At 55.4% G+C, this 70566-nt stretch overlaps 1 long non-coding RNA gene across 3 annotated transcripts; it reads right to left on the bottom strand.

Moving 5' to 3' along the window:
* Window positions 1-11224: 11224 nt before the first annotated feature.
* On the bottom strand, window positions 11225-43862 carry LOC142425480 (uncharacterized). Of its 3 annotated transcripts, XR_012779671.1 has the most exons (7): window positions 43762-43862; window positions 40813-40883; window positions 39913-40598; window positions 33915-38287; window positions 33635-33767; window positions 24768-24846; window positions 24141-24451 (listed from the first exon to the last, which is right to left on the bottom strand). It is a non-coding gene; the product is annotated as an uncharacterized LOC142425480 (long non-coding RNA). The 3 variants fall into 3 exon arrangements; XR_012779670.1 differs by lacking the exon at window positions 24141-24451 and adding an exon at window positions 11225-11552 and having other exon boundaries at window positions 33915-40598; XR_012779669.1 differs by having other exon boundaries at window positions 33915-40598.
* Window positions 43863-70566: the final 26704 nt, after the last annotated feature.

Below are 70566 nucleotides of genomic sequence, written 5' to 3'. Positions count from 1 at the left end.
GAGGGGAAGAGGCATGGATGCCAAGCTTCTACTTGAGCCAAGGCCCACCCTCTTGTCACCCACCCACCATGTGCCCCTGGGCTGGCTTCCAGGGCCTGTTTGGTTAGTGGGTTAATTGGATGGTTCTAGTGCAGAGGTGTGACCCAGTGGCAGCCTGCCAGGTGTGGGGTCTAACACACCGGGACATCGGGCTTGGGCAGGGCTGGTCCAAGGGGCAGAAAGAGGTGCCTGTGGGAAGGTCTGACTAATGGCCAGGAAAGTTGAAGAAAAAGTGGGTGGGGGCGGGGGGAGATGTCTGTCGAGAGTAAGAGGCCGCCTGAGAGGGGCCTTGGCCTCCTGGTCATCAACAGTCCTGGGTAGAGACCAAGGCCCCTCAAGGAGACCCTTCTCCCAGGGTCTCGGTCCAGGGCACCCTTCTCTGCCGCATCTGCCTGTGCAGGTAGCAGGGGCTTCTCTGAGAACCACATCCCAGGCTGCCCCCATCACACCACCTCTGGCCCATGTGTCAGAGGTTGGCCGAGCGCTCAGCGAGGGGGGCAGCCTTGCCCAGCCCAGGCCCTCCCCGCCAGGAAACTGGGAACACTATGGAAGGAGAGGAAGGGCCAGGCAGGGAGAGGCGGCAGGGGCCGGAGGAGGGTCCGGGGGCTGCGTGTGGTTGAAGGGGAAGAAGAAAGGCATCATGGAGGAGCTGGGTAACTGGCCACCAACACCTGGATGAAGCCATTCCCACCCCCCACCTACTGACTATGGGCCGTGACCCTCCTCCCAGAAGCATGGGGGCAGCCGATGGCACGCTTGTTGCTAGTGGTTAGAGCATGACAGCAAAGGACTGCCAGCCCAGGTGGCACACCCACTGCATCTCTGCAGGGCCCGGCCCCAGCCGAGTCTCCTTGCTCCCCCCCTACACACACACAATGTCCTGGGAAATAGGCCAATCGTGGGGAGCAGGGGACAAGGAGAAGCACCTTGAAGGGACCTCCAAGGTTCGATCCTGTCCCCTCCAACTGCCCCAACTTCTAGTGAGGCCCCACCATGCTCCCACAAGTCCTACGGATCCAGAGACACCCCCCCAAAAAACAGACTTTCTGCTCAGGGTAACTCACAACAGCAGGCACCATGGGGCCTCTGTCAGGAAGGGCTGAGCCCATGGGGATGGACCTTTTGCTCCGCAAACCCCACCTACGCTTTCCAACAAGTAGCTTCATCAGTCCCCGGGCCCCCAGGACAGCCCAAAGGGGCCCCAAGCAGCTACAGGACTGATGGCGGGGTGGCCTCTTCGAGAAGAACTGAGTGCCTCAGAGGGTCATGTGATCTTTTCACAGTTAGTCTTGCACCCTCACAGACAGGCCCATGAGGGCGAAGAGGGGAGACTCAGGGTCACCTCCTCCCAAGAAGCCCTTGGGCCCGCCCCTGGCCATGCCACTTCCCAAACAGACACAAATCAAAGTGCGGGCGCCAATTGTATTTCAAGTCTGCAAACTTTGAAGCCCCTCGTGAAGCTGGCCAGCCTTTCCCCATGGCCCAGCTGAGCTGATTGCCAAGGGCAGACCCATCACTGAAGGGGGCATGCAAGACAAGCCTGAGGCTGTTGTCTCGGGGCACCCAGGGTCTTCGTGGGCACCCTGGGCTCAGACACCCACCATAGATACTAACACTGTGCAGGGTCTGACACAGGCCCAGCCACCAGCACCATGCTGTTACAGAAGGAAAGCGCCTTTCACAGCCCCCAAAGAGCAAGGACATGGCGCACGACTGCAAACTATGCTCTAGAGTCTACAGAAATGGACCACTTTGACCACCACCTCCATCAGCTCCCCTGACCCCGAAAACCCCACCCACTCCAGACACTGGGCCTGGTCCTCACCTTTCCCGCAGCAAGGTGTCCTCCATGGGTTCACTCTCAGCCTGGAAACCTCTCAAGGGCTAGGCAAGGAGAAGAGATAAGACAAGTTACTCCCTGAGCCAACCTGTCACCAGCTTTGGTGCCCCCTACCTGGGGAGGAATCGCAAGAGTTAGCAAAGGTGACATCTGGCCTTGAGCCCAACCTAAATCTCCCTTTAGCTCCTTGCAGCCCAGGATACTGGCCAGGACCCCTGACCCCCAGTGAAGATGATGAGTCAAACAAGAGATGACTTCCGGAAGCCATGAGGCCCTTGACTCTGGTTTTCCCACAGACCCTGCCCTTATCTACTCAAAGGTTAGTTTGACACTTTCTCCCCATGGCCCTTAAAAGAACCTTCAGGAATCAGCCCACCAGGTTCCTTGGGCCTGCCCCAGAGCCCCAGCACCTGCAGTTAGTGGCTTCAAATTATTATTCCTAAAGGAAACTATCTAGAGCCAAACACGTCACTCAATGTTTTCCATAGAAGGCACCTGCAAACTTGCAATGTCTCTCCTTTGCTTGAGGGCGGGAGTCTGGCCTGTACAGGGTCTACAATGCCTGCTGGGGGCTTAGTGGTTGTGGGGGGGACCATAGAAGCAATCTGGGAGACCCACCCATGATGGAGAACGAGGACATAGTTGACCTCCCTGTACAGGCGCCCACGCCCACCCTACCCGGGTCTTGGGGTCCCTTTCCTCCTCCGGCTCCTTCTCCTCCTCTCTCCTCTACCTTCCCATCTACCTCCTCCTCCTCTTCATCCTTCTCCTTCTCCTCCCCGCCCCCCAGTTGTCAGATGTCAAGCCCCACCCTGCCCTCCAGTCCCACAGGCCCAGCCCAGCTCGACTGCATCCTCGGTGCGTGTGTCTCCAGGGGGCGCCTTCCCCTACTCGATGCCCGGCAGAGGGCCTGGCACACAGTAGGCCTTCACTGAGCGTGCGACAATGAATGAAAGCCTAGAGTGTACAAGGCCCTGGAGGCCAGAGGGAGACCAGAGGCGTGATGGAGGGGGGCAGGCGATGCCGCTGGGAGGCCGGGTCCAGAGTGGCAGGATGAGGTGCAGGGCCGGGATGATGATGAAGAGCAGACGGAGGTGGTGGGGCCCTGAGAGGATGACACCCATAGTGGCGGGCCAGCCCCTGGACACAATGGTCACAGGTGTGAGTAACCGAGTGGACACGACAATGGAACCCACAGCAACTGCGAGACTAGCACTTGGACGTGGTTGTCACAGGGAACAGTGACTCAGACTTAGGTGATGGGGACAGGTGGGCATGAGAGGGACTCCCACCACAAGAGTGGGGGAGCAGGAGGTAGAATCCAAGGCCTGGGGGCTGAGTCTTGACCCCCTGGAGACTGAGCATCCAGGTAAGACATAAAGCAGGTGCCCTTTGCATCTCCATCCTGCCCAGCCCCCTGCCCAGGGCCCCAAGCCATTCCCATGGACCCGCATGCATTAAGAGGACCTCAACAGTGTGAGCAGGAGAACCTGGCAGAAGAGCAGCAGATGCCTTTGAGCAAACCCAGGGCAAGCAAACAGTTTTACCTGCGTGCCTTAGGCTGGGGTTTCACATTCACACGTCTCTCGGTGCCCCACCCCCACCCCCGGCCCATTTAAAAATGAGCAACAGAATGTTTTCATGCCAAACGTAACCTCTACACATCATGTGCTAGAGATGTGACTGAGCTGGAGAGATGGATGGAGGGACGGATGGAAGGCTAGATAGACACTAGACAGTGATAGATGGATGATAGATACATAGATAGAAGAGGTGGATGGATGAATGGATGGATGGATCGCAAAATAAACCCAAAAGACTGCCATCAAGTGAATTCTGACTCAAAGCGACTCTACAGGACAGCATAAAACTGCTGCTTCTGGTTTCCAAGACTTGAAATTTTTATGGGAGTAAAACTTCCACCCATGGAGTGGCTGGTGGGTTCAAACTACTGACCTTGTGGTTTAACCAGCTCTATGTGTAGCCCACTAAGCCACCAGGGCTTAGACAGATGTTAGATAGATAGATAGATAGATAGATAGATAGATAGATAGATAGATAGATAGATAGATAGATAGATGGATGGATGAAGATACGTAGGCAGGTAGGTAGATGAAGATACATAGGTAGGTAGGTAGGTAGGTAGGTAGGTAGGTAGGTAGGTAGGTAGGTAGGTAGACAGGCAAAAATAGAGTTAGAGAGGACTAGAGATCAAAATGCTGGTGGGCTAGAGAGCAATGCACCAGATAGAGAGACAGGGGATGGGTGCACAGACAGCAGAGGGAGAGGTAGATAAAGGGCGCAAGTAGAGAGAAACAGATGCAACCGGCGAGCACAGGGATCTCGGTCACAAGGGCAGAAGTGCAAAATCATTCACCCACGATGGAGGGCATGTGCCTCTCCCGCTCACTGACAAGCCAATGCACCAAGAAGTCTGGTAGCATTTTTGTCCCATTTTGACCCCAAGATGTGTGCTGCTGCAATGCATCTGGGAGGCAAGCTTCGCACCTGTGAAGTCTGACTCTGAGGCCCAGGTGTACCACCTGGATGGATAGCCAGGGGGAGGGGACATTGTGGGGACTCACCTGGGGTCGAGGGGTCTCCTGGAGCACAGGTGTCTGTCATCAGGGTCCAAGACACTGCGATAGGTGTAGAGCGGTCATCTGGGTCTGGAGGCCCCGGTCAGTCTTGAGGTCCCCATCAGTGAACCAGGTGCAGGGGACATTGACCAGGGAGGTGGGGAGGACATGAGCTGCCCCACTGTTTCTCTGCCCAGGAAGCGCCTGACTGTCTACTATGAAGGGTCTCAGGGAGCACAGGGGTTAGGACTGTGGTAGGGGAGCTGTCCAAGGGGCTAAAGACTGGGGGCTCCTCTCTGGGGCCCAAGATCCTGGCAGAAGCCATGGGAGGGGGACTGGAAAGAACTGGAAGGGGTGATGAAGGTGAGCTGGAGACTTCTCTGCTGGTCACACAGCCTGGCTGATGGGCGAGGTAGGGGTGGGGGGGGGTGACCACACTCTGGGCATCTCTCTCTCTGGACAATCACTCTCCACCAAGTCTCTCACATGTGCACACGCATGCATGCACCCACACACAGGATGCAACATGCACACACCTCAAGCAGGTTCACACGCCCCTGCACGGGAAGCCCCCCACACACCGTCAAACACATGAGGACCAAGCTCAGAGATCTGTGGGTGCCTATCTGGGGTTGACTGCTGAGTGAGGAGTGGGGTACACCCCTCTGCCAGCAACCCAGGTGACAAGAAGCAGTGTTGATTGCCATGATGAAGACCAGGAGCGGCACCTTACAACTGTTGGGGGCCCAGGGCTGGGGCTAGGGAGAGCTAGAGGTCAACTAAATTCAAGTCCCAGTCTGGATCATGCCCCCAGAAGACCCAGTGGGACACGCTGGGGTCGGGGAGTGGCTGGGAACTGAGCTTAATCCACAATCTACCCCATGCTGCCCACCCAAGATCTAGTCTACAGGGATCAGACTGGAGGGTTGGGGTGGGGGGCCTGAGGAAAGAGTGATGTCATCTTCAAGGGCACCCCACCCTCTGAGGATGTCCCCAGGGTCCCTTCCTCTTGTCCCTGGGGGAGTGAGTGGATACCAGCCCTCTGCGGACCCAGGAGCACCTTGTAACAGCCAGGATCTGGAACAAGGGTGTTAACTAGAGCCTAGCCCACAGTCATCATGCTTCCATGCACACACACGCACGCATGCACGTACACACGCACACCCTTACCACCAGCCAACTCCACACAGACTCATAAAGTGCTTTGTAAAGTGCAGGTATGGAGGCAAGTTTCCACACACCCAGCCAGCTCCCGTCCCACCCCCACCCCAGGCCCAGGCTCCCCCAACCAATCAAGTGGAGCAGTCCTGCTTGTCCCACCCAACCCCGGGGTCACCCCAAGGCATCGGGTCCCAGCGTCCAGAGCACCCAGGTGGAAGCACTAGGCCAGGAACACCAGGAAGCTCTACTGAGCTGAACTAAGCGGAAGGAGACAACTCAATCGGGCAGGGCCCCTGCAGATGGGGGAGGGTAGACCCAGAGGGGCAACAAGGGGGCTGTGGGTGGTCTGGGAACCCCACAGGTATAAACTTAGCCAAATAAATGAGGGGAGGCCTGGTGTCACCTTGTCCAACTCTGGGTCACCTGCCCTGCCCTCCACGGGGTCCTGCCTCCATGAGGGAGCAAGCTCTGGCTGTCATCCTGCCCAGCTTTCCCAGCAGCCCATGCTTCCTGGTTGATTTCCACCTGGGACAAATAAAATGCTCTCCCCGCCATGCTGGGGGATGGGGGGGAGAGGAGGGAATGGCGGAGGGCAGGGAGGCCCAGGTTTCTTCAGAGAAGTTAAGGGGAAGACATGATTGGGAGTGTGGGCCACCCGCCTGGCCCAGTTTAAGGGGAGCTTGCTGGACGCTCTCAGACCGCCTTCCCTCACCACGAGGTGTCTGGCTAGGGAACGGGCACCACCAGAGAGGATAAGAGAGGAAATTATAGTTATTGCACAAAATTGCAGCCCCGGCCTTCTCCATTCCCTATCTGTGCTCAGAAGCGAGCTGAAAAGCTGGGAAATTGGGACCTCCGGCCCCTCTAGAGTGGAAAGAGAGCTGTCTGTGATTTTCTCTCTCCCAGAATTGCCCACCTTGCTGGCTCCGTGCCATGTGGCCAAGTGGCTGCCCACCTGCAGGTTCATCACCCAGGGCACAGGGCCAGGTCCTGTGGGGCTGGAAAGCTGAGTGAGCGCTGCTGGAGGCTGGCTCTGCAGGACAGAATGTCCCTCTGGGTAAGAGGGACAGTGATGGAGAAACTGAGGCCCTGAAGGAAAAAGCAGACAGGACTGGGTCTATGTCTCAGCATCCCACTGGGACCCAGCACATCTTTGTAGCACCTAGTCTGAGTCTCCTAGTCAGTCTACCCAAAGAGGCAGCAGCCCCGGGGCCCAGTTTTCCCATCCTTGCTCAACAGGCCCATGGCTTCAGGTTCCCCTTGGAGCTTCTGGGTCCTCACTCAGAATCTGGGAAACATCTAGGGTGGCTGGATGCAGGAACTAGCGAGTGGCTTCCAGAGAGCTGTCTGGTCTTCACCGACACCCAGTGGCCAGCCTGGCTGGACCTCAGTGTCCTGATGTGTGAGTTAGAGGGAGCTGACTGGGAGACCACTGATCCTGAAGCCCTCCGTGCTGCGCCCCAACAACCTGCCTACAACCAGCAGCAAGCCGGAATCCGATGTGCCTCTTCTCCTCTGAGTGCTAGCACTATGCCTAGGACACACTTCTGGAACCATCTGTGGTGGCCTGGCTGACTACTGTGCACTCACCTCTGATCTCCTGAAATGGTGGGGGTTGGTGGGGGGAGTGAGCTGCCTGATGATCTAACAGTCCCACCCGCTCTTGCCTTTCGGGGCTGCAGGTCCACGCTGTAGTCCAGCTCCCTGAGGCTGATGGTCTGTCCATTTGACTCCTCTTCGTCACAGGGCTGACAAGCCTGGCGCACCCGTTTTGCATGTGGCTTCGGTGTGGGGTCTTCGAGGGAGACAGCAGTGAGCGCGTCGAATCATCGTCGCTTCCTGGGAAACTCCTAAAATAGCTTGGCCCAATGAGGGCGGTGGGGAGGAGGCCGGTGCGCCGAAGCAGTGGCGTTCCCGCATGCCATCCCGAGTCTTGAAGCTCCGCTTACTCATCGGAAAGTGTGTGCGCAGCAGCAAAGTCTAATGAGTTTCCAGGGAGTGACACCAACATGGCATTGGCTTCTTTAGGGCGTGAGTTTTTCCGGAATCCTTGCTAGCTGCTTCCTTCCCTCCAGACTTTACCTACAGAGCAGTGAGTCTCTGGGAGATAGTCTTCCTGGCCATGTCCACACGGTGTAACTAGTGATACGAGACTCTCAGAATCGCCCCTGATGTAGAGGCTTCAGGATCAACAAGTCCAAAACCATCTTCTTTGCCTCCAGGAGTCTAGCCACCCTTCACGTCAAGCATCCAGGCAAGGCCCCTAACCATGGCCTTCTGGTGGCCTCTGAGCAAGTCAATGTCCTTGGCCAATGTGATTCCATTGCCATCTTTCCAGCTCAGTGGACAGTCCAGTGTCAATCAAGCAGGAACAAGGGGACACAGGGCAGGGCTTTCACCCCAAACGCGGTTGGCATGGGAGAAGCCAGTCTCCATGATGCTGTGAACCTGGGACCTCTCTTGCTGCTCGCTGTATCCTTTTGCTTTCCAGTGGTCTGGCTCCATCTTGGTCCCAAGTTCAACGGACTTCCATTACTGGAAGGAGGCAACTGGCTCTGACTAGTCTCGAGGAAGCGGCTCCATGCCGGGCTGGCGAGTGGGTGTTTAGCACCTTGTGCTTGGCGAGGAGCTAAGCCGACAAAACAAGCTTGGGTTACATTCTAGGGTGCAGCCAACTTGGCAGTCCTGGGGGTCAAGACTGGTCATCGGCCAGTCATAAGTCCAGCACAACCAAAAGGAATTAAGTCGGTGAGTCACTGGGCTTTGTGCTGTTCTGGCGGGTCATTCCCTCCAGCCATGGTCTTTCGGGTCTTCTCCAACCCAGTGTCCCCTCACCTCAGCTCTCCTGATGTGACTGGGCCCCATCCTTACTTGTGGGGGGTGTCAAATGCTGCCTCTGGTTCTGCTAGGGAGGCAGGCTGCAGGCTGCATGGAGGCGAGCAAACCCTCCTCTTCCTCTGCAGTCTCAAGTCAGCCTCTGCCATGCACAGCTCCACGCCAGCGAGTCCACGGTCCCGAGGCCTCCTCACAGGTTCTGGAGGGCTGAGTTTCATCAGAGGCTAGTGGCGAAGGGCCGAGCCATGGGACATCAAAGTGGCCTGTAGTTTCTGGACCCAATTGGCTGCTGGAGTTGAAGCCCTGACTTCTTCTAGATGCCTGAAATTTGCGGATGGCTAAGGTTGAGAGGTCGGGACTCTGGACCATCAGAGAGGCCCTTGTCGTTTTAACGGGCACTGGAACTTCACCAGAGGCTGGAGCTGGAATATCAAAGGCAGCCCTCGCTCTGGATACCTGAGCATCATCCGATGTTGAAACTTCAGCCCTAGCTGTAGCACATGAAGAGGAAACCTTGGCTCTAGACCCATGAACTTTGCCAGAAGCTGACGCTGAAGTTCAAAATCTAGAACATCAAGAAGAAGGCCTCCCTGTGGACGTCTGAATGGCGTCAGAGGTCGGGGGTGAAGTCTTGACTCCGGAACATCAAGAGGACCCTGCTATGAACAACGGAGCTTCTTCATCAGAGCCCAGAGCTGAGGTTCGGGGTGTGGAACATCAGGGCTGACCCTCATCCTGAGCATCGTGCGTATCATCAGACACAGAAAAGAGGGAACCCTCTTTCTGGACTGCTGAGCTTTGTCAGAGACTGAAGCTAAAGTCCCGACTCTAGAAAATCAAGAGAAATGTCTCCTTCAAGGTGTCTGATCACTGTCAGGGGCCAAGGCTGCAACCTTAGCCCTGGGACATCCCGTTGGAACCCTCTTGTGGACAACGGAGCATCATCAAAGGCTGGAGCTGAGGGCTGGGCTCTGGAACATCCAGGCACAGGAGGAGCATCAGATGTTCTAGAACATCAACAGGGAAGCCTTTTTCTGGAGGTCTGCAGGTCATCAAAGACCAAGGGTGCGATCGTGACCCTGGGACATCAAAAGGACCACTGAGCTTCTTTAGCAGAGGCTGGAGCTGTGGAGAACCTCATCGACGAGACTGTGATTGTGTCATTCTTGGGGAGCACTGTGGCTCGGGAAGCCCAATGATGATCTTCAGGAGAGACACTTGAAGGTCACCAGATGCGGAAGCTGAAGGTCAGCATGAGGACATAGAGAACACACCTCATTCTCCAGCTTTGAACTATGGCAGAGACTGAAGCTGACCGCCCAGCTCTAGAGCCTCAAGAGAGAAGCCTCCTTCTGGATGCTTGAAGAGCTGAAGTCCTGACTCTAGAACATCAAGATGGCCTTCAAGTCCCAGCTCTGGAACATAACATGGGCTGGGGAACCCCATCTCCTGAACTCTTTCTTGAACTACATTGGTGGCTGGAGCTGGAGTCTTGGCTCTCAAATATCAAAAGACCCTCATCTGGAGACCTGAGCTTCATCCGAGACTGGAGCAGAGGTTTCAGTTTGGGAGCATCCAAGGAGGCTCTCCCATAGACCCTGGAGAGCTTCCTCCACTAGAACATCAAAAAGACCCTCAGTCTAGATGCCTGAGCTTCATCAGCGGCTGGAGCTGCTGGTCACTCCAGACCAGGATGTCCTCAGACTTCTGGCGCGCCTGGCTGGGGCTGGGCTCCTCTGGGTTGGGTGTGCTGCAGACGCCGTCTTCTCATTTCAATGCTCCTCGGCTACTTCCGGTGCTCTCGGTGTCGTCAACGTGACCATCTCCATCAGAGGTTGGGCTCAGCGCTCGGGAGCCGAGTTGTGGTCACCATCTCCCAAGGTTGTGGTGTGCTTGTCTCTCGGCAAAGAAGGAAGGTGACACTCCGACCAGCATGCTCAGAGCTGGCCTCACCCCCCTGCGAGGAGGAGGAGGAGGAAGGGGAAAGTAGAGAGGGCGAGGAGGAGGTGGAGGCAGTGGTGGTGGTGATGACGGTGGTGGTTGTCAGTCCTTCCTGGATGGGGGCATGTCCATCTCCTCTGCTCCGGCAAAACAAGTGCAGTGACTCCAGAAATCGATCTAGACCCCACCTCGTCACACCCTGAGCCCCACAAGCTCCAGCCAGGGCTGCTTACCAACAGCCTGACCACGCTCTGCCTGGTGGGTAATAGCACTGTCCCATAGGTTTGAAGTCCCCAGATGCTGGGCAGAGGGTGGGTCCAAGGCACCACCTCTGTGCCCACCTAGGTCCCTTAGAGAAGAGCTCAGCAAAGAGGCAACTCAATGGAAGTTGGCCCAGGATCCCAGCCAGGCAAGAGTCCTAGGCACCCCAGCTCAAGCATGGCAGTGTCAGGCCAACTCCTGACGTACCCTGGGGAGTGTAGGAGAAGAAGGCAGCCCTGGGGGGAATTTGCCCCCGGGGCAAAAAGCCTTATCTTCTCCACTTACCATTTTCTGGGAGGAGCTGGATCCCAAGACCATGAGGACATCAGGATTAGTTCCTCCGCACACGTCTTAACCTCAGACCCTTCTGAGCTCGGCTTGGCCTGATGGGTTGGCATGATTTTGATGTTGGGGTTTTTTTTGGGGGGGGTGAGCTGGCCCCCCTTATCCTTCCACACATCCCTCTCACCTTCCCATGGCCTGAGCCACCACCCAGGTGAGATTCTCAACAGGGGGATAGGACACCCACCACTCACTCTCGTCAGATGAGCAGCCGCACCCACCACGGTTTTGTTAAGGCAAGAAACGCATTTATTGAGAGCTAGCCCCATGCCAAGGCAGGCCAGGGAGCTTCCCGCGCCATCCAGTCCCTCACAACAACCCTGTGAGGTAGGTGTCCTGACCCTGCACAGTCAGCAGGTCTCCCAAGGTCTCAGGTCCCCCAAGGCAGGGGCCAGGGCACAGGCTGCCCATGCATCTGACCCACGGGTCAGGCCAGTTCATCAGTCAGAAGGGAGTGCTGAAGAGAGGCCAGGGCGGGCACACCCTCCATGCAGGGGTGGCCCCAGTTCCAGAGCCGTGAGTCTTTGGGTCCCACCTGTCCATGGCTGTGGAAGCTGAGAGAGACACAGGTGCAGATGAAGGCCACCTGCTCCTGGCCTCTGAGTGGATGGGGCAGGGTGGGGTGGGGGGAGGGGAGTGAGCAGAGTCCTTTCCAAGGAAGAAACCAGGGCAGTGAACAGCCATTGTGGGGCGGGGGAGACACCAAGTCACCAGTTCTTGCCCCACCTACTGAGCTCATCTCAACACGAAGTGTCCCACATGTTGCCCCCACCTCCACCTCCCCATCCCACCCCATCTACAGGCTTCCAGAAACACCACTCTAAGTCTGCCATCTCTCTCCCAACCTGGTCACTTCGGGCTTACCTCACCTAACAACTCTAGATCATTCGCAAAACTTTGGGCTTTTCGAAAGACCCCAGCCCCCCAGTCTCCCTCTTTTACTAAAAATATCTCCTCCTCCTGGTTTTCTAAAACTTGGCTCCATGATTCAAATTTCTGCTTCAACCTCTTCCACTTTGACCTACCCATTGAATCTCAGATCTGAACAAAGTGAACACCACCCACCAGCTCTGTCTCCTAGAACAGGCTGGAGAGTCCTGCTCTGTTGCTCCCACCGTTGCCAATATCCCCATGGGCATGGGACTCTCTGGACCTCCAGCCTCTGGAAAGGCCGCCAAGAAGGTGAGGGTATGTGTAGACCAAGTCACAAATCGTATAGAGCCACACGAAGAATCTCACCGGACCTCACAAAAACTACACCAGGTAGGGGGGAACTATCTCCACGTTACAGGTATGGGGCCCAGGGTGTGGGGCCCAGCTCAGCCCTGAATGCTCACATGCTAGTGTGGGTGTCCAGCACCTTCGCCACTGGTCTCCGTGGGGCTTGGTCTCTATGCCCATTTGTATAAAGGCTAACCAACAACAGCCCTAAGACTCGAACCCAAACCTGCAGAACCTCAAAGGCCCCACTCCCACCTTGGCTTTGTTCTTCACATGAGTGAGAATGTGAAGGGAAAATCAAGATCTAAAGTCCAAGTGACCCCAGTTGCCTCCCTGACCAAAAGTCCCACCCAGATCCCTCAAATCACAAACCCAAGACTCATCCTCCTGCTAGTGAGATCTAGCTGCCACTGATGTTCAGCTTACTCTTCTGCAAAATGGGTCCCCAGCCCCCGACCCACCCAACGAGCTAAACAAAGAGCAGAAGGTATATGAGTCCCAGGGAACTCGCCATCAGACCCACGACAGGTACTAAAAGCAACGGAAAGGAACAATGGGGAACTCCAGCTTACTGCCAGAAGGAGGAGGCATTGTAGCCCACCTGCCCCTGCCCTAAAAAGGCTCCCCAGTAGCACCCTCCTCCTGCCTTCGCATCATCCCCACAGTTCTTCCCTGGCTTGCCCACAGCTTTCCTGCCCCCCCCCCCAAAAAAAAGCAAAGCTGCCAGCAGCCTGAGATGGTGGGAGAGAGTGCAGGCCGCCAAGGGAGAGAAGAAGCCACTCATGAATCAACAAATATTTACCCTGGCCTGCCTTGCTAAGCACTTTCTGAGTGCTCCACCCATGAGCATGCTACAGGGTCCATTGACTACTGGAAACCATCTGAGAATAAAATCAGAGCTACCTTTTTATTCACTTACAACCCCCAACAGAAGAGCATACCCAGTTAGGACCCCCCATGGCACCGTGGGGTCCTTACAGATATTCAGCCTTTCGTCCTCACTACAACCCTGGGAGGTAGGCCTTCCGGTGGCCCGTGGCTTGGAGAAAAGGAAACAGCATCAGAGAGGTGAAATGGCAGGCCCACCACTGGGCAATTAAATTAGCAAGTGACCCCCAGGGCCTGATAGATTCTAAAGGCGGCGCTCTAACACGAATCAGATAAAGTTCCATTGCAAGGGCACTGGAGACAAGAATTCTGGCTTTACAAGGGCACAGGCCATACACAACACCATAAAAATACAATACAATTATTAACAGGTTAAATTTTGACTAAAAATACAATCTCCTAGTAACGGTTATAAACATCAATGCTTGCATTTATTTGGTTACAGTTTTACCATCTATTTATCTATCCTTCCATCTATCTATCCATGCATCCAAACATCCATCCATCCATCCATCTATCCATGCATCCAACCATCCACCTATCCATCCATTCACCCATCCATTCATCCATCATCCATCCAACCATCCATCTATCCATGCATCCAATCACCTATCCATCCACCCATCCATCCACTCATCCATCCATCCATCCATACATACATACATCCTACCATCTATCCAACCATCCATCTATCCATTCACCCAATCATCCATCCACTCACCCATCCACCCATACATCTACACATCCAATCATCCATCCATCCACTCATCCATCCATTCTACCATCCATTCATCCATCCAACCATCTATCCAACCATCCATCCATCGACTCATCCATTCTACCATCCAACAGAAAAGGAAGATACACATCCACCACTGGCCAGGCACTGTGCTAGGCACCAAAGCAACTGGCAGCATTAAATGCCCAGTTGTTGTCACAGGGAGAGAGGAGGTTGGGGAGGGGATGTGCAGCATCTTTGCCACTGGAGCCAAATGTTTTCAGGAGAGAGCATTTGTTGACATGTGCTAAGTGCCACCCACAGGCCAGGCAGTGCCAGACACTGCACCACAATCAGGAGGCCCCACTAAGCATACTGTTATAGAGTGGAGCATGAATGCGTACCCCAGGGAGGAGCGGTCCAAGGGCATGACCCCCCCCCCAGAGTGCTCCTACCCCGAGTATGAATGTCCCTTCCAAGATGATAACTCACATGTCACCTTAAAATAGCCTACGAATCAAGCGCCCCTCGAGGTATGCCTCCTTCTTTAGAAATACATTTTCCCCTGAAGCTGCCTGGGTCAGGCTGCCTGGGCACCCATACCCTTCACCCCCCTGGGGCATGCATCCCACCCTGTAGGACTCACAGTTGAAAAGCATAGTTACATGGGTCCTCACAACAGCCCTGTGAGGTGGGCACATGGCCTCCCTCGCCAAAATAAAAGATATGAGTTCTTACAGTATGCACAAGCCCCGCGTGTTTGTCCAGTTCAAGGGGTCTAGCCACACCCCTACCCTTGCTCTCCCTGCAAGCAAGGCCTCTTCTCACCCCAGGAATGAGGCCCGAGTCTATGGGAGCAGCAGGGAGCTAAGCAGACCCATCCACAGTCCCATCCAAGGGGGTCAGCCCCGACCAGGGGCAATCCGCCCACAAGGGCAATCATCCCCTCCCGACCACTCCCCTTAAATGGAGTCTAACATTCCCGAAACTCAGAGGGGACAGAAAAGGCTCTAAGCTCGCCTGCGTGAAGCTGAGGGTGTTCTAATGCCTCGAGGTTGTACCCTTCCAGAATCAGCTGTTCATCTCGGATCAACACCCCTACTCTACCCCCCCCACCCCCACCGACTCTTTCTCCAGCTCTCCTCAGGGCCTCTCAAGGATCTGGGATTTGATTTTCTGAGCACCCACAGAACACAGTTTGCTGATTATTAATCAACTGAGTTTGGGAAGGAACAAAGTTGGAGAGGGCAATCAAACTTTCCAAAGGCCTCGGCTGCACGAGGCAGAGCAAAGCTGGCCTTGTGCGGGGACAAACGGGCTGGTCTCTCCTTGCTAAACAAGGACGGGGGCAGGAGGGGCTCTACTGTAGCACCAGCTAGTTCGGTAGCAATGTCTGTCAGCTGTGAGGGAAGGAAGGAAGGAAGGAAGGAAGGAAGGAAGGAAGGAAGGAAGGAAGGAAGGAAGGAAGGGAGGAAGAGGTTGCATCCACTGCCATGTGGTGGAGGTAGCTGAAAGGGCGGAAGGCAAAGCTCATGGCGGGGCGGGGGAGGCCCATGCGCCAGGTAGGGAGAAGGCTGGGGAAGGTGAGAGTCACCTGGGAGCGGTGTGGGATGCAGGGCAGCGCCCCAGGCGAGGAGGAAGCGTGTGAGGACCGGTGGCACTCACAGCTGGGCCGTGCTCAAAGCAGTGACTGGAGGAGGAAGCTGTACATGGGGACATGTGCTTCATGACCGCAGCCCATGGCGCGAGGCAGCCCGCCCCGAATGAAAAGGTTTGCTTTCCCCGCGAGGTACAGGCGAGAAGCGCCAGGTCGAGAGATGTTGGCCAGATGCATGGATGGATGAATGGGTTCAAGTCAAGTCCAAACCGCCATCGGCTTCCCAAGCATCAGTGTGGAGATGGGCATGTGGATGGGGACTCATTCAGGCAAACAAGACTCAGTGCTATAGTAGAGGGGCCGGGGGCGGTCAGTGATGCCCTCTGCCCAGGCGGGAGCGTGCTCTGGAAAGCAGGGGCCAGCCTTCCATGGGACTAGCGCCCCCCCACCCCACCCCCGTCGAATGCCCCCTTCCCAATGGCTGTGGCTGCCTTTGGAGTGCAGCCGACTTTTAGGGTGTGGCCTAAGACTGGTTCTGTGCCTAGGAATCACGAAGTCTTTGGCTCAATTGAAGGGAAACTCAAAGAAGACGCCCACCAGACCTAATCCTAAAGGTTCCACTCATCCATTTAGACCCAAAGGCCACCCCAGAGCTGATCCATCAGGACTGGGGCTGGGGGTAAGAGCTCACAAGGCAAAGGGCCAAGGGGTCAGCTCCAACCCCCCTGGGTGTTGCTGTCTGCTGTGTGCCTTCGGGGGGTGGGGGGGATGGAGGACCCAGGTGACTAGCCTCCCTAGGGGGGGGGATGATGAGGGTGTCAGAGATGGGCTGGTAAGAAGGCTGCCAAGTGTCCCCAACTGAGCGTTTGGCAGGGTCACCTAGACTCTGAGCGTACAGAGAGATTCCTGCCCCACTGAAGGGTTTAAAAGGGTGAGATGAGAGTTTAGAAACCGTGGGCCCATCCTCTGTCCCCAAGGTGAGAGTGGAAGGTGTCCTGGTCCCTAGCCTCTGGTTTCCAGGACAGAAGCAAAGTTCGAAAGCCAAACAGACCCGAGAGGTCATCTCAGCCAAGCAAATGCCCGTTTCTTAAGTCCCCTGAAACAGACTCTCAAGGACAACCTGCTTGCCTGCCCTTGGAAGGGCTCCAGGTTGTTTCCGAACAAAGGCCATGACCCCTTGAACATGGACAAAGAGTACACAGAAAAACGCCACTCTCCACAAACATGTGTGCGAATGTCCCACTCTCGTTAGTAATCAAAGGAATGCAAGTTAAAAGGGCCGAAATGCGCTTTGTAACAGAGGTAAACTGAGGGAATCTATCTTAAAACAGCCTTCGGAAGATCCGTCAAGATTCATACAAAATTGTCTGGTCTTTCAAACAAGAAATTCACCACCTCAGCATCCCATTCACTGATTCACCATCCCATTCATCCCTCTAAGCGGCATCCACCCATCCTCGCACCAGCCGGGCACTTGCCCACTTTCTCCCACGCCTCTCTCTCCTGCCACCTGTGCATTCCACCACCAGGCAAAAAGCATTGGCAACACAAAGACCACGCAACAAGCTCCTTGCCCTTCAGGGGCTCACAGTCTAGCAGGACAAAGTGACTCCACACGAGGCCGTCAGGGTTGTTCCCTGACGTAGGCAACCATTGTCCAGCATGGGGCGGTCTCAAGAAATGGGCATGTCTAGCCGCTGGTTGTGGCACCATTCACAGTGTCCCAGAAGAAAGATGAGATATGCCCACCCCACCCCCACACAATACCATAGGAGCAGGGGCAGGGGGGTTCCTATACTGCTGTGGTCGTCCTGTAGAACGCAGGGCAGCCAAGGAGGCCAGGAAGACCACCGGGCAGAGAAAAACGCCTGGGACGGACACAAGATGGGAGAAGGCAAATGTCGAGAAGACAGTGGGTGGGGTGAATGAGGGCCAAAGGCAATTGGGTTTAAAAACAATTTTTTTAAAGGTAGCTTTTCGTAAAAAGAAGTATGCTGACTAAAAAATGAAGTATTGGGCTATGGACACATACTAGAAGGGGGAGGGGCGGAAAGATGGGCGTGGTGGCGCTGCGGTATGTTTCTCCTGCTCTGGTTCATGTCATCATGCCATGTTATTGTCTTGTCTTTAGCACACAGGGTTCCTTGGGCTCTAGAAGGGTGGCCTTGGGGCCAACCTTCCACAGGAGGGTGCTGGAAGTCTCGTGGGGCGGGTGGGGAGACTGTCCAGGAGAGCTGTAGTCCAAAGAGGAAAGGATTTGGGGTGGGGGGAGGGGTCCCCTGTCAATGTCAAAGTCAAGTCACAAGATATGTCCTTGTTTTCCCAAAACTCAAGGAAAGCTTGAGAAAAGGGGACAATCACGAGAGGTCCTGATCAGGGAGGAGGCTGGAACCATTGTCGATTGGGGGAAGGGAACACACAGAGAGACCAGGTGGGGAGCGAAGGCAGGAAGGGCCCCCACCCCTGAGCTCCAACCCGTCAGGAACCTGACTTGAATCTCAGAACTCCAGACCCTTGACACGGGCTCTAAGATCACCCCAATAATGCCTACCTTCTCAGGCTCCCCTGGGGCCTTCTCTACCCCCTTTGGCTCCTTGGGTGCTGATGGCAAGTCCTCCTGGAGGTCTTTCTATCCTGCCAACATTACTAGTCCCTCCACTGTCTCCAGGGGAGCCAGGATTGGGACGCTCCTTTCCTGTCACCCCAGGCCTCTAAGTCTCCCAGGTTTCCTGAGCTGGTGCTCACTGCATCATAAACAGTCCCAGCCTTGGCCTTGGAAAGACCCTCCCAGGCCTACCCTGCCTTGAACTTCTCCCACCCCTCCCTTCCTTCCCATGTGTGCCTCTTCAGGGACCCTGAGTTAGCACCCCCAGGCCTCGGGCCTCTGGCCAGGCAGAGCCCGAGGCCTCCAGGTTCCCAAACAGGAGAGCAGAGCCCTGGGGCCCCAGCACCGAACTCGGGCCCATGTGGCCCTGCTCACAGGGGCCCGGACACCTGGTGCTGGAGGCACAAGGGGTGGCCTCAATTGTGGGTCCTCCATCTTCAGAGATGCTACTGGTGTCCCATCAGCTGCCCGGGGGCCGTCCCCAGGTCTCTGCCCACCCCTCCACGGCCTCTGCCCGACAAAGACCAGAGCCTTCCATCCTGTGGCCCACCTCCTCCCACCCCACCTTGGATGTCACCTGCCGGGTTAGCATGGAGTCCCAACCTGAACCTGAGCTGGCCACATCCCTTGGACCCCCTAGCCACAAGTTATTCCACCACCACCCCTGCCCCACCCCAACTCCCCTGGACCCCCCATGTGCTCACTGCCCCCTATCCGGGGTTCCAGCCACATCCCGTTCCTCCCTGCTCAGGGCATGTACTGACGACCCAGCCTGTGGTTGGTCTGTTTTGCGTTTGCTGTCCCCAGTAGGAACAGAAAAGTGGAGTGGGGATGTAGTTCTTGTTTTCACAGATGGACACAGGCATGTGACACACAGTGTCCAAATCCTGCCCACCAACAGAGGAAGAAGACCCAGACAGACGCTGAGTCCCCAGGGGCTGGGATTCAGGAGGAGCAATTCTCCAAGCCTGCCCCACACAGCCCCTGGTTGGTAGGAGTGGGGGAAGGGGGGCGTGTGTGTGTGTGTTTGTGTGTGTGAGTGTGTATACTAGACAAGAAACACCATTTCAACACACAATACAATCGCAAGTTGCTCCCCGAGTACAGAATACACCTTCAAACAGCCAGGGGACACGGAGAAGCCTTGAAACGGACTCTGGGGATGACGCCATAATGTAGGACCATTTCCGCAAAGCCAGGGGCTGAGATGTATCTGCCCATTGGGGACTGGACTGGAGGACGGACCGGGACACAAGTCAGAAAGGTGCAGGAACAAGGCTTGCTGGTGGTCACCCTTTGGGCACCCAGAGCCACCACTGGGCTCCTCCACTGGGTCACCCTGCTGCTCCCTTATCTATCCCCCAAAGGGACCCTGAACTCCACGGGGCAAGCACCCCCTCCAACCCCCCACCAGGACAGAGTACAGGGGTGGCCCCACTCTGTCCATGCCTCCTGCTCTCTTGCCCTCTGCTGCCCCCTGGCGGGAAAAGCCTCCCCCACAGGTGACCCTCGCCCAGGGAGGGGCCAAGGCACCCACAGGGTTTAACACACCCCATGTTCATGCAGCCTTCTGCAGGACCCGGCCTGAGTCTGCCCCTCCTGTCCAGGGCTATGTGGAGGACAGGCCACAGGGATGAGAACACTGACCCCCACAACCAACCCAAGCAGAGAGCCGATGCCATTCTGGGTTTGCGGATGGGGAGGCTGGGGGGACTAAGGGTGAGAGAGATGGCATGAGATGGCCCACACAGCCAGGACCAGCGCTTTCTGAGCCAGCGGCGCCACCCCCACCCTGCTGCCCCCTGCCAGGAACACTGCTTCTAACAAGCACATCACATGCCAACAGCCTGCTGCCCTGCAAACTGCTTCATTCTCTGCTTGGGGCATGGCACAGCCTTCCCTGCCTCCCTCCTCCCCGCCATTCATCCATCCATTCATTCATTTCCATTGCATGTAATTCATGGACTTTGGTCACACCACTGTGAATTCGTCGTATCCCTTGGTTCATAGAGACTTGCCTTCAATAAGGTCAATGTTTTTATTCATCTGTGATATTTATTCCTTATTCTTTTCTTCCCACATCTCGTCTTTCTCCCCGCCCCTCATTCTTGTTCTTACGTGTTCTCATTCTTATCAACTCAGGGGCATGGAACTGCGCATGAAAAACCCAACTGCAGATCTTCACACCAGCCCCAGGAGACTCCAGATGTCATCCATCCATCCATCCATCCATCCATCCATCCATCCATCCATCCATCCATCCTTCCTTCCTTCCTTCTACCCACCCACCCACCCACTCCTTCTTCCTTTCTACCTTACCTGGGGTATTTTTTGCTTTCCTATCAGTCTCCTCTGAGCGCACCTGTGATTAGTGAAGGCCCATTGTGCAACAGGAGCATCCCTACTCTGCGGATCTGTGTCTGTGCTAACAGCTCTTTCTCTGCCCTGAGTCACCTTTGACCCAACGGCGGCTCTTCTTTTATTCATGGACGGCGGATGCACTGATTTTTATGTTAATGGTGGACGCGACAGTCCAGTCTGTGGGCCAAGTGTGCGGCTCTCGGTGATATTGACTCTGATAGGTTGAAGAAGGGAAGAAGTCAAGGCTGGAAACAAGCGAAGTGAAAAGTGAGCGTTTAAGAGGGGTTTGGGAGCAGGGATTGTAATTGGTTCCCAAGCATCCTCTCTTAAAGATTTACTTATCACTTTGGCTGTTTATGATCTTGACTTTTTTTCTGGTTCAATCTCTCTCTCTTTGTGTGTGTGTGCTTATTTTGCTATTATCCCTCATTTTCCTTTCCCTGGGGAGCATGGATTTGGATGATCCCATCAATCTTTTGGATTAACGATGACGGCCCTCCCCGAGAACCCTAATGCAACACACTCTTACAGAGCTCCCCAACAAATTGGGTTATCTCGTAATGGCCTTTCCTCCCTTTCCTTTCGCTGGCTCCATCTTGCCTTTCTTGAACTCCTTGCGACTTGCTTCTCCCCCTCTTCCTCTTGTGTTGGCTCCATTTTTCCCTTCCTACTGCTTGCTTTCTCACCTGTACTCATCTATGGTCCCGGGCCTGGAATCGGGGGGGGGTGCGTGGGCGGGGGGAGGAGCACAGGGGTATAGCTGTCGAACTGTCCTTGCAAATCCACTCACCCCGCTTCCATTTGTTCTCTCTGTCCCCCATTCATTTCAATCTGTATCCTTTCATGGATGAACCTCAGGTGCGCAGAATTGGATTAGCCATAATCTGTGATTCCCACAGCCTTCACGGCAGTGGTCCACATGGGACTCCTTGCCTTTGTCCCTTAATTCCTGCTCCTGGTGATCTGGCTCAAGATTAATTGAACCATCTCCGGTGGGGGAAGGGGGGCGTTCTGAATGGGTCTGAGTACTTGTGTCAGTCTGTCTTTTGCATTGCTTGTGCCAGAGTATGGCCCGGACGGTGGCATCTTTATGTCCACCTGCACGTGCAATCCATGGCGCTGTGTTGCCTCAACTCCACCCTGTTATCCGTTCCTATAGCTCCTCCTTCCTTCCTTCCTTTCTTTTTCTTTCTTTCCTCCCTTCTCTTGTGAGCATCCTTTCATCCTGATGAGCCTCAGGTGCAGGACAGAATTCATTAAAGTCCTCATTCCTCATCCATTCACTCATTGTCATTTCCCTGTCCTTCCTCTCCCTCCTCCGGGCTGACTTTGTCCTTTCCACTGGAGTCGAGGCTCGGCGGTGAAAAGGACCGAGTCAGATGGAGGTGGGGGTGGGAGGGTCATTCCATTCAAGCCACTGAACCCGCAAATGAGGACTCCCTTCTCCCTGGGATTGTTGGGGTGTCCTCGCTCACAACGCTCCTGCTCTAAGCCTTCCTGCTGCCGAGCCTTGCACCCCTTCACCCAGTTTTTCATGTGTGTTACCTTTATCATTAAAGACTCAGCTCAGGGCCGCCAGTTTGAATCAATCTGGATGATCTGTCCTAAACCAGCCCTATCCAATAGAGTCATGATTGGACATACTTGTTTATGATCATTTTTTCTATCTCTTTTTCCTTTCCCCTAATTCCTCACCCCCACCCCGCCCCATCTTCTTTCTTTATTTGCTTCATTCTTTCTGTATCTTGCTCTCTTATGGCCTTTTGGAGATCGGGCCCACACTTGCCTAGCCACACTTTGTCCTCCAGGGACAGGTGCATCCTTCTCCTCCTCACTCACCCTGGTCTTTCTGCTGGAATCCCAAACTCTGGCCCTGCATCTAGACTGCAGGTGGGCCTACTCTGTCGCTAAGGGACACTCTCCTGAGCCCCTGGAGGCTCTCCCCACATCACTAGGAAGTGAAATGAACTGCCAGGGCGACTGACCATCACGGGAGCGCAAACACCCGCGTGCCCGTGCTTGGGGCAGGCAGGCACCCACTCTTTCCTCATAGCCTGGCACCTCACATGGTCTCACCTGGTCGTATCATCATGTTCTTTTCTTTCCCTTCTGAATTTCATCCCCCCCCCCCCCTTATTCTCTCCCACTCTCTCTGTGGCATTCTTTGACTGTGCAACTAATTACCATGGGCTGACCCCATGGAAACAGTCACGCTTGGTGGGTGAGGCCTCAGCTCGCACATGGATCTAGCCTGTGGAAACCCAAACCCACTGCCATTAAGTCCACGCCACCTCCCACCAGCAGTCGATCTCGATGGGAGCAGACAGACTCCTCTTTCTCCCACCTGCAACGATTGGCCGAGTGGTCCCCTGTACTCTAAGGAGCCCTGGTGGTCTGGTAGGCTACACCCTGCTCTGCGAATCACCAGGTCAGAGGTTCCAGCCTACCAGCTGCTGCGTGGAAGGCAGACGAGCCTGGCTGCTCCCATGAAGCTATAAAGTCTCAGGAACGCAAGCGGGCAGCTCTTTCCTGTCTGGCGTGGTCCCTAGGAGTCCAGGTGGACTCAGTGGCTGCGGGGTGGGCTCTCTTTGGTGCTCACCTCTGGTTACAGCCTCCAGGGCGCCTCCTGATTGATTTCTATGTGTGCTGGGTAGGTTCTCTCCCACGTTCCTGAGCTTTTAGGTGGATTGTCTGTCTGTCTATCTGTCTATCTATCTCCTTAACTGCACCGAATGCCTTGAAACCCCTCCTGTGCGCCCCTGCTGAGCTTCCCTGTCTCCATGTCTCATCCGTCCACTCATCCATCCAGCCATCCTCTCTCCCTCCTGCTGATCTCCTTTCCTCTCCCTGGGGTGTCTGTTTAGCTGAATCCCAATTCCTGGCTTGGAATGACCTGATGCCCCACTCCTTCCTCCCTATGGATTTGTTCGTCTCCTCGCACTGTCTTCCTTCTTTCCGTATTTTTGGTCCCTTGTTTTCCATGTTCCTTCTCTTCGCTCACTTATTCCCTCCCTCCACCATCTTTTCCACTTCCGTGGGTCCCTCTTGTTCATTTATTTCGCTCTTCGTTCTCTTACTGGCAAACCCCAATGGCACCCACCCACCGTGGCCCATCCCGGCTGCCTCCTGGTCCGTGCGTGGCCCTCTCTCACTCTGGTCAACTTAGGAGCTTGTGGACTTACTTTCTAGTGACCTCTGAGGAGATTAAACTGCGCCCATGCCCGTCTCCCATTCACTGGACCTCCTCATCTTCTGTCCTGCACTGTCCCCTCTGGCCGCCTTGCCTACGTCCCTGGCTGTTTACCTGAGTCCTCATCTCTCCTGCTCTCGTGCATTCATTCATTCACCCACCCGTCTGTCCACGGACATGGACAGCGTGCCGGACACCAGGACACTGGCTCCCCGACAGGAAAACAGGACATTCACAATAGCTGAGATCCAATATATGCACAGTCCACAGTCCAGAAACACGTACAAATGGCAGATGCAGAGCGGAGGCAAGTCAACAGGAGAGTGGCCACATCATCCTGGGGCCCAAGTCCTGAGCGAACCAGGGTCCCATCTGAGACCAGAGTCCAGATTCCCTAGGCCCCCCGCTTCCACCTTTCCACTCTGCCCACCCCGCCCTACCCCCGCCCGGGCCCCCTGTGAATGGCCATCCCCATGAGAAACCTGTTTCAAGACCCTCAGATACATAGATACACACACATTGTGCAGGATCCCGACCCGGGTGGGAAATGAAAGACCGAGAGTTCTGTTTAAATACATGGCTTTGTCTGCAACAATGTAACAATATTGTGGCCTTTCAAGACCAACACAAAGGGAGCTCCCCATAACCATCTGCGGAGCGTCCCAGTCCCACACAATAAAGAACTTGAAGAGGTTTCTCCAGAAACTTTGAAGACAAATAAAAGTCTGCCCATTATGTTTTCCAGACATTTCAAGGGGCGGGTGAGCGGAGGTCACTGGCGCTCAGGAGCCTGTCTGAGAGGCCGGTTCCTTCTCTCCTGGGCCCTTGAAGACCTCCCCCAGGCTCGCAAGGGCGCCTCCATCCCAGCCTGCCCTGCGTCACAAGAGCCAAGGGAGACTCAGCAATGAAAGGGGCATTCATTTGGAGCCATAAGAAAGGAAGGAGCGCTCGTTGGGGAGGGTACTTGAAGAGGCCTATGGAATTCTCCGCCACAGAGAGGGCCCAGGGGCCCAGTGTGAGCACACATGGCAACTCGGCGTGGCTGTACAGACCCAGCTTCCCCAAGAGCAGACCTATAGCCCTTGCTCTCCCCTTCCCATAACCCCTCCACACACCGTGTGCTCTGCAGGGCAGCCCCTCACCCTTAGAGAACAGTCACAGACATGAACCCCAACCGTAAGCAACTTACGGTTCTTCAAGCTGAGGGTGTTGGGGGTCAAAGGTCCTGACGTCCCATCCCATGGAGGAGTCCAAGAAGGGGACTTCGGCTGGAAGAAGAAAGATCTGAGTCACTGACATCGCACCTTGGCAAGGCCAAGGATGGGGGGGCTGGGGGGGGGCTGGAGAGGGGGGACAATGGGGTGGCCTGAAGCTGGGACTCCCTCATTCCCAACAAATGGGGATTCAGTGAAGCCACACATTTCGTTTCTCTGCCCTCGTTCACAGGGTCGTTCACAGGGTGCCCACCCACCCAGGCCCCCGTGCCCAGGCCAAGAGCGGAAAGCAGAGCCATGACCCAAAACTCCTACCCAGCAGCCCCTGGGCATGTACCCTAGTGTGTGGTAGAACCCAAGCATGTAGAACACTGTATGACTGTGTGAGAAAGAACCGGGCTAGAGACCACAGGGGACTAAGGGCCACCTCGAGCACACGGAGGGCCAGCAGGGACCACAGGGTGGGAAGCTGGACCAGGAAAGACTGGACAAGAGGGTGGCAGGTGGATCGCCAGGGCTGTGAGCCACTTCTCAGGGAGGTAAGGTATCGACGGGCAGTTTGCCAGTAACCCAGCCCCCTTGGCACCCATGCAGGATGGCCTCTGGGTGCAGGGGCAGACATCCTACCCCCAACTCTCTTTTGGTGGGCACCACAAGAAGCATGACCAGGCACACCCAGCACCTCCTGGCACACGCATCCATGAAAATGTTTATAAAGTGCGCTGATGAATAAAACCCACTGCCATCGAGTGCATGCCGACTCCTAGTGACCCCAGAGGGCAGGGTAAGGACTGGCCCCTGTGAGTGTCTGAGACAGTAACTGCTTGTGGTAGAGAGCCTCTCTTCCTCCCACTGAGCTGCTTGGCGGTTTCAAACTGACAACCTCGAGGATGGCAGCCCCGCGCAGAACCACTATGCCACCGAGGCTCCCCCAGTGTGCGAGACAGAAGAAATGGATTCTAGTGGCCAGGAGGTGGTCTGCAGTGGCTGAGGTGGGAGATGCACAGAGGGACCAGCACTTGGAGCAGGACAGTGAGGGGACTGGGACGCTTTTCCAGCCTCCTCCTTGGGTTGAAAGGGTGGGGGAGACAATGTGGTGGGGGCTAGGGTCTGCTTAAGACACAAAATCCCAGCTCCCTAGAAGCACCTGGGACTGGCTGCTCCGACCAAAGGCTGCCATCCAGGCACCCACAGGACTCCACAGACCCCAAGGTCTCTCCAGCCCCCCGCCTGCCCTCATTCAAGCTGCTGAGCATCGCCAGTGCCCCCCCCCCTGGAAGGGTCTGCTTCCTTCTCTGATCCTGAGCCCCCTAAACTCCTAACCCTGCCTTCCTAAGAACTAGTGGTCTAAGGAGCTAGCCTCAGTCCCCAAAGGCACCAAGACCCCATTCTGTACTGGTGACCACAGAGGACTGCAGACTGGACACACAGCAGGACCAGAGGCACCACCCAGGGCCTGGTGGCACAAATGTTGCTCCACTTTGCTTTGTTTGTTCCTTGTTTCTGCTGCCGGGCCCCCAGGAGCCTACTGAGCTCCTGATGGCCCTTCGTGAACCCTGCTCACAGACCCCAGGTTGGGCCCTGCCCAGCTCTGGCCTGCTGGCAGAGCAGCCCTGTGGCATCTGTGATGCCAGCCCTCACAGAAACTGCGCAAGTGCGTACTACCCCAACCGCCGCCTGAGTTCCTGAGACAGGAGCGCCCCATGCCGTGGGCCTCACTAGGACACAAATGGTCTTTTCTGAAGCTAAACAGGATGTGACTCGGGGCCTGCCCCAGGTACAAATAACTTAGGGGTGGTTAGAACTGAGGAAGAGGCAGGGACACGATTTTGATGGCAATGTCACATTTCTGGAAATAGAATCTATAGTTGATACTTAGCCGTAATGAGGCTGGCCCGGGAGCTTATGTTTCCTACCTGTTGAGCGGAGACCACCCTCCCACAATCTCCCCCTCCAAATGCAAACTCTTTGCAAAGCTAATTCCCGTACCTTTGTGAAGGCCGGGGCCTGGCCATTAGGGGCCATTTATGAAAATGGGAGCGGTAATTGGAACATCTTTTGAAATCCGTTCTTCTCCCCCTGGCCCCCTCCCTCTTGCGGGGGCCTGCCCAGCCCTCTAATTTCACTGAGTGGGTTCTGGGGGATGTTTACATATGCCTCTTCCTGGAATTTCACCTCTTTGCTTCAGGAGTGGGCAATTAGAGGGAATTAGGGCCTATTTGGTATGTTTACCGTTAATGGATGGAGTGAGTGGAAGCAGCAGCGCTGGGAAAGGCAGCGGCTGGTCTAATTGAAGCTGGCAATTTCGCAGGTACTGTAGCAACCAAGGTCACAAAACAAAAGCAGCAGCCCACCGGGTATGGGCCTCGCAGAGGGCTCTGGGAGCTACCGGTCACTTCAGCACTGGAGTTTGTAGCGGGGAGGGGGGATGGGGGGGCACACAGGACCTGCAAGCTGGACACTTTCCCACAAGTTACCCCCTCCATGGCTCTGGCAGAGAACCTGAGGCCTCGGTGGTCACCAGGGTGTCCCGGGGAGAAGGGGAGCTTCTGGAAGGGCTGTGGAGCACGGCCATGCCCTCCAGCCCGCTCTGTAGCCACAAAGGGGCCCCGGGGCCCCGGCCAGCAGTGGCCCGCTCCAAGCACAGTCCCGGCGCCACAGCCCGGCAACCTGCTTCAAGTCCGCAGCCCTCACCTGCACTAGGCTCTGCCCAATAGAACGAAACACGGCCACCATCCCGCGTGTGCCTGGGCCTGGGCCCAGGGTTGCAGCCACGGTGACCAGCGATCTCATCGAGGGAGGGCGGCAGATGGAACCCTGCGAAACGGTCACGGGTCCCTGAGAGAGACGCTGGTCCTCTCCACCGGGACCACTGATGCCCTGGTCTCTGGGACTGAGCTACCAGTGGTGGCCAGAGGTCAGCAGCCTGAAGACATCAACAAGCTGCTCTCCAGCCACCAATGGCCACCAAAGTGGCAGACAGAGCAGACAGGCAAGGCTCCAACCAGGTGTCTGTGCTCCTGGTTGGGTGGGGAAACTGAGGTGCTGAGGCCCAGGTCATTACACCCACGGTTGAGGCTGCAGAGGGGCTTAAGTTAAGGCTGCGTAAGCCCCACCCAGGGCTACTGTCTGGCCCTCTGTCCGGAGGACCCACAGAAAGCTCCTCTGACTCTGAGCAAGTGGTCCCTGGGGACCACCGTCTCCCCCTCTAAGTGAGAGGACTCACTTTGGCAGCACTGCCATCCATCACTGACTGGCTGCTGCTGCACTCACGTGTGGGGAAACTGAGGCCCGGAACCCAACAAGGACAAAGCAAGACTCTGGACCAGAGTGGGCACTGCAGCTCTTTTTCTGGAGACAGGAGCTTTGTCCCCTGCTCTTCTGGAGTAATGGGAGCCCTCAGGGAGATTTGGGGCCCTAGGGGTACAGACTACTTCCCCTCTAGCCCAAAGGGACCACTTGTGAGGACTCACTCGTTCACCCTATGACTCTGGGGACCCAGCTGATCTTCCTGACCTCCACCAAGGCCAAATCGCAGCATGAGGACTTCTGATGCCCCCAGCCCCAACTTTCCTAAGCTGGGGAGCGGGTGGAGGGAGATTACCTCCCACACCCAAACCACAGGACCGCCCAGAGGGTGCTCAGCCTCTGGCCACCCAGACTTTCCGTTCTATGTCCCGTTCTGTCTACTGTGCTGTCTCTCAGGCACCGGGCTCCCCTTGATGAGCGTTAGCTTAGTGCTGTAACCCCTGGAGGCTCCTGTGGGACAGTGGCCATCCTCGGGGTCTTGCTCTCCGGAGGGAGCGGGGCAGAGAAGCGGGTCATTATGTCTGACCCCCCCACCATGCTCCCAATGCACAAGGACCAGGGGGGAGCCCTGTCGACCCCCCCACCACCACCCGAGGGAACACACACATGCACTCCATTCCAGGAGAAGGCAATTGAGTGTCCCTTCCTTTCATGCAAAGAAAGGCCACCTTCCATTGAGAAAGCGCATTCATGGAACCTGGGAAACAGGGCTCTCCCAATTATCCCCAGGTGGCTCTGCACCGTGGGGGGGCTCCCCCACATTCCTTTCTGTCTCTGCCTTTGTTTCCATCTCAAACAGGACTGGGTCCTCCCGGGCTCAGAGTCTCCTCCTTAAGCCCCTGCCAAAGACCCTATTCACTGGGCAAAGAACAGCTAAGCAAGAGGTGGGGGCCGGCTTCCTTTCTCCCCACTCTCCATCGTGAGTTAAGCACACTCCATCTGGAGTTTTGTTGTTTTGTTTTTTTTCCCTTAAGCCCAAAGGAATTGGAGGGCAATTAGGAGAGCCTTGCCTATCCCGCCACCATGCTTGCTCCCTAATTAACTGCTCTCTCATCCAACCTCCCTTTGCCTGGGGCCCTAAACAGCCTCAGGGACCCAGCACCTGCCCGTGCCCAGGTCTGGTCCTCATGGATGGCCAAGGGCACAAAGAAAATCGGGGCAGATGTGTCTGGGGACCTTCTCCTTGCACCCCATGGGGCCTGAGGAGGCCAACACAGGCATCATCACAGGGGTGCAAAAGGAGAATGCCCTCTGGAAGCTGACCTTGGGCCCTCACTGCTGAAAACCTTAGAAAGCACCACGAGTCGCAGGATGCTGGGGCCCTCCGAGGTTGGTGTCTGGGCACCAACAAGCAGCTCACCCATGTGGGTGCAGCACACTGGGCGTGGGGGCATGTCCTGTCCTGCTGCAGTGACCAGAGGGGTAGACATGGGAAGGGCTCTGGCTCTCCCACAAAGGAGGGGTAGGGGGAGCACACTATGGGACGTGGAGTGAGCAGGACTCTCCCAGCTTCACTCCTGTCTCCAAACAGTCCACGCCAAGCAGAGGTGCCCCATCCCTCACATCTCCCCCAAAGGATGGTGTCAAGTGGCCTTCAGCCAGCCTCACCTGGGCTGAGCCCCTGACCTGTCCGGGGCAGGAGTCACAATGACGACCTCATCTCGCCCACTCACCCTGGGACCCCAGGGGTTCAGAACATCCTCAGTGAGGGAGCTACTGTCTTCAAGAACTATTTGCTCAGCACAGGGATGGGAGATGAAGCTACATCATCCTTGTCACTACCGTGAAAGAGGACAGGACTCAGAAGGGCAGAACCAGGAGCTACTGCTGGGACTTCCGCACAGCCCGGGCGGAATCCCTCCTCGGACTTGGCTGAGAACACTCTTGTGGATCTTCATGTGCCTGTCCCTCCTGGGCCAAGCCCCCTACTACCCTCTCAAGGAAAAATTCATCAGCAGGCTTTTTAAAGGTAGGATTGTGTTTGTTTGATATTTGTCTGTCTGTCTGTCTGTCTGTTTTCTTTCTGGAAGCCACCCTGTTCATAAAAAACACATTTCAGCAACTTCTTGTAAATGAGTCAACAGGAAACACATGTGCCCACTGTACTGAATTCACGCCAGGCTTAGACATTTCTTTGGGGAAATGGACTCAGGGCTTGAAGCAGACTCAGGAAGTGTGACATCGGGGAGCCCTGGGTGCCATCAGCAGCCCCCTCAGACAGGGTGCAGGTGAGAGGACACCTTGTCCTTCCTTAGCACACAGGGGTGGAGCCATACATGTCCCCCAAACCTCCACCCAGCAGGACGGCGGTGGGAGAGGAGGAGCCCTCAGCTTTGCAACAACACCATTTCCCTAATATCTTTGTCTACCTAAGAGCTGACAACCCCAGGGGTTCCCCCAGGGAACAGGGGTGCTAATGCACCCTGACAGATAGACAGGGAAGCCCCCTCCCACCAGAGTCCTGGGATCCTCTTGGCCTTGCTACCTGGGGGGAAGGGGGTGGGGGTAGAGGTCAGGGTCCTTCTCACCCCACCACTCACTACTCAGAAATGGTACTGAATGGATTCTCAAGCAGAATCCTAGTCAAAAAGGGGTGGGGGTAGCGAATGCAGAAGCAAATCATGGATTCTCATTGAATCCAGAGTTTCTGGAGCTGCAGGGGGTGGCTGAACCCCTAAAACTATGGCCTGAGATCTCTAACCAAAAATAACCCCCAGAAGTCTTCGTCATATAGCCAACAATAGTTCAACTAGTCAAAAGGGTCCGCCTGCAGCATGGGATGTCTTTGAAGGAATGCCCACTCACTCATTCCCTGCCATCGAGTCAATGCCGATGCCATGGACTCTGTAGGGACAGGGTAGAACTACCCTTGGACTATTTACAGGAGCAGAACGTCCTGTCTTCCTTCTACAGCGGCTGGGGGTTTGAACTGCTGACCTTGCAGATGGCAGCCCAGTATATATCCACACTACCACCACCACCACCACCAGGGTTCCCAAGAACGACCGGGGATCTATCTACAACCATCCACAGTGGATCCAAGTGGTGGAGAGTCACACTCGACTCCGACCCATTTCTCTCCTTGCGGGACAAAACAGAACTGGCCCTGGGGGATCTCCAAGACTTTGAACCTTTAAAGCTTTTATGATCTAAGATACCCTCCTCTTCCTCTCTCAGAGCAGCGGGTGGGCTCAAGGCACTGGCCTTGCGGTTTATAGCTCAATGCGTACCCCACGATCCCCAGGCTGGCGGTCACTGGGGAAATGAGACCGGGAACTCGGAGGCCCTCGGTGCATGTTAATGCGAGAGGAGGATCCCGGGAAGATGTTGACAATGGCTGCCCGGCCACAGGGCTGTGCCCAGTGGCCCTGACCATACTTGTAAGCACAGTCTGCTGCTGAGTGGGCACATGCATGCTCGTGGACATGCTCAGAATGCAGTGCCCGTGCCCACCAACGCTTCCCGGCGGCCTCTCTCCCCTTTCTGAGATGAAGGGTCTACAAAGCGGATGGACCATGTGGTTTCGGCTTCTCTCACGGAGCATTTGATGTAGTTTTATGGGCATCCCTGCCTAAAAGCCACAAGTGAGTGTTTGCCCAGACTTCCCATCCATGAGGGTCCCTAAATCAGAACTCTGTCCAGAGCCTTTCAATGCTTCCTGCTGTGGGCTATGGGGGAGAGCCTCCCTCCAAAGGGGGTTGGAGGTGGGGGCGATGGTTGAGTTGTACAAAGACTTAAAGCGCTGGGCTATTCACCAAAGAGGCTGGTGGCTCAAGACCACCCAGGGGTGCCTCAGAAGAAATGCCTGTAAAACGTCCTCCTACAAACCAGGCCGTGAACACCCCCATGGAGCGCAGGTGTGCTCTGACATTCACAGGCCGGACCGGGAGGCCACGGGCTCCCCAGGAGGGTGGGCAGAGGTGTTTACTTGGCTGGCACTGCCCCTTTGGTCTCACCTTCCTCTTCATTGTGCCCACCCCAGTTGAACCTTCCCTCGTGCCCCAAGATCTCCCCAGAGAAGGATCTAGAAATCTTCAGCTTAGAGATGCTTTTTTCAGATGCGCAGAGCCGCCCACCCAGAATCCAGCCCCCCTGAGTGTGCAGCGCTCCCGCCTGCCCCCTCTCGAGGTCTGTGTTTGCAGGTGGCTCAGCAAATGCCAGCTTTGGGTAAATGTCACAGGACCATATCTTCCCAGCACAGCATCCCTCCCCACCCTTTCCGGAGCTGGCCCTGGGTACACACTCCCCACCGCCTGCCCGCCGGACTGCTGTTCTCCAGAGAGTGGGGGAGATCTGGGTTGCAGGAACCGATCTGGTAGAAAAAATCCTCTACCACCCTTTTCAGGGGAGAAGAGGAGGCCATGGGGAGCTGATGGAGGAGCAGCACCCTAGGATGATGGGTGCCCCCATAACCTGGGTGGATACACTGAGGGTCGGCGCATTGAGGCCTTGCTCACCCGCAGAAGCCCCAAGGAGCATCAAGGTGGGGGTTGGACCCACCAGAGGCCCCGCAGCTGTCTGCAGAATTGAATTAGCTCCACCTTCTTCTTAGAGGCCCTTATCTCCCACCTGGCCACCCCCCTATGTGTCCTGCACCTACTGCTTCACTCAGCTTCCCTGGGAGGAAGTTCTAAAAATCCCCCACTGCCACCCAACTCAAGCCAGGCTCCTGGGAGCCCAGAAAGGGGGTTTCCCCACCGGACTTCCTCACCCCATTTTGCCACGGTCCAGGTCCAGGTGGGCCTAGAGGGCCATGGCACCACATGGGCACCCCAGGACATCCTAATTTGACCCACTAGTCCTCAAGTACAGCCTGGATTGGGGACACCTCCAACATCACCCCAAAGCCCACAACTACCCTGCATTTGCATCCTGACTCAGTGAACCCCAAATAAACAAACACCAGGTCCCAGACAGGCTCCTGTGGCTGCCCCTCCCAGACCCCCACTTCTCTCAATAAACTCCCAAACCCCCATCTCCATCCAAGACTAGGGCTGAGGAAATAAGGGCCACCAGGCGTCCCCTCCCAGACTGCTATGTGCTGAAAGGTCACAGTCAAAGGCCACTGGGGAGGTACCGGGATTCTCCCCAGGAGGGGCGCTGCTATAATTCCAGGGGGCTCGTTCCCAGCTTGGTTCGTTTCAGCCCTACTGAAGACCTACTGTGTGCAAGCCTCTAGCCTAAAGGGTAGAGGTTCGAATCTACCCAGCGGCACCTTGGAAGAAAGGTATGCTTGTCAATTTCTAAACATCAGTCCTCGAGCGGCCTGTACGGCACAGTGATATGTGGCCACCTAGTCACCGGGAGTCGGAGAGGGTGCTCCTCACTTACCTGCCCTCAGCACACACCAGGTGGTCAGGATCTCCACTCCAGGCAGCTTCAGGCCCACCCCCTGCTAGTGTTGCTGAAGAAGGAACCCCAAATCCCTGGCTAGAAGCCCCCTCCCCCAGACTCAGTGTCTGCCTTCCTGACCTGGAGAGAGGTGGGGGGGGGGGCGATCCTAGCAAAATGATGGTGACGCAAAGACACTCACCCGGAGCAGGAAGAGGTCCGTGCGTGGGGTGCGACGGGGCAGCGCAGCGGCCGAGGGGGCTCCTGGGTCTCTTCCATGTGGCTCTTCAGCCGGCCTGCCGGGTCACAGCCTGTGTGCCCAGAACAAGGCCAGCCTTGGGGAGGGTCAAAGAGTTAGAAGTGCTGGCAGGCAAACACCCAGGGTGTGTGTATGTGTGTCTCGATCTCTCTCTCTTTCACACACACACACACACACACACACACACACACACACACACACACACACGGCAGACCGGTCTCACCTGCCATAGGTTACGAGGTGAGCAAAGACAGGAAAAGAGCACGCGGCCCCCTTGGGGCAAACCAGCATGGGGTCACTGGCCAGGCGCCGTCCCAAGGGTCTCTGGTTGCAGATGGACAGGGCGAGGAGATGGAGATGCCAGCAGGGACTTGTGCCCTGGGCACTGAGAAGCTGAGGGAAGATGGGACGAGCCCCTCCCACCCCCCACCCCCTCTGCAGACTGGAGTGGGTTCTGGGGCTGGGGCGAGGGGGCGTGCTGGGACTTGCTGGCAGGTGGGAAGTATGCACGGCAGCAGGTAGCGTGAGGCACCCATGGGTGGAGGCTGTTGGGCACAGGGCTGTGAGCTCAGGGGACCCAGCACACAAGAGGGAGGAGGGAGAGCATCCAGCAGCCAGGGCACTGCAGGGGATACTAGTTACAAGCAGAGCACCTGGCGGGGATTCACCTGGCCGCCAGGCAGGGCAGAGCAGCAGGCAGCAGGGAGAGGGGAGCCGAGCCACTCCCTGGAGAGTCCTAGCCCTGGTATTATGTAGTGGTCCCAGGACTGGGGGACGAAGGGCACTGGATTCAGGCCCTGTGAGGAGGGAGTCGGGGAGATGGAGGGGGAGAGGTCCAGAATGTGGACCCACCTCAAGAGGGAGACCTGTGCCCCAACTATCAGGGGTGCCCCGGTCTATGCTCCCACGTCTTTCCCAGTCTCTAAGCCAGGGGACGGTCCAGCACAGCCATCAAATATGGGGCAGGGGGAGGGAGAGGCAGCCAAACAGGCAAAAGCAGCCCCGGGAGGGGGCAGGTGAGCCCTCTGGGTTAGAACGGAAGGTCAATGGCCAAATGGCCAGAGACAGGAGACCAGGTGGCCCTTCAGGCCCCATGCACCTGCTATCTGGATCCCAACAGGAGCGACCCCCCCTGCTCTTCAGGGGGACTCAGAGGCCATCAGGGGTGTGCTACCGTGAGGGTGCCCAGCCAGCGTCCGACGACTGGGCATGCTCGATGAGGATCCACTGTTGGCCGACAGGATGGACCAGCGAGTGAACGGGGGGCGCGGCCGGTGGAGTGCTGCCTGCTGTGCCAGGACCTCCAGGAGCCCACCTCCCCCCACTGCTGGCACTCAGCTCCCCACTTCTCAGCCGGGTCCCCTCATTGACTCGCTCGTCCAGACAGCCGTCCCACATACTCTCACGAGCCCCTTTTGTGCCAGGTCTAAAGCTGGGACACCCAGAAAGGGAGCAGGGACGGCCTAGAGCACCCCAGGAGATTCCCAGCCAGGTCCGAGAGGAGAGGGGATAGAGAAACAGAGAGAGTGGCTGGGGAGAGGTAGAAAAGCACAGGGACAGAGGGAGGGAGAGGGTGGGGGACAGAGACAGAAAGAGCAATAGGGATCGGAGGGAGACAGGGCAGGCGCAGTGAAGAATGATGGCCAGACCTCTCCTGACCTCCCTGGAACCTGTTTCTGTTGGGTTTCAACCCATCCCCACTGTCTCCTGAGTCCCGGGAAGACCTCCACAGCTCTTCTAGGAGCAGGGTCCCACGTGCCCCTCAACTGGGACCTATGACCGCCTGACGCATGAGGCCCCACCTCTCCTACTGGCCTTGGGAAAAACACACCTGGCTGGCAGACAGTGAGACATCTTGGTGAGTTTTCACCTCCGCTGGCCAGAGGCAACACATTAGGGATTCTTGGAGCCTGGGGAACCAGGCAGCCCACCATTGTGTATGTGTCGGGGAACCCCACGGTCCAGAAACCCTGTGAACACCTGAGGTCCTTGCTCCACTCCCCGTCTCTAATGTCCTCAGGGGTGGTGGACCTGGCTTTTAATTACTGATGGTTTGATGGGGAGGTGGGGAGGGGTCGCCGTTGTCATGTTTGCCCAAAAATTAAGTTTGGAAACCTCATCTTCTCCAGCAACTCCAGTGCTAGGCTTTGGAAAGCCTGCTGTCTCATCCAATCAACATGAATTAAGTCCTCTCAAGTGACCAAACTGTGGATGGTTGAGACTGGGGCTTGCTTCCCTGCGAGGCTAGGGGGCTGGTGGCTGTGGGTGGGGCAGGGAGGGTGCTCAGCTAGTGGGTAGTGCAAACTTGATAAGGGCATCCCACCCCGACCCACGCTGTCATAACTTCTTCTTCCAACCTCTGCCTGTCTCCCTTCATTCCATTCCTCTGGGACAGAAGGTCTGGCTGGAGAGAGCTTAAGTGGAGTGATCTAATCTTGATTGATTCTGCCTTGGGGTGAGAAACATCCAGATCTCCAGACAAATGCCAGCCCCTTTCAGGGCTCCGGTCCTCCCTCTACCAGTAGCACAGGGCTCCAGTGAGTTTGGTTGGCCAGGGGCAGCGACAGGGAAGTGGTAAAAATTGAGGCCACAAGTTCCGAGGGGAGCTCTCCTCTGCACCCACACTGAACTGACTGGGCCACCTCACCAACCACTTGCCCTTTCTGAACCTCACTGCCAGCGCCAAGGCTACTGCCACCCCATGGCGACCCCATGCCCAGTGGAGCCAACCGTCCCATGATCCGCTGTGGATCTGAGCGCTGCAGTCCCCACGGTGATCACTGGCTGTGGTTGGGAAATAGACGACCAGGCCTTTCTTCCTTGTCTACCCTAGTCTGGAAGCTCCACTGACACCTGTTGCCTCCCAGCCACCAGCATGGCCCGCGCGGTGCACACTGGCCTATACGGAGTGAGAGCTGGCCGGCTGAGCTACCACGGCCCCGGCCTGCCGCCCCCATGCATTTCATCTCCATAGCGGGGAGGGGGCTTCTAGTCACCTTGGGGGGATAACTAGACCTCCCTGTCCAGCAAACAGGCTGCCGGGACAAGCTGTGACCTGTCCCTTCCAGTCCGTGGAGCTGGTGACTCCTCTGTGTGATTCTCCCTGTTCTATCACTGGGCGGCCTCCATTTCTTTTCAAATGTTGCTAGGTGGGAGCTCAGAGGTGGGGACAGGTCTAGAGGGCACCCCTCTTCCTGTGTACCTACATGTGGGGTCAGACTAAGAATCGGCCAGTGGGGTGGCCCAGGCTCGAAGGAACTGCCCCCGGCCATGAGGCAGAGACTTCAAGGAGAAGCTAAGAAAGCATGCCGTGTGGCTCCGGGCCATGCAGGGCCCTCGCCCTGTGGACACCTCATTATGATAATCAGCGTCTTTTTCCTGCGCACAAAGGAGGCTACTTATGAGACGAGGATTGGAGTCTGACAGCCACCTCATTAATATCTGCAGCCTCTTCCTTCGACAAGGCCCAAGATTAGCCGCACGTTCATTAAGGGAATGAGGCAGACAGAGGAATAAAACCCAAACCCCCCAGCCGGAGGTGGGGAGAGCAGGGGAGGGCCCTGGTCTGCAGGCCATTCATTCACTGAATGCTTGCCGAGACCTTCTGGACTTAATCACTGCCCAAGCGGGCGGTGGGCCGGGGGAGTCTGGTTGACCAGGATGCGGGAGGGGGCGTGGGGTGCTGGAGGTGGGGGTAGAAACAGAGTGATGGAAAGGAGTTAAGCCCAAGGCCGGACCTTCCAATTGAGAGCTTTCCTACTTTCTACAGTATAAACCCTTCTTCCTGCTTAATTTGTTTTAGTCTGAGCTGACAGGACACATTTGGGGGATTGGTTTGTAATATCCTCTAAGTCTCCTTTTCCTCCTTTTTTGTGTCTTCAATCCCTTCCTCATTTCCGTCCCCTCTGTCCCCTCTCCCAGCCACTCCGCTATGGTGTTCTCAGGGGATTGCCAGCTAAGAAAATCTCTCTTGACGCCCCCCCCCACCACCATCACCCCCACCACACCCATTGCCTTTTGTCCGGAGCACTTGGTCTTCTCAAAGCCTTTCAAATCATGCCACATGTGTGTTACCCGTAGCCTAACCACCCCCACTGGCCTGCCGGATGAAGGTCACTAAAGGTCGTGAAGTCCGCTTTGCAATGGAGGACAAGGTGGTGTGGTCAGATGCATAAGGCCTGTGTGCAGAGGCAGTTTCACCGGGGCTTGAACCCAGGTCGGTCTGACTCTAAAGTGCTTCTCTCCCCAAGGTCGGCAAGAAGCAGGTTCTGGACCTGGGCCTCCAGCCTGTGTCTGCGAGTGCCCTGGGCCAACCAGCAAGGCCTGGAGACCCCCCCAATGCCCCAGGCAGGGTAGCCATGAAAACAGTGGGCGCTGGGTGCCAGCTCAGAAAACCCCAGGAGGGGAAATGGCCATGTGTCAGGTGTGTCCCTCTGTGTCCGCATGTGGAGAGGTTAAGCGACCGAGCAGACGTTACCTGGGTGGCGGAAGCCGTTAGTCGGAGGAGAGAGGTCAAGAGCAGTGGGTTGAAGAGGAAATTGGAGGTGAGGAGTGAAGAACAGCAGGGGTGGCAGACAGGCCTTTGGAGAAGCTGGGCTGTGAAAGGAAACGGAGAGGGTAATGGGAGAAGGTGCAACTCCTCAGGACAGAGAGACCCGGGTGGGCGCCAGGAGCAGAGACTGCACCTCAGAGGGCATCGCCAAGGGTCGGGGACAGAAGGGCCTGGCGCACGGGGTGCAAATGCATGGTGAAGCCAATAGGAAGACTCCCTGATGGCCTGAGTGTCCCCGGGAGGCAGCAGGCCGGCGAAGCCAGGCCAGGGCATTATGGGGGTCAAATGAGGAAGTGCCGGTGTGCCCAACAGTGGACGGCAGGGACTCTCGCCTTGACGCCTCTATTTTCCAGCCCATTCTGCCCTCTCCGGGGTTGGGATATTTAGCAACCATAAGTGACTCGCCCAGCACATTAAAGATGTTTTATATTAAAAAAAAACAGTGTTAAAAGCTCCTGCCAGGCTGGGGGAGACAAAAGGTCCCCTTTCTAATAGCCTGGATTAACTCAAAGCAGATCTCCGCCCACTTCATTTGTCACCTTCCAAGTCATCCTTCCACCTTAATGTGCCACATAATCCAATCAGCCTCTTTCAGATGCCCAGGAGCCATTGTTTCCAACAAGCATTGCTCTAAAGCTGGCCCCGAGTTGGTTTTGTCTCATCTGGACAAAACTGGTTGTGGCTTAAAAGGGGGATGGATGAAAAGACCTGCCCCAATGAGGACCCCCAATTAGCTTTCAAGACACTGTTCCCTTCATCTTTGGATCCCTCTCCTCACCTGCTGCCCCAGCATGACAGAAGGGGGCTGGAGGAGACTGCTGCGTGGTGAGTGCTTGTTTGCGGGGCACAAGGCTGCCCCCCCCACTCCGGCACCTTATGGTTATTCCTGGGGGTGGGGGAGGACAGGGCTGGCCATGAGGGTGACAAGGAACAACAGCCTCGAGCTGATAAATGTCTAGCAATTTCCACAGTCATTTACAAAGCACTTATATCATTTGGCCTTCAAAAGTGTCCTGTGGGGGAGATAAACGGGAGTATGGTTGTGTTGGGGGGGGGGGGTTGTTTTGTTTGGGAGTGGGGGGGGCGGAGTTATGTGGCTATTGTATTTATTTATTTGTTTGGCCCACTGAAGGAACTGAAGCCCGAAGAAGTTTAAGCAACTTGTTCAAGGTTACATCAGTGTGAAGAGGTGAAGCCAGCACACGCTACCAGCACTGGGGGCTGTGTAGTGCCCACTGTCGCCCAAGACCACCCTAAGGAGCTAGGATTTCAAACAGACTGCCCCATTGTCAACGGCTTGATTTGACATCAAAATCCTCTTGGTGGACCTCCACATGTCAAGGGGCAACAGCGAGGCCCAGGGGCAGCTACAACAGCCCCCAGGGGGGGGTCTAAATTGACCCCCTCTTGCCAGCCTTGCGACAAGTACTTACTTTGCTCCGGCTCCAGTTTCTTTATGGTGCCTGTGGACCACGCCCACCCTGAAGGGAGCTGTGTTCCGGTTCCCTACCCCTCTCCCTGTGCCCCCACGCCCACCCCCTGGTTAAAGGTTCGTGTGCCTCACTGTGGACTCCCTTGCCCTCCTGTCAAAGTGCCTTGGAAAGGACCGAGTCCACGACCCAGGTCCCACTCACGCCAGCCCAGGCCATTTCTGCGGGGGGGCTCCTACCTGGAGCCAGGTGTGCACAGGGACTGTCGGCAATGCTGCTGGAGAATGAACGAGAAAAGTGAGCGAGCAAGAACGGATTGACCTTCCACCCTTTGGGACACACGTTTGCGGCTGGCCTCGGCGCGGTGTGGCCACACTGCCTGAGGCTGCTTTGTCATTTCAAGCTCCCAACCACCCCGGGGGGGTCGCTCCTATCCTCCGTCCCACCCCCTCACCCTCCTCCCTATGGACAGGAAAGAGGTGGGCTCAACCTCAGAGGTCAGTAGCACGGCGTTAAGATACATGCTCCTACCAGACGCCCACAGTGGGCCTGGGTCACCAGCAAAAGGCTGGCCATGCTCTGGGCCCAGGTCCCCCTCCTGAGCAATTCCCAAAGGGATCCTTCCAATCAGGACATCATCAGAACCGGGTGACAGAGACCGATACCACCTTGGGCATGGAAACTCCAGTTTGCTGGCATGTTAAAGCAAGCAAAGACACACGAAAACATCCAAGCATTGAGACACAGCAGAGGTCAGGGGTTAAGGACCGATGCCCCCTCACTAGGGCATTGGTTTAAGTCTTTAGCCAAGAACAGGTTCTGGGTCCTTGTCCTCCTGCGTCGCTGTCCTGGTCCTGGGTGGGGTGCGGGGTGAGGTCCTCCGGTGACTGCTCTCAGGGCTGGTGGGCTCCTGGGGTCTGCGCTCCTAGTGCAGTTGAACACAGGTCAGAGGGTGGCCTTCAGAAGCCAAGTCTAAAAGAATTACTATGTAATTTAATTCATGACAGTCAACATCCAATAACATTTTAAATAATCTTTTAATTGCTCGTGGGTATGGGGGTGGTCTCAGGAGGGTGGAGGGTCAGGGGCTTTCCCCTGCCACGTTGTATAGAAAACACCACGAAGCGGAGGTGTAGTACCTGCTGTGAAGACCGAAGCGTGGGCCTTGCAAACCGGAGGGTGAGCGAATGAGGTCATCCTGGAGAAGACCCTAGAGCATGGGAAGGGGCTAGATTAGAAACCATCTTGATGACCTCTGATGGCTACAAGGACAGCAAAGAGGAGGGGATGGACAGAGGGGGGGGCAGGAGAGAGAGGGAGGGGCAGAGAGAAGGGGAGGAGGGAGCCAGAGGGGGCGGGGACAGAACGAGAGGGAGGGGCAAGAGGGATTAGAGAGGGTGAAGCCATTGGAGAGAAAGGGGTGGGGTGTCAGTCTGAGAGAAGGGAGAGACATTCAGAGTGGTGGGGGCAGAGGGCGAAAGGGAGAGAGAGGGGGCGATCAGGGAGAAGGTGAGGGGGCAGGCAGAGGGGTGGGGGTAAAGAGGGAGGGAGCAGAGAGAGAGGAAGGAGCAGTCAGAGAGTGAGGGAGGAGGGTAGTCAAGGAGAGAGGGCGGGGCAGGGAGGAGTGGCAGGAGAGAAGGGACAAGCAGGAGAGGCCAGCATAGGGGGCGGGGCAGGGAGGGTGGGAGTCAAAGGGGGTGTGAAGTTAAAGAGAGAGGCGGGGCAGAGAGAGAGGGAGGGGGCAGTCAGAGAGGCGGAAAGGATGTACCCAAGAGTGGGAGGAGGAGTGAGAGAAGGGAGGAGGGGAGTGAGGATGGAGAGAAGAGGACCAGGGAGGGGGAGGAGAAATGGGAGGGGCCTCATGAGAAAAGTGGGCGGGGGTAAGGATAACCTGATTGACAAGTAACAAGTGTTAGGCCTTGTGCGCATGCGCAACTCGAAGTCCGGCTTAGCAGGCGGGAACCATTGGCCAGCGCCATTTACAGTCAGAGACCGCTAGGCGGCGCGCGGCCCCCACCCAGCACCCACTTGCACTGCCACCTGCGGCGCGCCCGCAGCCCCCTCCGGCCCCCCCCCACCCTCTCCAGGCGCGCGGCTGGAGGGGGTGGGGGGGTGGACGCCCAACAGGTTTCAATCTGGGGGGGGCACAGTCCACCCCAACGCGTCGCAAAGGGCTGCCATATCCCCCAAACTCCACAGCGGGTCGCAATCCACCTGTAGACACCAAGCAGCACCCCCCACCGCCATCCCCCCCCATATAGCTGCCTGGCGCCCCTCAAACGTGGGAGCCGCACCACACCATGGAGACAGAACGAGATCGAGGCGACGTTCGCCATAAGGGTCTTCCCAGAGTTCGAGTCCATTCACCGTATGTAAAATGAGCAATCTTGGCTCAGACCCTCAGTATATTTAATTAAAACTTAAATTAATTAAACCTAAGAAGATCCAGTTTTCCACACACAGATTTCCTTCGTTTCTACCGTTTCGGGACACGTGGTACAAAATGCGGCATTGGTACAAAAATCGTATACAAGTGGCCCAAACTCCTCCGAGTCTCCCCCTCCCCTTATTCGCCCTCCCCACGCAGCCCCTCCCCAATCTCCCCTCCCAACTTCGCTCCCCACAAGAATTTCAAGACTGCCTACCAGGCGCTTAAATATCCTTTTATATGGTCTCTTCATCCTGCCCTAAAGAGTCACACCTTCCTGAGCAGGACCCCCGAAAGTAAAACCGACTGAAAAAACTCTTTGGGGACACGACACCCCAAGTCACAAAACCAGGGCCAATCACGGAACCTGTGCACACAGAGCAGACCCTGCAGGCTGCCCCCCAGCCAACCCAGGGGTCTTCACACAGTTTCCCCTTTAGGGTAATTAATCTAGAAACCTCTGGCAATCCTGCGCCGACCCCCTCCAGCAGGAGAACAAAGGCCACGTCCCTCCCCACCCCGCCCCCCAAAATTCCGCAGTGCCACCACCGCCCTCTAGCGGCCAACAGGAGAACTACCAGAAACCTGCCACGTAGCAGCCTCCTCACGCCCCCCCCCAAATCCGCTGGACCAAGAGTGGGGAGGGGGTGGCATGGGGGGGCTTGACAGGGACAAAGGAAACGGTAAAAGGCTATTTTACCAAAATTCGAGTGCCCGCAACATGTCAGGTTCATCCAGTGACCACTCGCAATTTTAAAAACGCCCCCGACCCCCAATTCCCAGACGAACCCCCCCACGCCCCGAAACACCCCCAGGAACGCATATTTATCTTCCCTTTAGATTTTTCTCCCCGGGATATAAGAACACAGCCTTCTTTACGCCCCTAAATACCCGCTAATTCTATATTCTCTCTGGGCTCCCCATTGCCCACCTTCCCCTGGTCTCCCCGACTCCTGGGGCTGAGGGAGGTTTGCAGCTGGGCGCCATGTCTCCCCACAATTAAAGTGGAACCCGACGAGACAGGCTGGGAAATTCCCTAAATTTCGACTGGACTTGCTCATCACTGAGCCCGTCCGTGTCTAGGATCCCGCGTCCCGCAGATGGGAATCGCGGTCTCTCACGCCCACTGTTCACGCACAGCCTGACCGCTAACTATTGCGGGGACACGGACCTACTACGTCTTTTTTCGTGGGATTTTCCCCCCACCCTGCCCTAACTAACGGGAAAGGCAGGATGCATCCGCCCGCCATCTCCTACACTAGCTAGTAACGTGGACCTGGAGGGGTCTCAAGACCCAAAACGGGACTTTTGGACCGCAGTGCCTACGGGACCTTGATTCCAACCCAGGTTTCGGACTGAGCTCCTGGACTCTCCTGGTCATCTAAGACCCTGCCAACGAGCCTGTCTTCCCGCCCTGGGCAAGGACCCTGATTTTCCCCCCGGGAAAAAGAAATGTGCCTGCAGCTAGCTGGCTATGCCTTCTCTTCGCAAGATTCCTCGGCTGGCGCTCGGAGACCAGGCGAGGTGGCCGCCTTCAGGAGAAGGTCGGTCCTGCGGCGGTCTTCCTGGCGTGTCCAGGAGGACACAGCCCAGCTCGGGAGGAGGTGTCGCTTTCCTTTTGCACATCCTTTCGGGCAAGCGAGGATGGCCAACCACTCACCAGATTGGGGTTCTTCGCGTGGGCGCCCCGGCGCTCGGAGGAGCTGCTGCAGCCGCGGCCAGTGAGCGAGGCCAAGGCGCGCTCCATCTCAGCTCTCCGCCGTCTGCGCCAGGGGCTGCCTGGGTGGGGTTTATATCAAGTCGCAGAAGGGGTGGTCTCTGACGTCAGCGCATTCTGCTGCAATGCGCTCATTTCTCCAAAAGCGATTGGCCGGAAAAATGAGCCCCCCAGATTCGATGACAAATTGCCCTGGCCGCACCCAGACTGCAGCAAAAGAGGGCAGGGAGATCTGCCGCATTGCCGCTCGCCGCCATGACCAACACCCTCTGGTCGTTGGCGCTTCTTCCCTGTCGGAGCCCGCTCCAAGCCCAGAGGGTTAGTGTCCACCCTGCGTGGGCAAAAGGGGACCCAGGGGTGATTTTACTGAGGCGGGCGCACGGTAACACTTGCGGGCTGCCGAACGCAAGCCACGCCTGGCCACGTCCGAGCATCTACCGCGCAAAGTGTGGCCAGGGTTAAGCAGAAAACCAGCCGCTTTCCACTCCTGCCTTTGAGGTGAAACGACCCTTGGCGAGATAACCGGTTCCCCTGAGGGATTCCGGCGCTTGTCACCCGCTTCTAGCCCACCCAGCCATTCCTGATTGGTCGTTTTCGACACGGGAGACCCCCACGCAGCATTTCCAAGTCCAGAAACCTGGTTCTGCGTGCTCATCTCTGCCGCTCATGACCCATGTACCCCAAATTCTATCACTGGCCCTTCCTTTACGGTGGGGGGGAGTTCCTTTCCCGATGGGAATACCTGGCACCCTTCATCGGCATAGGGATGAGAATCTAGACTAGGAGTCGTTCGTGTCCCTTCCGGGAAAAGTACTTCTGAGGGAGGATTGCATCCTAGGAGGGGATCCTTGGGGTACCCACTTAAAGTTGGGGTGACTGCATACACACTCTGAATAAGCTGCGCGCACACCCCCTTCCTCCACGGCCCCGGGGAGACAGACAGGGACGCGCGTTCCTGCCCGGCCTCGTGCTCCCTCCCTCCGGGACTTGGCACCGAAGAGTTAATCCTTAACAGGTGGCACCGCCAGCAAGCTATGCCTGGCACTGAGTGGCAGAGCGGGCAGGGCCGTCAATCAAATGTCCTCTTGCAAAGGTCAGAATGCTGCTGAAAGGGACTTCGGATCTATCTTAGGGTGACAGGTGGGTGGCAGCCGGGAGGGCCAAGGATGGAGGGCCTGGTGACAGAAAAGGGGTGAGAATTAGCTAGGTGTCCCAAAGGGGAAACGCGGCGAGGCTGCAGGGGATCATTTGAGAACAGCTCCCGGCACGTCGTCCAGAATCGAGAGGGGGTGGGGGTCCCCACGCTCGCTGCCTGCCAGGTGCCTATCAAGGAGAGGACATTCCGGGGGCTCGGGAAGGAGGGAGAGGCCGGCGGTCAGTGCAGCGCCCCTGGCCAGGGCTGGAGAGAGGGAGAGCGAGACCAGGCGCCCAGGAGGGGGCGTCCTTCGTAAGTGGACGCGCGCGCTTGGGGATTTGGTGGCGGGGCTGGGGGGGGGGCGGAATTTGCAAAGGACTAAAGGAACCCCCCCACCCTTATCCCAACTAGAGCCTCTGGAAGCAAGACGTGAGGGGGGGACAGGGTGGGGGTCTGCACATGGTCCCAGACGTCAAGAAAGCGCCCCCCCCCCCAAAAAGAAACCCTGGCTTGGAGCAGTGCCGTCAACAGGACGTTTATTAACCTCCGTATTAATAGCTAGGAAACAGCCGGGCCGGCCGAGACCAATCAGCGGGCGAGGAGCCCCGGTTGTCAGGCCTCCTCGGCCAATCAGACGTCGGCAGGCCCAGTTGCTAGCCTCTGGGTGGGGGGGCAGAAGCGAGGGTACGCATTGTCATGTGGGGCGCCCGCTCCCTGGCCCCCCGTGCGTGGGAGACTTGCGTGGAAGCCGAGAGCATCAGCAATCACGCGCTCAGGGTCGGGGGGGCTCCTAGAGGCGGTGGCTCCCGGCGTTCAAACCCCGCAGCCCCCAGAAGGTCATGGGCCCAGGAGCCCCTGGCCTTGGGAAGGGGCCTCTGGGAGGCCCAAGCGTCCGACGCCCAATGGCGTCACTGGCTCAGGCCTGGCTCCTACACGGAAATGAGGCCTCCGGCGCAAAGTGAGCCAGTCGCTGTTTTTTTCCTGGGGCCCCCTGGCCTCCCGAGCCTGTTTCTCAGACCTTAGCAGTAAATCCCACCCCTCTCTCTCAAGGTCTAGTGACAGGCCAAGGTAACAGACCTGGGAAATAGGCATTTCCTAGCACCGCGCCACAGGGAGGGAAGGGGGTGGGTGCTGAATCCCAGCTCTGTTCCCTGCTAGCTGGGGGGCTGAGTCCAGGCCCTGCCCCTCTCTGGGCCCCTATTTCCTCATCTGGAGAGGGAAAGGTTGGACAAGCTGGTCCCCAAGGAGCTCTCCAGCCCTGCTTTGCTTGATTTGAATGTATACATCAGGCGAGTCAAATGTCTTCCAGAACATTCTGCCTGACAGTAATTAGTATCAGGTGTATCCTGTAGCCCATGTGGTTACTTCATCATACTGCTTTTCTTTCCATTGTATTTTATTTTAAACAGAACTCCATGGCAACATGTTTATCCTCTGACTTCCTCAAAGAATGAAAAAGATAGGAGAAAAAAAACAGGGTGGGGGGGGGGGGCAGCAGAAAGAAAAGAACATTGTCCAGGAACCGTTACTGAGCTGGCCTTCGCCACAAGAAGGGAAAATATCCATATGTTGAAATGTTTTTGTTGGCTTTCCTGGAGCTCAGAACCCAACTTCTCAAATATTTGTGGGCCCAAAGTGACAGGAACAATACTCGAAGGAGCCACATCTAGGGTAAAGTGCGGATCCACGGCTACGATCCGAGATGTGTGCACCGCCCTGCATTTGGACATTTCCAAGGCTCCGATTCCTATCTATAGGGGGAAAGTGACAGCGAAACCTAGGTTTGAAAAACGGATTCTGTACATGCTGAACTCAACCTTCTGAAGAGGCCTGGAGGGTGGCCAGGTACCAGACGCATGGCTTAGCTTGCTTTTTTTTCTCTTTTTTTTAAGGTCGATCTAATTCAAAGCACACATTTTTCTGTCTTTTTTCTTTCTTTCTTTTTAAGAATTCATACTCAGGAACCCTCAAAAGCCATGTGCGCCGCCTCCTGCCCACATGTACATACTTGTGGGCAAGTGTACAAGCGTCCTCAGACTCCACCCGAACCGGGAGACAAGGCCCTCCTATAACCGTGGACAAAGAAGTGTAAACCTTCTCACAGCCATACTGCTGCCCTTCACAGGCACGTCACACCCAGCGCCTGTCCTCTCGCCAAGAAGGGCCTTTCACGTCTCCCAGGTGGCCTTGGGATAGTGGTATTTCCCAGGGATTTTTTTCTGGAGGGTGGGGGCTTTCTGCACACCCCAAGGGGCCCACACAGCGGGCTGCTGCTGCTGTAGCCAGCAACACGTGCGGGCTCCCATGCACCCAATGAGAGTCTCAGTATCAATCTCTCACAGCTCACAGCCCCCCAAGTCATAGCTCCCTCGGCTCCCTCCCAGGCCCCTCAAACCCCTCAGCAGAGTTTATGGGGGCTTCTCCCATGTGGCTGTTTTGAGGTGGGGGAGCATGGCATTAGTGGGGAGGGTCCCCGTGCCCTTAGACCAGGGCCCCCAGAGAGCCTAGGATTGAGAGGTTAAGCTCTCAAACCCCAACTATATCTCCTGGCATTCTGGGATGGCCGGCTCCTCTTGAAACCACGCCAAGACTTCCCCTGTGCTACACAGTCCTTCAGCGACTCAGGCTGGCATTCCAAAGAAAATCTGGTTTCTTGAAGTTTGGCACCCAAGGACTTTCATGAGCGGCTTCCTTCTCATTTCTGGTCATAGCACAGCCCCTGTACATTGGGTCCCCGCCATGGTGCCACCTCAGGGTTTGGAAGGAGGGCTGCCATGGCAGCTGATAAGCTTTGAGATTGCTCCTTCACCTCCACTGCCGGGTGTGGGCTGTTCTCCTGAAACCAGAGTTCTTTCGAGGGGCAAGCTCACCCCTTGCCTAGAGGACCCCGCCACGTCGCGGGCCCTGCAAAGTCAGTACCACCCAGAGCTTTTCGCTGAAGGAAGGGAGATGAGCTTTACATGCCTGGGTTGACTGCGGGGGGGGGGGGGGGGGTTAAAGGCAGTGCAGATAAGCTAACTACACCGCCAGTCATCCAGGCTGGAAATGCTCAACAAGAAACAGACACCGCTCTCCTCGTGGCACTGGGCGTGGGGGCTTCCTAAAAGTTTGAGGGAAAATCCCATGATCTGTTCATTCTGCTTGTCCACAGATTTTTCTTTTTGAAGACCCCTTCCCCCACGGTATCATGTGGGGGAGAGGATGGATGTTGTGCTCACGGAATTCTCCTCCTGAGTAGGGCCAGGAGGAAAGAGAGCTGGAACGATCTGCCCCAGAATGGTGATTGCTGGTTGTTCAGGGTGAGTAGATTCTCAGTGATTTTTCTCCTTTCCTTTGACTTTTATGAATAGTTTTTACAGGCATGTCTAATCTCTAGGATTTCCTTTTTATTTTCTTTTTGCAAACAATGCATTAGTCCGACTGGACTGACCTCCTCCTGAGCAACCTCACGTGTAAAATCTTTTCTAATAAGCAAATAAAAACCCAGAAATGCAGGACTCTGCCCACTGCGAGACACAGGTTCTTGAGAGAGGCATCCATCCCTGGGAGATGGCCATGAGGGTCTTGGAATCTGGATGTGGGCGTCCGAGGGGAATCAACACAGCGTGTCAGACTTCTGCACGGGTCATCTTGAACAGAGTGTCAGCTGGGAAATGGAAAAAGAGAACCATGAGCTGCTTTGGTTCTCTTCCTACAGGAAGAGCCTGGAGACATGGTGGAGGGAAGGACAGGGCAGGCCAGTCCTGGGGGTCTCAATGTTGCAGGACACCCCCTTGGGGTGGATTTTAGGAGTCCTATCTTGATACTAGAAGGAGGTGGCCACGTGGCCCCCACACCACCCCCATCCTGTCCCCTCTGGCTTTGGGTGTGGGCCAGCCCCGGATTCAAGCAGGGGGTTCTCCTGGCAAGAGTCCATGGAAATCTTTCCCTCGCTAGAGCAAAGAGCTGCTTCATTCAACTGCCAGCGGCTAGGGAGGGGGTGGCCTTCAGCCTGTTGACAGAGAGCTGGGGAGGGAGGCCTGGGGAGGGGCCCGGAGAGGAGAAAATGTATTCCAGGTAGAACAGCACTGGAAAGTTGGCTTTTTGAAAAAGAAGAAAAGAAAAGAAACCTAAAAGATTGCTGACAGTTAAAAAGCTGCCACCCCACCCAAGAGCCTCCAAGAAAAGACATTTGTACTAGATTTCAGCAAGGACTGCAGGAAGGGCCAGCTGTCTGAATGTCCACACGGGAAGGGGGCCGGTAGTTCTGGACACGCTTTCAGCTCAAGGTCTGCATCATTTTTGCACCCCATCGTCAGCATCCGCAGGCCAAGTCTGATGGCACTGGGGCCCAATGCTAGCCCAGTGGTCCCAAGTGAAGGCTGCAGGAACTCAGGGGTCTTGCTGGGTGTGGAGTCCCCCCTGCACAGGAAGGTACAGCTTGCTGAAGGCCATGTTATGGCTTGACCAGGAGACAGCACCACCCAGCGCTTACACTTGAGGCTGCCCAGCCCTTACGCTTTCACCAACACCCCGGAAGCATCAGAGTCGTCGTGTGGCTTGCGCCTCAGGGAACCATGCAGCTCATCTGACAGTGACCAGGCCTGAGGCTTCTGAGAGAGTGGGCAAAGGCTTCACTCTTGACATGGGACTGGCACCTCCCACCACTAGGTCAAACGTGTGGCACGGGTGACAGGACTTGACAAGGGGCGTGCACATTCAATTCCTGGAACACCCCTATGCAAGGGGATGGCAGGTCCTTCTGACTGCCCACATTCTTGGTTCCATTTGCCGGAGATCAGTTGTCTTGTCCAGTTGTTGAGAGTCTGAACTCTCGTGTTAGACTATTTCCTGCCCCTCTCGTTGCTACGTGAGGAGCCATGGTGGCTTAGTGCTTAAGCGTTGGGCGGTTAATCTCAAGGTTAGCAGTTTGAAACCACCAGTCCACTCTGAGGGAGAGAGACTCCCATAGAGTTACAATCTCCGAAACCCACAGGGGCAGTTCTACCCTGCCCTGTAGGGTCGCCATGAGTCACAATTGACTCAATAGCAGTGGGTTTGTTTGTTGCTGAGTTATGACCTGTGTGGCCTTGGGTTAATTGTCTGGCTTCTCTAAGCCTCATTTCTGGTTACCTGTCAAATGAGGATAAAGTGCCTCCTCCGTATGGTCACGAGAGACCAGTCCCTGGAGGAGGACAGCAGGCTTGGTAAAGCGGAAGGGCAGTGAAGATGAGGAGGCCCTGGATTAGATGGATGGGTACAGGCGCAGGAGCAATTGGGAGGACGGCGCAGAAGCAGGCAGTGTTTAGTTCTGTTGTGCACAGGGTCGCTATGGGTCAGAGCTGACGCCAACTTGTTGGGAAGATGGCCGTTGGGTTGATTTTCTACTCCTAGTGACCCCAGATGACAGAGTCACCCCGCCCCGGAGAGTTGCTCTTTATGGGAGCGGCTCAGCTCTCCAGCTCATTCTCCGACAAAGCCTTGGTTAGGTCTGAACGGCTAACCTGGCGACTACAGAAAGAGCATGAGTGAAAAGGCCTTCTTGCCTCGTAAGAACTTGGCATGTATTCCATAAGAAGCCCAAATGCATCTTGTAATTCTTTTTTAAAAGGCCTGTTTTTAAGTGAAGCCACCCTAACAGCTAACTCACTGAGCAGACAGGGCTGCAGGCCCTGACTGCTTCCTGCCCTTCCCCAGTCTGTGGGGCCAGTGTGGGAGGCTTGGAACCTGCCTGCCGTAAAGTGCCCCTATGAGCTTGTCTGTACCACTCAGTAGTTTGGGGAAAAGGGCTCTGCGGGCCCTCGGCCCTTTGGGGAGAAAGGAGGCTCCTTCCCCCATCCTGGCCTCTTTCCATGAACCTTCTGGGCTCTGGGTGGACCAGACTGGCCCCCAACACATGGCCCCCTGCTCTCCCTCCCCCAGGGCTGCAGGATCCGGGCCTGGTGCATGCTCTGCCTCTCTCAGCTTGGTGGAAAACAGATTCTGGAGATAAAAACATTCCCAGAAGGCTGGGCCTGCCCCCTCCCCCTCATCCCTGCCTTTTTGCAGGATCGGGTGGGATGAGGGGCCTCTCTACTCCTGGCGCTAAACCTTTGGCTCTGACCGAAGAGATGGCGGAGGGGCCAGATTCTGAAGTCACCCGGCCCCAACTGGTGTTCTGAGACAGCGGGGAGCTTGCTTTGGGGCAATGTCTCTGTGCCTGAGCCTCCTCATGTGAGAAATGGGAATAGTCGTGACCTGCCTTTCAGGGAGCTCTGGTGACCCGTCCTGGGTTACACGTGGTACTGCTCACAATGAGGTTCCCAGCTCAAAACCACCAGCCCCTCTGCAGGAGAAAGATGAGGCTTTCTATTCCCTTCAGCACCTACAGTCTCAGAAACCCTTACGGGGCAGTTCTGCCCTGTCCCAGGATCGCTACGAGTCAGAATTGGCGGAGTGTGTGCACGTGTGCTCCCGCTCATGCCTCCCAGGGATGTTGAACAGGCTCCTATGTGAAGCCTTTGGGGCAACCAATGCCTGGCACCTAGTACATCCAGAGAGGTAGAGGCTCATACTGCCCAGGGACAGCTGGTGGCTGGTGATGGCAACCCCTCCATGGCCGTAGGGCACCAAGTCTGGCCAGGCCTCCTTTGGCAAACTGCAGAGCTGGCAGGGCCCCTCAGTGGGGCGAACCCCAGTGTCCTTCGCAGCCTGGGACCACCGTACAGCACCTGGGCCTTTCTGCGGGGTCCCTTCACCTCCACAGACTGCAGGTGTTGGGGGAACAGGAGCAGGAGGGTCCCTGTGGGACGCTGCAGAATGCTCTCCATCACTCGGGCTTCATCCTGCACACCCCCCTCCTCATCTACCAGGGCCCAGGGCTTAGTCTGTGCAAACACTGGCCTCCCCAGCCCGAGCCAACATACCCTTTAGGTGTTTGTGCAAAGGATGAGCAGCTAGGCGCCTGGCTCTAGGTAAACGGAGCTGGCCCCGCACATTTGATGATAAAGAAAAGCAAACAGGAGGCCTTTCCAAGGCCACAGGGTCTGTTCCCCCGCTCCTCCCCCCCACCTCCCCCGTGGCCCCAGCCTAGAGCTGACTTGGCAATCGGCAGGGCCAGAGGGTCACCAGCAAAGACAGGGCAGGGGGCAACTGCCCCCCTCTCCTGCCCCAGCCTCCACTTTCTCCTCTGCAAAAATATGAAAATCAATCCTCAAGCTACAGGCTTGCTCTCAAGACAGATGAAGACGATTGAAAGTAGGGGGCCGAAGCCGCCAGTGTGGTGAGGGGCTCTCTCTTAGACCCAGTGGCTAAGTGGGTCTCCACTACCCATCACACTTTCAGGAACTGACTGCCTCCCCCTAGGCGCCCTCCCCGCCCCCAAATAAATAAAACATCTGGTAGGTTTGACTTCTTCCATCTGAGGTCTGTCCTCGCTGTTATGGGAGGGATCGTCTGCTCATGAATCTCTTCCTCCAGTTCTAGAAGCATCCACCTTTCCCAGGGCTGGCACTGGTTGGGGGTGCTGAGGGGGAGAGACCAAGGGGTGAGGTACGCTCCCTGTCTGGCGGAGCCCAGGCACCTACTGTGTACCATGCTCCACCCAGCTCACCTTGCCCCGGCCCCCCAGGGAAAGCCCCCCCTCCCCAAGACAAACAGGGGCAGATTCTCATTGAAGGAGACGTGAGAGGGGAGTGGGCGTCTGGAAGCCCGCGGAAAGCTGGCACTGGCAGGCCGGCTGGGAGTCTCAGGAATTCTGGGCGCACGGCCTTTCCCGGCAGTCTGGCCTTGTGTACAGGCCCAGAAGGTTCACTGTTTACACTGAGGGGCCTCCCGGAGCAGAAGCCAGCCTGCTCTCGGCTCTCCGGCCCTTTCTGGCTGAGTCCACACACATGAACCTTGCAGAGAGCTGAAGGTACTGCCACGTGGCCTCCTCAGACATCCCAGCAAAACTCTCTGGAAACCTGGCTAGAGTTCTCTCAAAGGTTTCAGTTGATAGCCCAGGCCTTGGCCTCGGGGTTCCCAACAGGGCCCTCAGCTACCCCCACCCCCACCCCTACCCCTCACCATCAGCCAGCAGAGACCCAGACCCCCATTGATTCAGCCTGATCCCTCCAGCCCAAAGCAGCCATCATCTGGGGGACGCCTGTGAACTGCCCTTTCTCATGGGGCTGGGAAGGAAGGGGGGTAGCTGAGGCAGAAGTAGAGAGAGGCAGACCTCTCTTGGGAGGCCACTGTCCCAAGAAACCTCACCTCCAAGTCTCCTTCAAGTCCGGCTTCTCTGGGATGGATTTCGGAGCCCCCTCTCCACCAGCCGGGAGCCCCAGCGGCATAGTCAGCGTTGAGAACCGATGCCGACTTTTCTATTGAGTTGGGTGAACCAGTTGTCAAAATGGCGCTTGTTACCGGGGTTCCCTCTAAGGTGGGTGCTGGGCAGCCGCATGTTCTAAGCACCGATAGTATTGTTCACTCTTTTCTTCGGTATAAGAAAGCGGATGGAACTATCCCAGTAATGTTTAGTTATTCATTTCATAAAACTCGTTATGCTTCTGATAGGACGTTTTCCCTCCTTGCGTCTGATACCTCGGTACACAGAGACCGTAAAGAGGAACAGTGCCGAACAGCCGGAGGGTGACGGGCTGCCATTGGCGTCAGCCTGGGGCTCCGCCCTGCATTCCAGTGAATGTGATGAGAGAATTCTGAAATTCTGCAAAGTGTTCAAGGAGCCGGAAGGATTGCCAGAACCACTGCTGTAAGTTCAGCCGACTCGGAAAGGGGGCTTTCAAAGACGAACAGAACGTGTGTAGAGAAGAGAAGTCGCCTGTTTGCGATAAACAGACACAATGACTGCTGTCTAGTTGGCCGCCGCGAAAGCAATGGGATCCTCTTCCTCTTAGGAAAAGCTGGGTTGGACAGATCTCACAGCCGATGCTGCTGCTCAGATAATAGCAACGAATATTGCAAGTGAGGGCGCCAATCGAAAAGGGATATGGGACTATCTTAAATAAGTCTTATTGTGTGGGGTCAGGTATTATCGAATAGTTCTTCATTAACATTTTAAAACTTTCTTATAACCTAGTTATAAGTTTTGTGTACCTCTTTCATTGTTCTGCTGTAAGCATTAACTGCATGAAATAAGCTTCCGTTCGGTATATTTTTTTCATACTTAGATTGGTCATTAGGGCCGTGAGCCAGTTGTTAAAATATTTGCATCCCACCACTGGGCCTAACACTGACAGCACTAGGCTGCTAACGGCAAGGTCAGCAGTTTGGAACCACCTCCAGCTCCTCAGGAGAAAAGCGAGGCTTTCTGCTCCCGTAGAGGAAGGCTCTCCAAGAGATGGGTTGGCACAGCGGCTGCAACAATGGGCTCAGACACAGGGATAATCATGGGGATGGTGCGGGACTGGGTGGTGTTTCATTCTGCTGTGCACAGGGTCACTGTGGGCCAGATTCACAAACCCACAGGGCAGTTCTACTCTGTCCTGTAGGGTCACTATGAGCCAGGCTGGACTCGATCGATGGCAGTGAGTTTTTGGTTTGGTCCCCACCAGCCTGCCACAGAGGAGTAGGTCTCCTCCATGGATCCCTCGCCCTTCCTAGACATCTGCTGTCCACTCTCTGAGGAACAGTCATGGATTACAAGAGGCAGGCCCCCAAGAAGGGAGACTGGGGCCCAGAAGCTTCTTCATGCCGCAGCTCCATCCCAGTGGCTTGGAGTACAAGCTTGGGTCCGTCGAATACCTAAGGTCATACTCTTGGGGAGTAAAAGCCCAAAACCAACACCTGAGACGGGATATGGTAGAAGGTGGCGTAGGTACGAGGGTCCTGTTGGATCATGGGGGGCCTCGTGAGTAGGAAGCATGGGTCCCCGTCTATGACTCAGGGCCCTTAGAGTCTCTACCTCATTGCCTGGGACTCACATATACCCAGAGGAGCCACCCAGACAGCCAGACAACCAACTCCTGATGACTCTAGGAAGCTCCAGGGACTTCATCCTGGGTTTTCTCAAAACACATCTCAGGGAGTAAGAGCCTGATCTGGGGTCCAGGGAGGCCACCCCAAAGGCAGAGCTTGCCCCAAACCTCCCCGACAAGAATAGTAAGTCTAAAAGTTTGCCTATAAAATCGTGAAACCCAAACCACCAAACCCACTGCCATCCAGTCAATTTCAACTCTTCAAGACCCTATAGGACCATATAGACCTAATCCGTAGGGTTTCTCAGGCTGGACATCTTCACGAGGGCAAACAGCCTTATCTTTCTCCCAGGGAGAAGCCAGTGGGTTCAAACTGCTGACCTTGTGGTTAGCCACCATCTATACCATGAAACTTTCACAACCACAGAAACCTTTATTAAGCAAGCATCTCAAAATATGAAGCTGTTGTTTCCCTGCCACACCTAGGAAGCTTCTGGTGGTGGTGTTTCCATCTCTCTAGCGCTGCTGGTTTAATAGGGGACGACAGAGTGGTCATGGATCACGCCACCTGTCAATGGTGTCCACCTCCCCTATGCTCTGGGACTCTCCTCCAAAGCCCAGCTAGTAAGGACAAAGACAGAGGCTGCCCTTCTCTTGGGTTCCCCTCCCTGATCTGTCCACCACTACCACCACCGAGAAAGATCGCTGGCTGCAGCTCTAGGTGATGCTCAAGAGCCACAAACCTTGGGCATGGGGGACCCACCAGACATCCAGGCAGTTTCTTCAGAGTGTAGACTTTGGGCTCTGGTTGAATTCCTTCCGTCTGTTGAGTCGTAGGGTTTCAAATCCATCTCACTAACCCCCTTGCCTACGTCATGTCATCCGGGTCCCTGGGAAGACAGACGCCCAAGCAACCAATGAGGCATCCATCATGTATGAATCTTAAATTAGGTTGTTCTACATCAGGGTGGGAGGGATACCGGTCGGGGCCAACTCTCTATCTGGCTTTTCTGCAGGTGAAGAAACTGAGGTACTGGACTGGAGCATCACCCAGGCCTTTCTTACAGTACTTCTGTGTGAGTCACCCTTGGGGGCAATTGAAGTTGGTTCCAACTGCACCTAAGAATCCATCAACACCCACTGGCGATGTCCCACCAGGCGACGTTTCTGCTGTTGAAGTGACATTTCCTGAATCCCCTTGACCACTGGGAGGGCAGGTAGCACACAAGGGTTCCGGGTGTCCACTTGGTGACACAGAACCCTCAAAAATTAGGCGTCCAAAGTGGATGTCCTCATTAACCTCCACAAGCAGTGAGACCCCTCAGCTCCTCCGAGACGGGGCTGTGGAAGAGCCCTTGCTGTACCCTGATCCCTGGTGTGGCTGGGGTTGACTCCTTCACAGAGAAATGGGGACTTTGAGCTCGCTCACCTGGGCAGGTCAGCAGCACTTCTCTCTCTAGCTCTAGAAAGTCCCTTGCAGGGACCAGGCAAGGCCATCAGGCTTAGAGTGGGGGGCCCTGGCACCCCCCAGGCTTCCCAGGGAAACGTGGGCCTTGCTGGGTTCTCAGGACCTGGGTCCCAGTGTGCGTGCAGTGGCCCTGGGAACCAAACAGGACCTCAGAGCAGGCACAGGAAACCCTGGGGGCCGGGGCCCCTGAGCACAATGTAGAGCCTCTCATAAACCAGGGTGTGTCGGACAAATACACGGGCGCTTACGTCTCCCAGGTCCCCAGGCTTCCTCAGAGCTGCCCACCAAGCATCCAGAGCAAGCGAAAGAGGAACTGACGTCAGCGACCTGGGCAGCCAGGCACATGTTTGTGGCTCCCTGGGTTCCTGGTCTGGGTGCCCACCAGACAGGCGAGGAGGCTGAGAAGTACCAGGGGGTTTTGTGTTCTGGGGAAACATCTAAGATAGGAGACCCCAAAGCCCTTTCACCAACAACCCTCAGGGCTGCACAAAGGAGGGGTTGGGAGGGCCTCAGCGGGCCCCACCCCTCTGCCCCCACAGCTGAAAGACGTGTTTATGAGCTGACCAGAACAGGCCAGCACGGAAGCCTTGAATTCTGTTTATCTCTCAGTCCTGCAAACGCCGGGGATTTCGGGCCCCTTCTTAAAGGAATAGAGCAGCTGGGCTAGAGCAGCCTGCGGAACCCTCAGACCAAGCAAAGGCCTCAGATCCCTGGGGCTTGGAGGGAGGGAGGTCTCCTACATCCAGCACCAGGCTGGAAGAGGGCCCCTGGATGGGTTACAGGCTACTTCCCGAGGCCTGGGCAAGGGCTGGAACATTCCTTCAGAATATCTCACAGGGGAGGCCTTTGGGCCCCCCCAAACCAGCCAGGCCTTGTCTGAGAGTCGCTGAGATGTGGGGAGTTGGACAATGGTGCTGTCATGCTCGTGGCTCAGCTTCCAGTCTGCGGTTTTGCCCCAGCTGTGGACCAGGAAGCCCAGGACCAGGCCCAGTTCCCCATGTGTATGTGCTAGGGTGGGCTCACCACACCACGGGGCAGAGTCTGCCCCGAGATCAATGGCAATGGGACAAATGTCAGCTATGGAAGGTCCAAAGGAAAAGGGCACCCGGGGTGCATGGGGGCACTCCCTTGCCCTTGGCAGCAGCGTTGGCACAACAAAGGATGGGGTTCGGGAGACACAGAGCAAAAGATCATCCAAGGAACTCTGGGGTTCTCCCTTGAGTACTTCTCCCCTCTCTGTCCTTCCTTCTGGCCCAGGGACTAGCCAGGCCTGGAGAACAAGAACGCACGACTTGCCCTCCCACAGAGAACGCAGGCCTGAAGACACGCACAACTTGGTCCCAGGGTCCGTGGAGGTCCATGGAGGTCCGTGGAGGTCCTGCCTCTTCAGCTGCCCCCAGAGAAGCGAGCGTACAATTGTGTGTGCCTCTGTATGCATGTATATGTGCATCTTCAACAAGGGTAAGTGAAAAATGTATTGCTGTTGAGGTCCCGGTTCACACAGGGTGGTGTGGTTCTTGTGGGGTATTGTCAAGAACAAACACCACCTGGTCCCCCCCGCTTCGCAGTGGTCCTTCGTTTTGAGCAGCCTCTGTGTCCATCCAGCTCTTCGACAACCTTGCTCTTGTTCACTGCCCTGCCACCAAGCATGATATCCGGCCCCGGGGATCAGTCTCCCCTGCCAACGTGTCCAAAGTACATACATGTGACAAAGTCTCGCCATCCTTGCTTCTGAGGACCGCTCTGGCTGTACTTCGTCCAAGACAAGTATGTTTTGCTCTTTTGGCTTTCAAGATTCGGCAGCAAAGCCGTCATTCCAGTGCATCGGTTTATCGCAAACAAAGCAGAAGCCGTTTACACCTGCCTCTGTGGTGTGCGGCTGGCTGCACACAAGTCGCTCACTAACACACCCCTCTGGTCTCGTGAGGGCACCTTCAAGAAACGGGTCCCCTCCGAAGAGCGGCTGCCAAGGGGATCGGCGTGTCTAGTAAAATTCAAGGCAGGGCCGTCAGCTCGGAAAGCTACAGGCATTTTTTTGTTTTGTTCTGTTTTGTTTTCTCCCAGAGGAGTCCCCTTGGTAGACTTTTCTCACAGGACAAAGAGCAATCATAGGGCCTCAATGGGAGGAAGTTTCCAGAAAATGAAAACTGCTCTGGTGAGGAGAAGGCACCGAGGAGTATTGTTTTGTTTTGCTTTGTTCCCAGCACAGCCGCGCATCTGCTCATTCTTTGAGCGTGGGCAAGGACTCCCTCCAAGAAGGTCACTAAGAAGCTACCGATCCATCCAGCAGCGCTGTCTTCCCTGTCAGACTTTTGTTCCCAAACTCAGAGAACCTTGAAAAAGAACCTGAGTTCAATCCCTCAAGGATGTCGGAGCTGCTGCTTTGATGTGGTATAAACTGAAGAAAGCATTCTTCCAGGAAGGGTTAGACAGAGCAGTGAATACACCCGGATAGAAGATGTGTCTGTCAACCGTCCCTTCACTGATCTGGCAAATGGTCCACTCCTCACTTGACCCAGAACACCCTACAAACCCATGCCAATCAAGAGGAACAAATCTTGGGGTCCATTTTCACATCACCCGTGAAACTGCCCAGACCATCAACGTTGGATACACAAAACCCAGAAAGCCACCAGCTATCTGGTAAAACTTTCTGATAACATAGGCAAAGCTGTCCCTCACCGTGGTGGAGTAGATAGACGTGTCCAGGCCAAACAGTGGGTTTGGACACAGGTTGGCGGCCCAACAGAATGCTGATCTTTTTTCCCTCACAGGCGTAAAAATGCAGAAAGGAAATCTGGACTGAAGAGATTAGATGTGCGACGGTCGGACTAACCGACACATGAGGTCCCTCTGCCACACTGCAATGATCCTGACTGAGAGGAACCCACTGTCGCCAGCCCGCAGGAGCAGGCTCCACCGAAGAAAGCGGATCTCCCAGACGAAACAGAAGAAGCCGAAACATTTGGTTCAGAAATAAATTAAGCTTAAAATAAAAGATGACAAGGAATGGAAAGAAAGGGAAAACTAAGAAACTATAGCATCACATTTTCATCCATTAGTTAGCAAAAGCTTCTATTATTTTATAAAAATACTTTTAAAATGTAGCCTCCTGTGTGGGTGTGGGTATGGTTCGGATTGTATGTGTGTTTGTGTATTTGTGCCCATCTGTGTATATGTATGAGGGGGTTTCTAAACTAGCATGGGAAATTCCCATTATCTTTGCATTCATTTGTCCACAAAATGTGAGACGCCCCCTCCTATGTGTGTAAATATACGTGTGTTTAGACATGTGTATCTGTATGTGGCATGGTGCTTACACGTTAGGCTGCAGCCATTGTTCGTCCCTTGCATGTCTGACTTCAGCAAAGGAACATGTAACAGAAAGAAAGAGTACCAGACAACCAGAGAGTGCCATGCTGTCCTTTGCTCTAGCTTGGTGTTAGGGCCCAAATCCCCAGGAGATGTTATGAATGAATTAGGGAATTTCTGAACGTGTTCAAAGAGCTCAAACTATGGTCAGAACACGTGCTGTAAGGAGAAGAGGGAGGGGTTTTTCAGAGAGGAGCAGGCGCCTGTTCCTAACAGAGCAAAGGACCACAACGCCTACCTGGAAAGGAGAGGGAGCCTTCTCCTACAGGAGAAAGATGGCTGAGCACGAGTCACTGCCAGGGGCTGCTCCGGGGATAGCAAAGCACATTGACAGTGAACGCCGACCAAGAAGCGCGATGGAAATCTCTGAAATAACAGTTTTGTTGTTTTTGTCAGGTATTGGCAGCTATTTTAACTAATAGTTTAAAACTTTCTTATAGCATATTTATAAGTTTTGTGTTCCTCTTTAATTGTTATTATTTAAGTATTAACTGCATGAAATAAACTACCTTTTGGTGTATCTTTTTAATATTTAAAATGATCATTAAGGCAGTGACTCAGTTGTTAGAAGATTTGAGTCCCACAGCTGGCTATATGTATGCGAGTCTGTGCATGTTTAGATCTGTGTGGATATGTATCTGTGTGCATACATCTATACTTATGCACCAGTATACCTGTGGATATGTATCTGTTCATAAGTGAACATATGTGGGCCTAAACCTATGTATGTGCGTGCCTGCGTATGTGGATCATGTACATGTATACCTGCATGTATGTGTATAAATGTGTATGTATGCATTTCTGTGTATAAATGGATATGAGTTTGAATAGGTGTATATTTGTATTTGTAGCTGTATGTGTGTACCTGTGTGTATGTGTATATGTACCTATGTATATATGCGTGTATATGGGTAGCTACATATGGCCGTGCATATCCACGTGTATACATATGCACAGTTATTCTTTATGTGTATATACATGTCTGTACACGTACACATGTGTATGTTTATCTTATATGCATGTATGCCTGTGTATGTGTGTATCGGTATATGCAGGTATACCTGTACATGTATTCTGCATATGCATGTATACTTGTAAGTGAATGCATCAGTGTTTGTGTATGTGTGTATGTGTCTCTGTTTCTTTGTATGTCTGTACCCTGTATCTGTGTGTTTGCACGTGGCTATGTGTGCATTTCACGTGCTTCGCGTTCTAGTCCCCAGCAGGCTTTTGCAGCTGGCTCTCCTTACCTGTAGGTTGCGGCCTATCAGCAAATGAAGAAGTGCCGACAGGAAGACTCCATCTGTCTGGGAAGAAGGGCGACCAGACCAGAGCGCTCCTTAGAGGCGAGGATGGCGAGACTTTGCCTCACAGACTTTGGGCATGTTGTCAGGCGAGACCAGTCCCGGGAGAAGGACATCATGCTCATGAAGTAGCAGGACAGCAAAGTAAGCGGACAGCCTCCAGGAGAGGGATCGACACAGGTGGGTTGGCTGCAGCAATGGGTGCAAGCATGGGAAGAACCACGAGGATGGTGCAGAACTGGGCCGTGGTTTGTTCTGTTGCACATAGTGTCATTCGGGGTTGGAACTGAATCGACGGCAGTTCCAATAATAACATGTGTGCACACCTGTGTATGTGTATATCTGGATATGCATGTGTACCTGTGTATACATATCTATCTAGTTATGCATATGCATCCGTATGTTTTCATGTGTATCTGGTTATGTGCATGTCTGCATATGTGCATATATGTGTGGACATCTGGACATGTGTGTATGTGCAGGTATCTGTATGCACCTGTGTGTCTATAAGTAAGCATGTGTATATTTTATATCCTTGTATGTATTTGTGTATGTGCAGATGTGTGTCTGTGTGTGTATCTATAATATACACATGTGCATCTGTGTGTGTGTGTGTGTGTTGGGCGGTGGGGGTGGGCATCCGGCTGCGGTGGCAGCACAGGGCACAGCTCACGAAGGTCTGCAGAATGAGAGGCCTCATTGTACCCCTTCCCTGGCAGCCTTTACTCAGACCGCCCCCAAGCCAGAGGGAGCCTGAGTAGGGACAGGCAGGCCACACTTCCCTCCCCGCCCCCAGCCGCCTGCCGGGGAGCAGAAGACCAGGTGAGGCCTGCGCATTCACTGGGACCTGGAGCCTGGGGGGCGGCGGGCATTGCCAGGTATTGAGATGCAATTAATCTGGCCAGTCCAGTTTCTGTGGGGGAAGGGCAGCCACTCACTGCATTCCCTGTCTCTGTGCAAACACAAAGTTGTCAAGGACATTGCTGGGGCTGAGTGAAATGTGGGGGAGGTGGTGATAACCCTAGGTCCCAGGAATCGTGACGCCCAGAGAATGCAGTAAAGCACAGTTAATTGGGGTGCTGAGAATTGCGCTAGCAAAGGAGAGTGCAAAGTTGAGGGACTCAGGGGAAACCCAGAGGGGCCACAGACTGCTGTGCTGGATTATAGCCGTGTGGACCCAGGCCCTTGGTGAACCCCATCCCACAGGGACATGAGTCCTGAGCTCACAGGCCAGGCTCTCCCAATGGGGCCCGGAGGCCATGAGGCTGTGTTCCCTTTGCCCAAGGGATGTCCAAGGGGCTCAAGGTGAAGGGCCAAGTACCTTATACCCCCAAACTCAATTCCTCAGACCCCAGGGTGGAAATGAGGAAGGGGTGGGGAAGTCCGGTTCCAGGGGCGAACTCAGGCCGTAGGCGCTTTGTCTTTGCTCCCCCCCCCCCCCCCCCCGGCCTAGCATTCCTGCAGAGAGACATTTGCAAAACAGTAGGGACCTGAGTGGCCTTAACACATCCCTTTCTTTAAGGAATAAGCCTCGGGGCGCAAACCTTCAGCGGGTCATCTGGAAGGAGTTTACCTTTGCTCCTGTTCTTGCCCGCTTACTCCAAGCTAAAAGCCTACATCTCGGACACGGGATATTTTGGGGTGCAATTGTGAGGACAGCACAGGACCAAGCAGTGTCCATTCCATTGTGCCCAGAGTTGCTATGAGTTGAAACCAACGCGAAGGCACCTAATGACTTGGCAAAGGGCCAGAATGCACACCCCAAGGACCAAATATTGCCGTGAACCCCAAGAATCGTGGTGGCCGCGGCAACCTATGGGCCACCAACATGTGGGCCATGGTGCTGGCAATGGTGACCCATAGGCCGTGAAGAACTTCAGGCCATTGTGCACTGCGAGCCGCGAGTGAACTGCCGGTCTTGAGTGAACCGCGGCCGCGGTTGCACCACGGGCCACGGGTGAACCGCGGGCCATGGGTGAGCCGCGGGCCATGGGTGAACCACGGGCCATGGGTGAACCAGTAGTCATGGTGTGGACCATGGAGAACCATTGACCCTGGAGAACCATGGGCCACGGTGAACAGCAGGCCAAAGGCGATCGGCGAACTATGACACAGATCACTGGTAACTGAACCAACGTGATCTGCGGGCCTTGCCAAACCGCAGGCTGCAGCCCAACAGTGCGCCATGGTACGGCCACGTCAAACCACGGGCTCTAGGCTAACTGTGAGCCATGGAAGGCATGAGCATTGCAAACCATGAGCCAGGACAAACTTCAACCCCAGCAAACTACAGCCCCCGGGCAAACCTGGAGCTATGGCAGGGATCATGGAGAATCAAGGGCCCCGGGAACCGCGGGCCGCTGGCGAACCGCGAGCAACTTGGCCGTAAGTTACTTCTCTCCATCTGCTTAGTTTGCGTCCCAGATAGGGCCCAGAGCAGCTGTTTCTGCTGCGGCAGCAGTGCTGACTGTGGTTGCAATGTAAGATGTGGCGGTATGGGGGGTGCTGGTGATATGGGGTGATGGTGGTATGGGGGTCGTTGCAGTATAGGGGGTGGCGGTATGGGGGACTGGCGGTATGGTGGTGGTGGCAGTGGTATGGGAGGGCTACGGTATGGGGGCTAGCGGTATGAGGGGTGATGGCGGTATGGGGGCTAGTGGTATGGGGGGTGATGGCGGTGCGGGGGGTGATGGTGATATGGGGGTGGCGGTATCAAGGATAGCAGTGGTATCAGAGGTGATGGCGGTATGAGGGGTGGCGGTATGTGATGGCGGTATGTGTGATGGCGGTATGGAAGGTGGTGGCGGTATGTCTGATGGCGGTATGGAGGGTGGTGGCGGTATGGAGGGAGGGTGGGGGTTGTATGGAGAGTGGTGGCGGTATGTGTGATGGCGGTATGGAGGGTGGTGGCGGTATGTGTGATGGCGGTATGTCTGGTGGCGGTATGGAGGGTGGTGGCGGTATGGAGGAGGGTGGGGGCGGTATGTGTGGTGGCGGTATGGAGGGTGGGGGCGGTATGTGTGATGGCGGTATGGGTGTGGTGGCAGTATGGGGGGTGGTGGCGGTATGTGTGATGGCGGTATGGAGGAGGGTGGGGGCGGTATGTGTGTGGTGGCGGTATGGGTGTGGTGGCAGTATGTGATGGCGGTATGTGTGATGGCGGTATGGAGGAGGGTGGGGGCGGTATGTGTGATGGCGGTATGGAGGAGGGTGGGGGCGGTATGTGTGATGGCGGTATGGAGGAGGGTGGGGGCGGTATGTGTGATGGCGGTATGGAGGAGGGTGGGGGCGGTATGTGTGATGGCGGTATGGAGGGTGGTGGCGGTATGGAGGAGGGTGGGGGCGGTATGTGTGATGGCGGTATGGAGGAGGGTGGGGGCGGTATGTGTGATGGCGGTATGGAGGAGGGTGGGGGAGGTATGTGTGATGGCGGTATGGGTGTGGTGGCGGTATGGGTGTGATGGCGGTATGGGGGTGATGGCGGTATGGGTGTGGTGGCAGTATGTGTGATGGCGGTATGTGCAATGGCGGTATGGGGGGTGCTGGTGGTATGGGGGTGGCAGTATGAGTGTGGTGGCGGTATGTGTGATGGCGGTATGGGGGGTGCTGGTGGTATGGGGGGTGGCGGTATGAGTGTGGTGGCAGTATGAGTGTGGTGGCAGTATGGAGGAGGGTGGTGGCGGTATGTGATGGCGGTATGTGTGATGGCGGTATGGAGGGTGGTGGCGGTATGTGTGATGGCGGTATGGAGGGTGGTGGCGGTATGTGTGATGGCGGTATGGAGGGTGGTGGCGGTATGTGTGATGGCGGTATGGAGGGTGGTGGCGGTATGGGGTTGGTGGTGGTATGGGGGGTGGCGGTATGGGGGGTGGTGGCGGTATGGGGGCCAGAGGCGGTATGGGGTGTTGCGGTACGGGTATGACAGTATCAGGGACGGCGGAATCAAGGATAGCGGTGGTATCCAGTGGTGACGGTATGGGCTGGACAGTAGTGTTGGCGGGAGCAGCCCTCGGTGGTTTCCCCTTAAAGGTACAAGTGCTCACAGGGGCGTTGTAGGTACTGAAGGCCCTCAGAAAAGTTCCCTGACTTGGGACAAAATTCGCAGTGATCACAGCCAAACATGAGGCAGGTTAGTGAGCTCAGCAAAATGCAGGGAACCCGGTACGTTCGGGCACCCGCGGCACACAGGCCTCCGGTGGTCCATGAGTCACTGGAGGGGAGTTGTCACAGCCAGTGAGGGACCTCGTGACTGGCTCCACAAGTCAGTGATTCAACTGGTGCCAAGGTGAGCTGCTGACCTGGGGGTCGGCGTGGTGCGTGGTAGGTCTCACGGTCCACTATCCCAACGCCGCGGCAACGATACCGGGTGAACCACGGTCCGCCACACCACGGTCCGCCACACCACGGTCCGCCACACCACGGTCCGCCACACCACGGTCCGCCACGGGATATCTCCCAGGCACCCACACTGCACCATATTTGCCGGGGGTGGGGTGGGGGATGGGGGCCTGACTGGGCCTTCAGTTCCTCTGCTCCCCGATGCTGCCCTTTATTTCCCCCAAAGTGTCTGGCTTTTGGGTGGCATTGGGTGGGCTTGGGGTGGACCCTGTAGATGCCAACCCTCTGGGAGACCCCAAAGCTCCAGTGACCAGGCCTCTGGGCTTCCCAGGGGAGACGGGAATCTGCTCCCCAGCTCCCAGGCCCCTCTTCCCACCCATTCTAGCCTCAGGCGCAAGCCATTTACAAATTAGCAAGACAAAGTCACTGGGCGGGGCTACTGCCTTCCTTTATCGCCTTCTGAGTGGAGCTCTGCAAATTTCCCTTTCTTTTTTTTTTTTTTAATTTCCCCTTCTTAAAGGAGCAGCCCTCAGCCCTAAGACCACCGTCCCTGAAGGGAGATCCTCCTCTTCCTCTCTTGCCCGCTGCTCCCGCAGCCCACTGGGCGTGCCAACCCTTTTGTCCTGGAAGCTGTGCTGACTTAGGGCAGCCTCCTGGGGCCCAGGGAGCTGCTGGGGTGATCCTCCTGCACCTCTCAAGAGGGGCCTTGGGGGTTCCAGGTATGTAGCCGCTGCCTCCATTTCCCTTTCTGCTATCTCCATGCCTTTTTCGCCAGCTGCTGCATTAGGTCCACCGCCCTCCCTGGAGGGATGGTTTCAGTTTTCCCAGTTTCAGATGCCCAAGTCAGATCTAGGGAGGCTACAAAGGATGATCTTTATCGCGTCCCAGCCAGTGCTGGGGGCGCAGATACTCACACCCACCAACCCCACCCCAGCAACAAAACAGGCTCTGAGGACAGGCTGAGAGGGAAGGAGGGAGGCTTCTCAGGCAGAGAGGCCCCTGCTGGCACAGGGAGCCGGGGGTATGAGGGAAGAAGGTGCAGAGCTGTGGAATAATTTAATAAGCACACCCACAAACATTGGACAAGTTCCGTGTCCACAAGTTCCACTCAAAGACTAAAGAAGGGCCACTGGGGATGGAAACAGGGAGTCCCTGGAGAGCCCCAAAGAGAATCTGTTGTCTGCAGGGCCTGGGGGAGGCAGGGTTTTCTGAGTGACAAGCAGCTGAGGGGGACAGACAGCCCCCTGCCACCCCAGGCAGGCCCAGGCCGCGCAGCCAGGCGGCGACGGAGGCAGGAAGCTGTGGAAAGCTGAGCTGGTGTTCCCTAGAGTCTCGCCTCATTTAATTCTCCCAACAGCCCAATCAGAGAACTGTCATAATATTTTAACCTTTAAGACAACTACAGGAATAATTCTTGTTTCTTGTAAAAAGGAAAAGAAAACACAGAACCCAAAGAACTGGGTAGTGTGTGATTGTGAAGGAACAATGCAGTGTCTCACCCCATTCATTCCCATCACCCTGCTTCCTCTTGCAGGGACTGGGTGGGGTGGGGTGTCGCAATCTTTGGGGGTTCCAGGGACCCTTCCCTCCTGCAGTTCCATTTCTGCTATAGTTTATCTCCTCAGAAGAACTCTTGGAAGGGGAGTGTCTCCCTTCCCCACAGAACTCGCCGTCTTGTTTTAGGGTGGCCCCACACATCTAGCACAGATCCAGGGATTTCTTCCGGAACTGACCTGGTGACACAGGGCTCCCCGATACCGCTGGCAGTTGCCGTCCTTCCCAGGGAAGCTTTAGCAGGAGGGCAGAGGCTGAACCCCCACATGACGCTGTGTCCTATCTGGAGAAGCCACTTCCTTCAAGATACAAGTTCATCGCTGCCTGAAAACCAACCAACCAAAACACCACTAGCAGCACAAAACCACCAGCACCCCAAACCCGCTTGCCGTGCAGTGGATGCCAACTCGTTGCCGCCTGCAGGAGAGAAGAGACGTCCTCCACATGGTCTCTGAGACTGTCGATGTGCACCGGGAGCCAACAGCCTCATCTTTCTCCTGTGGAGCGGCTGGTGGGTTTGAAGTGCCAACCTCACGGTTCATAGTCATCCCAGCTCATTCCGTTGTAACCTCTCTCCTCTGACGTCTGCCTTCTTGCAGTACCAAGGGGCAGGATGCAGAGCCTTGGTGGGCCCCTGGGGGTCTCTTCTGGCCTAGCACTGCGCAGTGAGGAGATGATCCAGACTCCCGTCCAACCCTTTGGAAGCGGAAAGGCAGCTATGTTTTGTGGAAACGCCATAGCTGGGGTCTGATTCCCAGCTCTCCTCCCAACTCCTTCACCTTCGCCACTTCCTTCATGCAGCCAAGGTTCCTGGCAGCCTCCCAGTTAGCAACTTTGTCGGCGCCATTTTTCCACCTGCGCGTCTGCCCTTCAGGTCTTTGAGCCATCATGAAAAAGATGTGAGCGACTGAGAGAATAACTCACGCGTACTGGGAAACAAAACCCCAAACCCGTGTGATTCACGTCTCTCCCTGCAGTAGCTGCTACTGTGGGCCAGGAGCAGACCCACCAGATCGCATCCATCTGTCGCCTCCCTAAGTTTGCTCGTTCACTCTTGTCATCCCTCCCTCTCATCCCCAGACAATGACTGATGAACTTTTTGTTTCTGCAGATTCCAACCGAAACCAAGCCCGCTGCCCTCTAATTGAAGACCATGCACACAGTCCTACAGGACAGGGGAGACCTTCCCTGGGGGGTTGCTGAAAATGTCAAAGCCCCCCACTCTTTCCCCCACGGAGCTGCAGGTGTTTGCCAGCTGCCGACCCGCGGGTTGAGACCCCCGCGCGTAACCACTGTGTCACTGGGTTACCTTTCTACAGAGCAGTGGGGATTTCATAGTCTGGTACAGTTTTATAGAGGTTCACAGAACGTTTGAGTTTTATAAACATGGTCATCAGCCGATATGTACTCCTTTGCTCCTGGTCCCTCTCCGTCCCTTAGGAGATTTATCTCTGGGGTGTGTGCCAACAGCTCGTTCTCTTCCATCGCTGCTATGTGTCTGTCCCACCGCGTGTTTATCTGTCCTGTCGATGGACAGGGGATGGACATTTGAGTTGAACGAAGCATCCCGTGTTCAGCGTCTACACACAAAGCTATTGTAAGTGCACGGCCATGTGCAAATCTGTACGTGAATATATGCTTTCCTTCGTCGGGGGGTCGAAGGGCTGTGGTAGACGTCTGTGTCACCTCTGGCTATTCCGGTTTACACTCCCTGCAGCAGTCCCAGTCCCTCCCCGTGCTTACACTCCATGGGACGGGACGGTAGGTCTTTTTAAATTTTGTCATCCTCATAGAGATGTAGAGGAAGCGCTGTGTGGTTTCAGGTGGCTGGTGTTGAATAGTTTTTATGGTGCTTAATCTGCCACATACAAGTCTTTGGTGAAGTGTATGCTTTCATCGATTGCCTGTAGTTTCCAACTACATAATTAGTCAATATTCTCTCCCACGGTGTGGCTTGTCTTTTCATTCCCTAGAAGTCTAATGGGAAGAGGGGGTCTTTTAAAATTCCAGGGTAGTCAAATCTACCAATTCTTTTGACAATTCATTCCGTAGCATCCTCGCTAAGAAACTGAAGGCAAGACCCCACATTTAGTTTTTCTCCTGCGCATTTTTCTAGATGTCCCATAGCTTTAGGGTTTATATCTGGGTCTCTTGGGCACTTGGAGGGGAGTTTTGCGTTGGGTGTGTGGTATGTGTTGAATAGGTATATAATATTTAAAATCTATAAATATGGTGGTCTAGCTAGCTGTTCATCGTTTGTTTAAAGAAGGAGCCATTGGTCACAGAGTTTCTTTCATATCTGTTTCAAACCTGAAGTCCATGCAGGTAGGACTCTGTTGCTGAATCTTTGCTGAGTCCCACCGCTATGCTTTCTCTCTCCTTTGCCCGATACCACCGTTTTGGTGGTGGTAAATGAACACGTCCTGGCATCACTCCTGTTAGCCTACTGTATGGACTTCTGCATGGCTTCTCCAGGTCCTGTGAATTTTCATAAGAATTTTGCAATCAGCTTTGCAGGAGCTTGTCAGTTCCTAGGTTTGGAAACCCTGCTGAGATTTTGATTGGGATGTATTGAGTTTAAAGGTTAATATGGAGAGAACTGACAACGTCATGGGCAACATTGAGTCTTCCGAACCTGGATAGAAATACATCTATCCCTCCACTTATATCTCCTTCCATCCCTCTCTGCAGCGTCCTGCGAATTTCATGGGACAGGTGTTTCCCATCTTTTGTCATATTTATCCGCAACTATTCCACATATTATGATGTCATTCTAATGGCCTTTTCCCTTCTAGTGCCTGACTGCTTGGTGCTATTATACAGAAATGCAATTGATTTTCTTATATTGATCTTGTATCCTGCAACCTTGCTTAACTCGCCTTCTAGGTATTGGTAATTGCATTAGACTTCCTGCTTATATGCTCATACTATCTGCCACGAAAGACAGTTTCAGTTCGTCTTTTTTCCAGTCTGTATGCCTCTGACCTCACAGTCTGGATGCAACCTCACTGCAGTATTGAATCTACGTGGCAAGAGAAACCGTCCTTATCCTTACCTCGCTACTGTCCTCAGGAGGGAAATAGGCAGCCTTTAATGTCACGGTTAAGTTTATGACATTAGCGTTTTCTTTTTATGGTAACTGCTCTTTATCTTGTCAAGAAGTTCTCCTACATGCCCCATTTGTGGGGCTTTTTATCAAGAATAGATGTTGCATTTGACCAAATTCTCTCTCTGTGTCTATTAAGTGATCATATTATTTTAGTATATTAATACGGAATTATATTAGATGATTTTCACACGTTAAACCCACCACATCAACCTGACGTAAACCCCACTGTTTTGACTGGGCTTTTTTAGGGGGGTGCGGGGTAAAGATACTGAGTGAGACTAAGGAGAGTGTATTCCTGGGAGAACTTGTCTGCACTCGTCCCCCATCAGAGACACATTAAAGTACTCTTTGTCTTAAATGTTGTTGTTGTTGTTGGGTGCCCCAACAGAACGAAACCCTGCCCCGTCCTGCCCCATCCTCACCGCCGCTCCGTGCCCTAGCCCATTGTCGCAGCCACTGCAGACTCCATGTCTACGTGAAACGGAACTTTGTAGCAAGACTTTTTTTAAAAATTGGTAGCAATACTTGTTGATTTAAAGTGATGTTTATTATTTTTTAATAGTTTTATTAGGGGCTCACACAACTCTTATCAC

The sequence above is a fragment of the Tenrec ecaudatus genome, chromosome 14, assembly GCF_050624435.1.
Source record: "Tenrec ecaudatus isolate mTenEca1 chromosome 14, mTenEca1.hap1, whole genome shotgun sequence".
Classification (NCBI taxonomy): domain Eukaryota; kingdom Metazoa; phylum Chordata; class Mammalia; order Afrosoricida; family Tenrecidae; genus Tenrec; species Tenrec ecaudatus.
The sequence above is the reverse complement of the archived record's forward strand: the minus strand, read 5'-3'. Positions and strand labels throughout refer to the sequence as shown.